The sequence below is a fragment of the Corvus cornix genome, chromosome 1 (genome assembly GCF_000738735.6).
Source record: "Corvus cornix cornix isolate S_Up_H32 chromosome 1, ASM73873v5, whole genome shotgun sequence".
NCBI classification, from domain to species: domain Eukaryota; kingdom Metazoa; phylum Chordata; class Aves; order Passeriformes; family Corvidae; genus Corvus; species Corvus cornix.
The window spans coordinates 18,940,616-19,012,704 of NC_046332.1; the positions used below are offsets into that span (position 1 = coordinate 18,940,616).

A 72,089-nucleotide genomic window follows, 5' to 3' on the forward strand; every position below is an offset into this window, starting at 1 on the left:
TGAAAATGTTATACTATCATAATGCAATATCTTATATCAACATCAATATCATCTACTATCAATATGCAATGTCTTAGTGAGATGTTAAACACAGTTGCTGTTCTCATTCTGGTAAACTTGAAATTCAGAGTTAATTGAAATCTGAAATGGTTCCTTGAAATAAAATATAAGGATGCAATTACAGAGATAGGTAGAAATGCAAGAAATTTATGTACATAATGAATCTCCTGAAGGAAAGATTATTTTCTTCTTATTTTTTCTCTCCCCAGCTCCACAGCACTGAAATGCAAAATTCTATCTAACTCCCTAGTTCAAGTTTTAAGAGAATCTGGAGGGGTAGACGTCTAAGCAGAAAGCTAAAAGTTGTAGTTATTTCCCAATAACTCCCAATAATAATACTGTTCCACCATAGCTAGCAGCATGTCAAGACAGTCACTCATCTACAGCTGCTCCTGACTAGAGTCAGATAGACCACCCTGCCTTAATGTAATGGGCTTTGAATCAACAGACCACAAATTACCTAGAAAACAGGTAAAAAGAATTTGCCTAGAGGTGCCTCTAGAGGAAGAATTCTTGAAGGGGTAGTATGAGCTTTCCTTTAAGTGCTGCACTGAAGTCAATGAAGGAGCACACCATCTTCTGTAAGGGATTTAAGTAACACTGCTAGCAGTGAACAAAAGGGTTGGTTTTTCTCTGAGACCTGGGGATTACAAAGAGTTAAGGCATAATTTCAAGTTTACAGCTTGTTGTTTGTTATCTCCTGTGCCTTCTCTGTATCAGCTCATTTCCACTCAGGTAGCACATCAGAACATAGCCCTGTAATTTTGACAAAATATGCAAGGCAGGTACAGGAGAGGCTGTTACTGTCAGGGCAGATTACTAAGCAGCTCATTTCATCAGTGACACTGAACTTGCCTACAAGGCAATGCTGCTCCTCACCCATGGCATTACTGTAGGTGCCTGAGGTACGGTTGGTAAGGTGCCAGATCATTTTCCCTTGACATTCCTTGCCTCATCATCAGATAAAGGATCCTCCTTCTTTGGCTGAGCCTTTCTTGAATTCTGCTGCCTCAGGTTGACCCCACCTTCCTTCATTTGTGCTAGAAGTGACTGTGAGTTGCACTCAGGCAATTCCACATGCTTGGTGCAGAAGGTCAGCCCTTGGCCTGTGGTCTGCTTACAAAATTGGCTGTACAGAGATACAGAGAGCTGGCACTGCTTTTCTGCACAGTAGCTGAATTTCACTTGGGCAGAAGCCATTACCTCCCTTTGCAAAAGCCTATTTGAGAGCTTTAAGCTAATATTTCCATGCCTAGAGGTTGCAATAACTATGCTCTTCATTATTATGGAAAATGAGCTTTCTCTGTTCGAAAATCATGCTCTTTACTAAGGTCAAAACCCACCTGGACAGCAAAACATACAAGAAAAGGACATCATAAACATTCATGAGAGAGCAGCAATAGCACCGTGGAAGCTGCTCTTTTATCCTAGGTGGTAATGTGCTATTTCAGAAGGCATTATTACCTCACGATAACTCTACTTTCATTGTGTATAATGATTAATGGTAATTGCTTTTGTACTTCAGTATTTTTCAGAGAACACTTTGGCTTCCAATGAATACATTAGTACCTCATTGCTGTAAACACCCTCCTCACAACTTGGCCTATAACACAGAATTAGATTACAGAGCAGTCAAGATGGATATTTTTTCCTTGTTTTGATTTTTCAGGAAGATAAGGTTTTTGCTCTGATGTGAAGGAGAAAATTGTTCAAGAGCTTCCACTTTAATCTAGCGATGAGTTCTAAGTCTTCCTAATGCATCTACAATTCCAATTCTCTGTTAGATTGGTTTAGTGTTAGGACTATGATCAAAGAATACATTTCCTTCTGCATTCCTAGGCTTTCCCAATAATGTAAAATGCCAGTTTGTGGGATGGAAAAATAAGAAAGATGCCTTTTCTGGTTTTCACAGGAAGCAGATTTTATCCCCAGATACTACATTTTCTCACTGTCCTCAAATATCCTTTATGTAACGATCCACATAAAAAATGTTGATTTTAAAAACTTCACTTGGAGGGGCTTATGACTGTCACCCTTGCTCTCTCTTTTGTTTCCTCAATTCTCCTTTATGTTTAAATACTCTCTTACCCCCACTGAAAACTCAGTGTAAGGATAGCAAATTACAACAAGAGATTGCTTAGGGAGGTGTTGGGGTCTCCCTCCTTAGGGTTCTTTGAAAACAGATTAGACAGTATCTGCCAGAAATAATTTATGTATTGCTTATCCTGCCTTAAGGCAGAAGGACACACTAGATGGTTTTCTTTGATGTTATGACCGTCAACAGGATTTCTGTACCTACAACACCTAAGGATTTATGAAAAGAGCAATCTCATAGTTCTTTAAGTCAAAGAATTATGTTTGTGGTCTCTAAGACATTGCAGCAGTTCCCATTACCATGCTACAGATAACACTAACATCTTGCATAAATCAGTGAAGCAATTGTTTTGTAAGAATTGACTTTGATAGCAACAACTGCATAAGGTTGAAATGCTCATCTGCTCAAAGGAAGTGTTCAAAGTTAATAAACTATCTTAGTCTTGTTTAAGACCATCTCAGGCCTTATTTAAGGTTCTGCTAAAGGGCTAAAATGGGATTATATGGGTCTCAAGGTCTTCCTCTGGTGATGTGATTTCCTTCTGTGTTAGCGGACGACCAAGCTGTATGCCTCCTTCAAAAGACTGCCATGGGACTGATGGCACATAACTGGTATGGTGATCATGTGCAAGGTACGAATTGCATATGAAACATGTTGGAGAATAATTACTACCCTATAATATCAGGTTGATGCTATAGGATAGACACAATTTGTGTCAAATTAAGTCTTTCCATAGCAACCACATTATCAGAACTAGTTCTTACTATTAAAATATATTGACGCCATGGTCCTTGATAAACAAAACTAGTCTTAAATTCAGGAGTGAGAAGCTGAGTTTCCACCTGCAAATTCCCTACTTGCTTCAAATCAAGACATTAACAGAGGGATGTGACTCTGAAGCTATTGGCTCATTGCACAGGAAATTACTTTTTGCTGCTGCTTTACCAAGAAAAAGTCATGCTGTAAAACTTGGTGCAACGCAAGTAAATAGTCCTTGGTTTAGATAGCAAAATTCCTTACCTGAAATTTCTACTGAAGGCAGCAATAGACTCAGACATTAGTGATTCGCACACACATGCGCTTTTACAGAAGAGATCTCCAGTTTTGGCCTCTAAGAACTACGTAAAAGGTCCGAGTTTTCCACAACCTTGTGGAAAGCTTCTGTGTAACTCTCTCTGCAGGTGGAAAACTATCCCCGTACACCAGAGAAACAAGGCCTTGACAATGGCATTTTCAATCATAATGCATAATCAAAGTTATTCAGAGACTGAGATCTTGAAATTCTCAATATTATGTGAGTCTGGTAGTAATAATCTATGCTTTTACTAATTATTAGTCAGATAATATTAATTTGCTGAAACAAAGACTTTCTCAGAATTAGGCACAAGCGATTTTCAACAACAATGTCTTCAAAACTTGTGTCTGGACTTTTAGTGGAGACTGAAGATTGAAATCATTTAGAGATTTGTGCTGCTTTCTCCAACATGCACCTAACTGCTAGCCAATTTGTTCTGTACTAATCCATGTTTCCTAATCTTCAAATTTCACATATTTCTTCTCTCTTGTCATTACTCTTCATGTGAATAAATTCAGAAGGTCTCCCTTTGGTTCTATCTCAGGAGACGAAGAGCAACACACATTTTTCTATGGAAGAGAATTCTTGTTGTCATGAACTCGAGGCAATTGCAGAGTTAAATCTAGGACCATGTTCATGAATATTCCCCAGTACTTCCAGTCATCCATGCTTTTTTGATATCTGCTTTCATTTCACTTTTTCAGATCAAAAGCTAAATAGAGTATATGGAATCCAATGTATCATGTTTGAAAGGTTGAAGGGCAGCTGGGATTTATTCCACAACAGCTAATTGGGATCTCTGCTTTTGGACTTCACCTGCATCCTTCTGCCAATATAATTCTTTATGTCATACCGGTAAAGTCATCAGAATGCCGGGAGAGAATAATTTGCTTCCCCAAGATTAAAGCAGTGAACATATCAATTTAATCCAGAGTTTTGGGAGACAGTCTATTAATCATAAACAAGGAAAAATAGTTATGCACTAATAAGAGTTTTCTAATTGCTAAGTGAAAGGTGGGGGGGAAAAATGACTGTATTCCAGTTTGGCAGGTTTGTAAATAACTCCTGATAAGAACAAACAAAATATTTCTACTGCTCTCATCAGTGCTTCACTTCAACACATCAACCTTGCATTGTCAACAGGAATAATTCAGCTGAGCCTCAGAAATGTGACTCTGAATCCACACAGCTACCAGGAAACGCTCTCCCTCTGCTTTATGACAGTAACCACATTGCTCTGGTGCTCTATCAGGTAAATATATGTGGTATGAGAGCCTTGAACTTTGAATTAAATAGGTATTTTGTGCTGTCTACCCTGGAGCTGATGACATTTTGCATTAGCATGGCTGGTTGGGAAATGCAAGCTTCCAGGCCTGGTGGCTCACAGGAATTCCTCTGACTTTTCCTCACCACTGTTTTGTAGGAAAGACAAATGGCCCACGATGCAGGAATACTCAATATCGTAAAGGGTTGATCTGTGTAGTAGGGGAATGATTCTCAGAATTTTGAAAGTGTCAATAAGACTTTTTTTTTCACTCTATACTGCTAAGATATACACTTCCTTTCCCTATTAATATTGCTCACAGAAGCCCTTCCCTACCAAAACTCTCAGACTCACTTCACTCTTTCACCCCACTGACATATCTACACCAGCAGAGTAAAAACCACCCTCTCTGCACAACAGCATGCAAATCCCTGACAGATCCTCCTTCTCCTCTCACTCATGGCATAGTCTTCACTTATGTATGTCCAGGTTGTTTAAATATTCCCTAACCTGATCCTCCTTCAGCAAGAGTAGACTCCAGACTTCCTCAATAGTTTCAACAACTTGGGATTCCTGAAGGCAAGACTAGCATTTGATGAGAAAAAATACAGACTGACCTTCAATTGTTTTCTGAGCCATTGTGTATTCCGAATTACTATTGACAAACATTTTCATACCTCAGGATCCCATATTACTTAGCCTATTCAACCATAAATTTCAGTGATTTTTCTTTTCCCCTTGAAGTGCTTCCTTGATGTAACAGAAGATGGGACTTTTAAAATTAGGAGCCAGCCTAGTGCTCATGTCAGTTACAGATCAGTAACTGTAGAGGTGCTGTGAAACAGCCCGACACTGTACAAAAGCACCAGCCTGCTCTGCTGCTGCATCTCAATTATGCTGCATGACACACCTGCTGTCCTAGTCCTGCTTTTCCCTTGAGGCAAGCCTGCTAATGTGCTAATTAATATGGTGCATAACAGGGGATTTGGAACAGAGGCCTAAGAGACTCCTTTTCACCTGGTGCCTTATTAGGGATTTGAGCCCACTTTGCTGGAGATGAAAAGCCAGTGAATATAACTCATTTGTGTCATTTAGTTCTCAATAGGTAGCCAGTTAGTGAATAATGGACTTGCAATGACTTTGTGCAGGTAATTTCCTTTAACAGATGCTCCTTTGTGAAGCTGCTGTCCCATAACAGTTTTTGTGTGTTTTCTTTGTGCATTAACTATACTTTCGGGAGCTATTTATTCACTTGTCATGAAACAAAATCAAATTAATTACATGTTAATAATAAAAAGGCAACAATTACATATTTTGCATTTCTACAATATTTCTATGGATTTTACATTCTCCTACTTTCAGAAGCAGACTGTCTGCAGAAGGCAGAGTTCTTACTGTTTTGTTAATGATAAGAGAGACAAACAAAGTTTGGCTGCAATTCTGAAAACTCCAAAAGCTCTCCACAATCACAGAATCACAGACCAGCTGAAGCTGGCAGGCACCTAAGGAGATTGTCTAGTCTAACTCTCCTACTAAAAGAAGGATAAGCTGGAACATGTCATCCAGGACCATTTCCAGTTGTGTTTTGAATATCTCCAAGAATGGAGACTCCACAAACTCTCTGGAGAATTTGTTCCAGTGTACAATACTGGTGGAAAAGCCTTTTTCTAATGTTTAAATGAAATTTCTTGTTTTTCAGTTTGTGATCATTGCTTTTTGTCCTTTTACTGAGTACCACTGAGAAGAGTCTGGCTCTGTTTTCCTTTTTACCTCCCAACAGGCATTTATGCATGTTGATAAAATACAAACAAATAATCTCAACTTTTACAGGTTCTCCTTACACAAAAGGTACTGCAGTCCCTAAATAATCTTAGAGGACCTTCAATGAGCCTCCAGTATCTCCATATCTTTCTTGTACTGGGGAACCCAGAAACAGACATAACACTGCAGATGGGGTCTCACCAAGGCCGGGTAGGGGGAAAGCATCGCCTCCTTCAATCTGCTTGTGACACTCTTCCTAATGCAGATCCCAATGCCCCGAGGGAACACTGCTGGCTCACATTCTCCTTGGTGCTCACCAGGCCCTCCAGGTCTTTTCCTGCAGAGCTCCTTAAGTACATCTCCAGCACATACACACGTGGTTATTGCACTGACACGTGGGGTTATTACTCCCAAGGTGCAGAACTGCATATCCTTTGGTTGTACTTCATGAGATTCTTCTCTGCCCATTTCCCCAGCTTGTCGGGGTCCATCTGAATGGGAGACAACTATCTCATGTACCAGCCCCTCATCCCAGTTTTGTATCATCAGCAGACTTGCTGAGCTTACCATCTGCCCCTTATCCAGGTGGTTAATGAAGACATTAAGAAGCACTGGTCCCCGGGGCACAGCAATAGTGACTGGTCTCTAGCTGTACTTCACGCCACGGATCACAACCCTTTGTGCCTCACAATTAACTAGTTTTAGGAAGGATGGTCAGACATCACTCTACCCATCATATATCTGACAACTCTGATCACCTCTTTGTTCTTTTTGTGTTTGGAAATGGTTTCCAGAATTATTTACTACCTTATTATCAGCTTTCAGGGACAGAGATGTGGCTGACTCCCCTGTAGATCCCTGGTTCCTTGTTCTTATAATTCATGAAGACACAAGGGATATCTGCATTCTTCAACCCTCAGGAATCTCACCAAATTGCCATGACTTTTCAAAGACTTTTCCAAGAGTGAGGGTGGCCTCACAATGATGTTGGACCACACCCTCAGCACTCATGGGTGCATTTTTTCAACTTCTATGTACTTATGTATGTCCAGGTTGTTTAAATGTCCCCTAACCTGATCCTCCTTCAGCAAGAGTAGACTCCAGACTTCCTCAATAGTTTCAACAACTTGGGATTCCTGAAGGCAAGACAAACAAAACATTGAGTACCTCAGTCTTTGCATGTTCTTTGTAAAAAGGCCGTTTCCCATTCAGCACTGGGAGCATGTTTTCTCTAGGTTTAATTTTGCTGCTGATCTACTGGTAGAAGCCTTTCTTGTTGCCCTTCCTGTCCTTCATCAGATTCAGCTCCAGGTGGGCTTTAACATTCCTTACCTAATCCCTGCATATTTGGACACTGGCTCTGTACTGTTCTCAAGGTCACCTGTCCCTGCTTATACTTTTTATACTCTGAAATGCTGCATATCATCATATCTTAAGGAATGCTGATAAGAATTAAAGGTATTTAGACAACTTCATTGGGCAGTTTCCTTAGCCACTTGGGATGGGATTTACTCCATCCAGTTTTAATGACCAGAAAGACACAAATCTAGTCTTAAGTAATCATCCCCTGAAATTAAACTTCAAGTGATGAATAATCTCCTGGAGGTGACCATCTCTCCTGACTGAGTACAGAAGCCCTGACTATTTATATACAGTTTAGACTATGTGTCTAATTTTCAGATGACTAAAACAAGTTCCATGCCTCAAACTCCACTGTCCCTTAGTGAGCAGTCAGTAAAACAATAAGTATGTGCATGTTTGTGTTTATGTGTGTGCGCACTAACATGTACAGGAGCTGGAAAACCAAACTCCAAGGTCCTTACTTCTGTAAACTTTGGAAAAGTAAGACTGCAACCACAGTACACTGATGTACTAGAGATGGAGCCATATACCGAGTTCTGTGTTTCTTCTTAAACAAAAGAACACGACATTTCATAAAACAGCAACCATCTTCTGTACAAGAGTAATTCCTGCTTAGTAGTGAAGAATACAGAATATTGAAGCAAGTGAAAACAACGACAGACAGGCTTGCTGTCAATGGACTTAGATCTTTCAAACTTCTTGAAAGTAAGGTCGCTGTATCTGCAGCCTTCAGCTGCCTTAACATCTGAAATTCTTGCAGTATAAAAAGCTGAGTGCTGTGTCTTCAGTTTTGTTTGCCCTTCACTTGCAACCCTCTTTCCTAGGTCATGAAAAGCTCTGATAGAAATACAACTACACAGTTACACAAGAATGTTGCAGGAAAAGCTGCTTTAACTCTGGGAACAGGAGTAAGAGTCTTCAGCAAACATGTTACTGGAATAGGCAGAATTTGCTGGCAACTCCATGGCTTTGAGAAGCTGCGTCAAAGTGACTTCAGAAGGTCGTGCTGAATCAGATGCAAAGCTCAGACTATACTATCTGGATTTCAGCATCCACACCCCTCTGCTTCGCCTTTGGTACAGATAAATATATTGTTTGCTTGTATCAGAAGGCCAGGGAACCACTTCTCACAGGGCTGCAGAAGTAACATTTAAATATTTTAGGATTTAGTTATGTAAAAGTCAGCAAGAGACTGGGAAAAAGCCCTATCACTGGACAGTGCACCACAGGACTGGAAGAGCTCAACATTTTGAGTCCAATCTTAAACTGGTGAAGGTTTGCTTAACTGCTGTCCAAGGGATAAGACATTTTTTATTGTTAAAAGAAATTTTCATGTTTCATTCTTTCATATAAAATTCAAATAACATGTAGTTGAAACAAAAATGTTATCAGTAGTGATTAAGTTATAATGAAACCACAGCGAATAAAACATTTAAGTTATTCAGAATTCAAATGTGTCTGTCTGGATGTGAGGAGTAAGATGCTTTCAAAATCCCAGGGCTTAGCATGAGCACAAGCAATCTGCATAGAAAATTAAGTATTTTCATTAGCTATTGATTTTTGTTCTCTAAGGGCCATTAATGCTGTACATTTGGACATTACAAGATGGTGCCCATAATTTAAACAACCCAAGAACTTTCCTGAATAATCTCAATTTTTCCAGTTTGTTCTCTCTTGGTTTGAGCTCCGGATATAACAACAGCCTTCAAAGCCCACTGTTAAGTGCTAACATAAAACCTTGAAGCTTGAGATTGTCTCTTCCAGATATTTTAAATGTGTGAGCTTGACAAAGATCTTAATGGGGCAGGGATTTTGCATTTGCCACATTCTCCTGTCTGTGAAGGCAGATAACACAGAAGTACAGCTCAAGCATCAGGCAGGGGCACAGCCGATTTCAGAGGAAATTGTAATAAATGATGGCTTTAGCTTATCATTCCCCACAGGCTGTTGTGCTTAGCTGCTGCTGTTCAGGTCTCAAGGTCTGTGAAAGCATGACACTGCTGTGGTGACAGCCCATCATTGTGGTACGAGTGTTCAGCAGCAGAACCTCACACCTGCTGCGGTGATGCCTCTCCTGAGCTGAACTCAGGAGCCCGGACCAGGAGCTGCAGCCCAGTGCCACTCTCAGCATCCTGTCAGGCAGGCCTGGGCTGAACGCGGGCTGGCAGCTGGCCTGAGGCACAGCCCTGAGGTCAGCTCTGTGACCCAGCCTTGCCAGAGGGCCTCCGACCCCCATTTCAGGCTGTGGGGAACAGTGGCCAGTAAGGAATGCTGGGATCCAGCCTAGGCTCTAAAGTAAAGTGACCACCCTCCTCAGCCTTCTCTACGATGAGAGGAGAGAGGCAGGCTCCTGGGGAGATCTGGGGCAGAAGCAATGCCCAAGGAGCAGCCTTCCTCTCCTCACTCACATCAGAGTGCTGACACAGACTGCATGGCTGACATGGCACCTGGGCTTGGTGAGAAAGTTAAGTTCACACCCTGTTCAAGACCTTGGGCAGGTCTGCAGAGCAATTTATTCACCCACTCAAGTTTCAGAAGTGCACTTGGAAACCTCTGTTTTTTCCTATATAAAAAAAGGAGAGTTTAATTTTCAGGGATTTTATACAAAAGGACACAGAACTGAGGCACTGAAAGTGACATTTAGAAAAAATGCCAAGCAGGCATGTAACCCTAAGAGCTGCTTTTCCCCATCTCAAATTGGGTGTTAATGCTCAAATCCACACCTGTGTTTTACAGTCATTTTTTCATGCAATTGCTTTTCTACATAAGAGCACAGAGGGAAAGGTGACACCTTAACTGCAGGACACTTCAGTACTCCTGCATTTCTGTACACTGCATATCTCCAGCTGGCTTTCAAACTAGCAGTAGTTTTGGATCTCATCTGGGGGTTTTGCTGCTCCCAGGTGACATTTTTGGAAGCAGAAGGGCTTGACCTACAATTGGGTATCTCGTGCCCATAACTTGGCCTCTGAAAATTAAAGACTGAAAAGCTGAGCTCCTCCCATCTCCTTTTATAAACTCTCTTTTCAATTCCCATTCAGTGAGCTCAGCACGTCCTGAAAACTAAGATGTGATAAATCATCTGTAGCACAAAAGCTGAATTTTGAAATATCAGGCTGCCCAGATACTTGGAAACAAATCCTATATATACTAATATATATATATATATATATATACTAAAATACATTAATTTTAATATTAGGTAACACCTTTTAGTGATTGCAGAGCATCTACCAATCACCATGCCTATGCTCATAGCAGTTCAGGGAGGCAATTTAACAGGTCAGACAGATCATGTGTACTGATATATCCTCTGTGGAATAAAACAGTAAAAAATATGTGAGCACACAAGTTTATACGCAAAAAGGGAAGGACATCAAAGATGACAGCTGAAGGCAGTAAGATAAAACTGTCACTCACATACATGCTACCTACCATTTCACACTGTCCTGCTCACTGCTTGTCATTTCTCCCTTTTTCATTTCACACTGTGAAAATTATGGCTCCTTATACTAGATTTCTAGTGAATTAACCTGGGATCCAGATTTTAAGCAATACCCAACACACATTGTTGCTGAAGTTCACCTCCACAGTCCTGGCACTCACTTAATACATTACCCCTAGTGTAAATTAAATCTGCTCTAAATTAAGCTGGCTGGGCAAGTTTAAGAAAAGAAGTAATTCCCTACAGTAGACAAAATGAAAACATTGCTGCTGGCTAAGCCACCCACATACCCTTTTTTCAAAGAAATTGTTTGCACTGATGTCTTCTCTGAAGCCACCAAGAGTTTATTTAAATTTCCTAACTGTGTTTCCTTTGGGAGCACCATGGCATCCTATGTTGTACATAGGCACCTTCTGCACTGGTATATAATTCACCCCACGCATTCTTCCCGCTTCTCCCACCCATGCTGCAGGGCAATCATCATGCAGGGACACAGCTTTGGCAGGTGGCATTGCACCTCTGAGCTCTGCAGGCTGAGGTCCCTTCCTTACACCTGGCCACATTTCCCTCTATGCTGACATGTACATCTGCAAATGAAGGAAAGGAAGGCTTTCCATTCTTACGTTTTGCTGCATAGCTGCCTTAAAGTGATCTAAAAAAGTGGACATCATGTCCTTTATAAGAATTAAAACAAAATAAAGTTACAGTCTTCTACATGTTGGGTTTTTGGTTTGGTTTGGTTTGGGTTTTTTTTCCTGTTTGGTAATTCAGGAATATCAGAACTTATCTTCCTTATGCTTCTTCAGTTCCCTTAGATTTGCAGTTTCTCCATCCTTGCATTAAAGGTCAGGATGGAAATCATTCTCTCTAAGGTATTTCTTCCTAGAGAGGTTAATTAAAAAAGAACAAAGGGCCAGATACTCCACTGCCTTCTATTTTGCATAGTCATTTGCAGGCTTGGATCCATTCACAACACCCATAGGGGTTCACAGCTCCTCAGACACCCTCCAGCATGGACCACCAGGCTGTATAAATATATGGGGCAGGACAGAGAAGACAGCTACTGAAGCAGTGCTTAAATACTTAATGATCACCTGTAGCTGCCTGATTGACACAACGGTGTTGGCAGGCAGCCTGATCACTGATACAGCTCAGAGGAAGAGGGTGTATGAGCGCAGCAGGGGATTTCAACTTTTGGGATTCTTAGCTCTTGTAAATTCATTTCACTGAGGAAAGGAACCATGACTTTAAACTGCTCCTCCACAATGAGACAACCTACAATCAACCTCAATCTGCCTCTAAATTTATTAGGTAGAGCAAGAAAATACTACCAGCTCAAAATCCCTGTCTTGTTTCGTATCAGGCTAGCATATCATGAAAGTTTAAATGGCCATACAAATGAGTGGCAATGGAGAATCAAAATAAAACCAATTTCACCTCTCATGTTAATTTGGTTTCACTTGCATGCTTTCTCTGTCATTCTTCAACTTCTCCAGTCATCCATAGACTTTCAAGTGAAACAAGACATGAATTTTAAATGCAAGATGTACATAAGAACAAAAAACCCAAAACAGCACAGGCCTGGGCTGGACAACATTTTCCACAAATTGCCTTTATTAGAAAAGTGGATTTTCAACTAACTTAAATATGTCCACAGTCAAGAGCCTGAAAACCAAAATGTTTTCCTTTAAAAATGTTTTCTGATATATCAAGCATATTGTAGTTTGTTATTTCATATCCTCATTTTTCTGAGTTAACTGTGATGCACTCTAATTCTCATAATTACTGATATTAAAATCACCTTGGAAGCTGTAGACTGGCCAGGGAATCTAGTTTAGAGCAGGCAAAGGAAGAGGAGGTACCCAGGAATACAGCACCCAAGGTGTTCTGACACCTTTTTCAAATAGCAATGAAGAAAACCCACATTGAAACTGCAAAGGTCTAGGACATGAGTGTTCCCTTTCTCCTGTGGGTTTCTGTTTCTCCCACTGCCTCAGAAGCACTATATGTTCCTCAGCAGTTCTCTGTAGAAAGCTCTTTAGTAATCCTACTGATTTAGTGGGAGCTACAATCAGTAATGGCGCATTTTTCCATCTTCGTGGATGACCAATGGGCAGCAGTAGAAGTGGAGATGTGATTCTATTCTTGGTGTTGTTCTCACTGACTCATCACCTTACATCTGCTATAAAGCTCAGGGAATTTCTCAGAGGGATAGTGAAAGGATTGGTTAATTTTCTAAACTGCTTTATGACCACTATTACCTAGGTGCTACAGAAACTGCATATAAAAGAGCTCAACCTTGAATGAAAGGTGAGGTAAAAGCATAAAATATGAGAGCTACAAGAGGAAAAGCTATTAGTAAAATGAATCTTGTAATCACACCTCTGTCACCACACACTTATTCATATTCTTCACTTCTCTGGGTGAGATTCTGTATCTCTTACTTCTGCTGGACAGCAAAAAAAGCTACACTGTGAAGCATAACTTCGTGAGAAAGCTGAAGCTCCCTGAGAGGGTATCAAGAGTCAGTCCCCTAAGAAGAGACTTTGTAAAGATGAAAGAGTACCATGTATTCTCCGAGAGCAAGATGCATTCCACAGTGGAGTAGAAGCCTAATCCTGAGTGAATATAACCAGAGTTCAGCAGAATATGGTACCAAGAGCACTCTCCAGAACAGGATCAAAGAAAATATGAAAAAAAATTCAATCACTAATACCACCTCACTCTTTATTATTTAAAAACTTCTTGCACCTGCAAGAAGAGAGACAAAATTGGTAATGTTGCCACACTTACTGTTCCTGAGGAATTACAGAACCATGGTTTCCAGATAAAATTATGTTTTTTGAAGTCTGGTATATTTTAAAACTCTTTGTAACAATTCATTGCATAATTCAAATGGCCTCTACACTACAAACAGCTAACATATTTATACTGGCAGGACTGTCAGTGCATTTTTGTTGTAAGAAGCTTGGAGGTCTGCTACAAATAATCTCCAAAGAGTAACTCTAATTAGCGGCTATAGTTGGCATATTTCCTGCTATCTGAAATTAGATCAGAGTGTTAGGCTGAGATGAAAAAGCCCTATTAACTCCCTAGGCTTCCAGTTCCTGTTTATTGGTGGAAATTAATGTTTTGAACTTTATCAACCATTATCTAAAGAAGTCTGGAGTCAGTGGTAACAGAGTGATTCAGGAGAGACTTTACTGCCAGCTTCTGTTGAAGTACCATAGGCACTCTACATAAATATCCACATGAAAACTTTATTTAATGGTTACATGAAGCTGAACAATAGTCAGGAAAGATGGTTGAGTGGCCAGCATGCCAGCCTGGCAATTATAAGGAGGGGGAGACATTCCTTGCTCTAAGGTACTATTTAATCTCTTCTGCATGACCTAGAAAAATTCTCTCTTTGGGGGAGGGTTAAAGTGGGGGAGATTAATGGAAGGTTGCCTATAGCTAAGCAAATCTTTGTTTTTCCTACAGCTTGTGGAAACAGAGGGGCTTCTTCAGACGAGCAGCCCAGTTTTTTGGTGTTCAGTGACTGGAGTTAGCCTTTGAAGAGATCCATTTGTCATCTGTAAAACAGAAATAGCCCTGCTCCACCTCATGGGAACTTTAGGCAGATGGATACTTTCCTCTGCTTCCTAGAGACCTCAACCCACCCCAGACAAGCACATCAGAAGCAAACACCGTAACTCTCCCCACATGGCTCTGCAGCTTCCCTGGGGCCTTTGGTGCCGAGACTAGGCTTTACATTTCAGTTTGCCTTCCACACAACTTCAGCAGCTCTGAGGTTTGCCACAGCTGCATGTTCCTCTCCTCCCTTTAGGTCTGCACAACCTGGAAAATATTAAAATGCATAAGCTCCTTTTAAACATCAGGACAGGGAAGGGACATGTAGAAAGACAGCAGAAAGGAAAGCACAAGAAATCATCCTCTTGGGAAATATATTTGAACCTCAGTTCTTAGAACTTCTAAAAAAGGAAGATATTTGTCAAATTGTATTTTGATCAACCAAACACATGGGAAAGGAAGCAATTTTTATATCCTGAGGCTAAGCACAGAAAACCAGTGTAATTCTAGAGTTAACATATAGACAAAGGAGGAAACATGTTATTAGGTCAGGTTACTTTTGTTCAGACAGAGCCATAGAGAATTTAGGCTATCTCTTAGTTCTGGTAATCAGCCTGAGCAGACAAATCAATGTCTAAAGCTCTTAATAGCTGCAGAATCAAATAGTAAAGTTAGGCTTATGTTTTAAAAGAAAGTTGTGGTTTAAAGCAATCCATTATCCCACCCAGTATGTGGAAATTTTCTGCAAAATCCATCTACCACAACAAAAAGATTTACAACTTAATAAAATCTGCAGTGAAACTGAATCTTCACAGACAGAAAGCCAGTGTACCTTCAGCCTCTCCTCCACACCACAAAGTGTACCACACAAACACCTGCATTTACAGTTTCAGATAACTCTTCTCCATCTTTGCTTTCTAGTAGGAGTCCTTTTTTACACTCTGTCATTTTCCTCCTGAAGAGGACAGGCAGGATCTGTCTAAAAACACTTTAAGGGAAACAGGAAGAATCTACCTCCTTAGGCCTGTGTTCACAGCAAAGCCAACATAAGTGACCTGCTGTCTCAGGAATGGATCCCACCCAAACAAAGAGCCCTTTCCTTAAAGTCTGACACTGGTTAAAAGGCAAGTTGGTGGCAGCCAAGAAGACAGGGGTCAAAATTCAAGTGAGTGTAATTCATTCTCCTGGCTACCCAAACACCCTGCTGGAGGGAATGCAGGCAAAACCCAGTTGCATACAACCAGAGTTTCAGGACCATCTGGAAGGTTCATTCCCACGAAATTTCAACAAGTTCTCTCAGCCCCTTCCAGCAAACAGCAGTGTATCACAGCAGGGGAAGCAGTAGGTGCATCTCTGAAGTCCCATGACTGAATACAAATATGTGCAGGGTGACACAGGGCTGAGTTCTAGGGCAGAATTCTGCAGAAGCAGGCTCACTTCTTTCACCATAAGGTTATACAACTAAAGCAGAACTACTTTGCACTGCCAGCAGAGCAATGAGCGAATCAAATGAGCCTCCAGCAACTAACTACCATAGGAATTTTACTTGCAGACTGCAGTACTTTGGAGAAAAGTGTTTATACATTACTATGAATTTCATGTGTCCCTGTGGATGTTATCTGCACCCTGTATTTTTGGGGAATTAAATAATCCATTAGGTAGGAGGACCTAGACACTGGCAGGGTTGCCCAGAAATGCGAGATCAAGCAAACAAGAATCCCTCACCTGGTCTGCTAAAGGAAGCAATGGGCCTTCAGCCAACAGAATATGTTTGGCTTTGGACACACTCTGCAAAAGCACACTAAGGCTGAGGGCTTAAATACTCAGGCTGAGATAGCGTCAGGTAAAGCATCAGTGTTCTCCACTCAGCCAAATAGTGATGGGGACTGTTTAACAATGGACAATTCTTCAGCCAAAAGGAGTCAATTTCTTGCCAGAGGGCAACATGGGGAGACTTGGTCTCCCCTGTGGATTTAAACCAAACCTGGGGACAAGGCCAGAGTCATCTGATGCTTAGTATAGATTTGTAATATTTTATATTTTAACCCTGTGGGTGTTTATTTTGCTAAACCTCTTCTTTTAGTGTGCTGATCTGGTGTCCCCGAAAGGTGTAATGAGGTGAAGCCCAACAGCAAACTGGGGACAGTCTGGGAGGCCCTAGAAGCAACCTCGAATTTAACAGAAGGCCTGCAAGGTTCAATGCCAATTACATGATATGTAATAAGGACACTTAGGACTACCAAAAAGATGTGTCTTTATGTTGACACAGGAAAATAATGCCGACAGAATAATGGACTTTGAACTAATCACAGCAGCCTGGAGAACATTAAAGAAGGATGAGACCTGTTTTTAACACAGATGATATATGCTTTTACTAAAGGACATGTTACTATTCTGAACCAGTTTTCCAGCTGCAGTTAAAAAGCTCAGGGTTCAGCTCCATTTGTAAGAACACAAACCAGCTCTTTATGATTTCCCCACCCTAGAAATTGCTTCACTTTGGTCTATTCCCCACGACTGCAGTAGTACCAAGAGAATCTTCAGCTTACCAGATATGTTTGTTATTTGACCTCTAAGATTTAGTAGACTGACAGAGAGGAGATATGACATCTTGAAGAAATTAGCCCAGTACTTCCAGAACCAGGGCAAATGAATCAGGCCAGCCTGCACTCTCTGTGCTGAGAAGGCTGCTCCACAATACTCCAAGACCTTTTCCTTTGCTGAGCCTCTCCTGGTGTTCTTGACAAAAAAGCATGTCTACACCTCTAGCACAGTGGAAAAGTTCCCAACAGCTGTGGGCACTGCATGCTCCATGTCCTGCCCTTATGTGCCCAGCCTGTGCAAGTGTGCCTCCAGAGGAGCTCATGCATGCTCAGGCACCTGCTGTCTTGGGTGTGCTCCAGTCCTCCTCGCACTCAACTGTGCCAGTGAAGGACTCTTGAGACCTTGGGGCTGCCCTAAAACCAGTGTAGACACAGCAGGCATGCGAATTTCTAAACTTCCCAATGAGGAGTCTGCTGAATTCTCTGAAATGCACAATAGCAACCAAGTCCAAAGGGAGTGAGTGCCTAAGAGCCCCTTTGGCAAACAGGCATTGCTTCTGCTCCATTCACACACGCCACCTTTCCATTTGTATATTTAGTTAAATAACATGTTAATTCTGTTTTATAAATGGTTAGCTCTTCCCCAGCTGCTCTAGAGAAGAAAGCTGTGTGTAGCACTGCTGTTGTTTTAATGTATATGTTGTTATTTATTTATGATGGTAGCATTAGGAAATATACCTTGTGTATGGAGCAGAAGAGACTGAATCTCATGGTGGTTTTAAAGAAAATTTTTTCTCTGCCTCTGGCATCTGCACCAAATATTCCTGAATGTGACTCTTCCATGAAGGTTACCTGAAAAGAGATAGAACAGGTCAGCATCTAAAATTGTCATGGAACATACAGAGCAAAATTTTTAAGTACCATAAAAGCATAAGTTAAGAAATTTTGATGAAAATGCAACAAAACAGTTCAACATATTTCAAGTCCAGTAGATACCCCTGAATGTTACCATCTTAAGTGCCATCGTATTATTTGAATTGGGTGTGAATGTTGCTTCCAGCATGCAGGCTGTTATCTACACCTTTCTGAGTCTCCTGTTACTGACAAAGGAGCACAGTGCATGTATGAACCTAGTTTGCCCTCCTTCACCGATTGCTACACTAATTACAGAACTCTCTTGCAGTGCTGTGCTGGAACATTATTCTGTGCAATATTAAAAAAAAAAAAAAAAAGCCTAAGTCCAAGTTATTATAGACTGCATTGAATAAAAATTCAGAATACTTGAGACAAATTGAAGGAATAATGTGTTAGGATTGCAGAATATTGAAATTATTCTCTGAGGCACTCAAGACCTGTGACTCAAGGGGAAGAAGAGACAGGGGAGCCTTTTTATAGAAGGTGGTAGTGAGAAATCACACATTAAGTTGTGGAAAGCTGCCCATTTTTTTCTGTACAAAGATTTGGTGGCCAGGTTCTGGAGAGTGCTAAGGAGTCACTAGAGACCAAGAAATAGCAGAGCTAGAGATATGATATCGCCGGCACCAGTGTTTGTGCAAAAACCTTCACAGTCATGGATTGATGCAAGTGACACAATTGGATAATTTTTTAAATTTAACTTTTAAAAATGAAAATAATATTGCTTTTCATAAAAGCATTTTCTTCATGTTTCATTGCAGTGATGCAGATGAACAGAAGTGAGGTAAATCACCTCCTGTTGGATGTCAGTTTTTTTGCTTACAAGAATCATCTTACAAGAATCATCTCTCTGCCTGTAATGCGAGCAAACTTAAATTTCTCAGTTTTTTCTTTAAATCATGTAGACATGAAGAAAGGCATTGCCAAAAGAGGTTTCCATTTCTGTGCACTAAATATTTTAACTATTCTTAAGTTTAACAGCAAATCCAAGGTCAAGATCAACCCTCACAAATTCCACAGAGCAACACAAGCAGAAATTATGCACCATACCTTGTTGGAACTGCTGGAGGTCAGGTCTGAATGAGGCATTTGCATTTGGCAAGAGATGTTTATCACTGACTTTGGAAAGGTTTGTTTCAGCAGAATTTTCCATGCTGTTTTCGTGATGGAATAGTCCCATTAACACCATCATTCCGTCTCACTTTATCTCATCTGTTCTTTACAACAGTCTTTATGTTCCTGGATTATCCAAAAATTATGTTTATATGTAGCCAACCTCATTAACTCCTACATTTCATGAGATTCTGCATAAAACTAATGTCACATACTGACACAGCCTTGAACAAATAAAGTGCAAGCGAAAAGATTGATGCTTTCTCTGTGGTTTAATACACTAGAACTAGTGCAGCAGGTGGATTTATGGCTACCTCCATACGCATGTGTCGTAAGAAAGCACAGCAGTGAACTTTCCAGTGTTAATGTAAAGCTTGCAGAATGCAGTTAACAGACTGGTTTGGCCAGATGTTGAAACAACTCCATTGTCTTCTTTGCCGCAGTGCTAAAGCACTGGATAAAAACTAGCACAAGTTCACCCAAGGTATGGTCTCCAGCTGACTGAACTCCTTATTGAAAGATAAACTCTACACATTAATCTCACCCCAAAATACCAACACAGGATTCTAAGATTACTACCATCAGAGCACATCAGAGCAGGTCACCTCAGAGTCAACGAAGACTAGAAGTGGTTTGTCAGTACATTTGAGAGAAAATAGTGAGCAAAGACAATGCTAATAAATTTCTGTTGACCCCCAAGAACCCTAATCTCAGATATGACCATTGTCTCTGGTTCAAGGATCCACAGTTGCAGTCAAATATCTTTTCTCTTTGGTAGTGCAAATGTAAGAAGAGTAAACACTAAGAGCTACTAGGGACTCTGCCCAACTGTATGGATGCTTCCAAGAGGAAAAATACTACTTTTGTTGGATTGTCTACTTTTACTTCTGCTCCATGGCACAAATGTCATGAGAGACAAAACAAATAGAAAAAGGCCCAGGGACAGGACTGAATCTTTCTAACTGCCAAAGTACTTGCAACACACTGCAACATCTGTACTTTTCCTGGATCAAACCTCACCAGTATTACAGAATCTGCTTCTGGAATTGGCTGAAAAGCACAGCTGATGTAGCCAGACCAGAACTCCAGATCACACTCCCAGATCGGCACGCTGGCTCAGCTTTTTGACAGCAGTGAAGGAAACTGGTGATTATTTTTGTCATTAAAAGAAATGCAGATGGTATATAGCTGGAGTACTGCTATCAAGTTCTAGCCTGTAGCTCCTCTAACCTTCCAGCTGGGAACCACAATATCCCCACATCACTCGAATAATTTATTGTTTATTTTACCACAAGTTACATTTTGTCCCTTAAAACTTTTTTCCAAGGACTCCACAACTGACACCGCTAGGAAAATGTTAATTTTACTGTAGCAAGTAGACAGGGGTCTGATTCAGCTCTCCTCAATACTGGATGCAGAACTGGATTTTGCCATCAGAAAGATGAAGGGATAGGACAAGCATTGGACTGGCTTCCAATGGGAAAAGGAGGGTAAGGAACAGGCCTGAGCAGAGATCCAGGCTGAGCATCCTGGAATGTGTTGCTGGCAGATTCTTATGCGGAGGAGAATTAAAAAGTTTTTACCATGGTGGATTGACGCTGGCCAGGAGCCAAGCAACCACACAGCCTCTAACTCACCCCACCCTGTTCACTGGGATGGGGGACAAAATAGGAAGAACAAAAGCCAGAAAACCCATAGATCAAGCTAAAGACAGTATAGCAGCTGAAAGAAGGAAGAAATAAAGCAGCAATTGAAAGGCAATCACTCACCAACTCCCACAAGCAGACTGATGGCCTAGCCAGTCTCTGAGCAGTGGCCACCTTGGAAGAGAAAGCCCTCATCTCCTTCTTGCTCTACCCCAACTTTTATTGCTGAATCTGTTGTTATATGGTATATGACCCCTTTGGTCAATTCAGGTTGGCTGTCCTGCTGTGCACCCTCCCAACCACCAGCCTACTCCTTGGTGGAGCAGGAAAACACAAGCTGTGACACTGTGCAAACATTGATTAGCCATAGCCAAAACACCAGTGGGTTATCAGCACTGTTTTAGCCACAAATTCTAAACACAGAACCACAGAGGCTGATAGGAAGGAAGTTATCCCCTGCCCAGCCCGACCCAATACATCAATTTAGGCAAAACCAATTCCCCAGGACTCCTCTTAACTTTTAGCTTGAAAAAAAGAAAAGGAAGAAAATCAATGTCTTCCTTGGTAACACAGTGACTAAAGTTCTTTTCCAAACAAATGGGCAATTTGGGAACAATATTACCACACAATTCATCAGGTTGGCATACCTTACTGAAGTGCTAATCCATCATTCCCTGATTGCATTAAGATATGCAGGAATTTGGGATCAGGCAGAAGTATGCTGTATACAGCAATTGAGGAAGTTTGAAACTGCACCTGTTGCAATGGGGATACTGTAACATGCGTATCAAACAAGGTGGCCCGTGGAAAAGAAATATCTATGGACCGATTCTTGATAGATGTTTCAGAGATGTTTATTTCTCCAGCCACATGGCCGGAGCTCTGCCGAGGAACTGCTCAATCACGGGACCCGAGGGTCCTTGTCTGCGCAAGGGAACACAAAACAACCAATGGGGAACGAGGCTGACCAGGGGCAGGGAAACCCCGTGTCTCCCCCTCAGGGCCCCTCTCCCAGGACCACATGGCAGGGGGGAGGGACCCCAACATTTCACCCGTTTATTTTTAACAAAAGAAGATTTAAAACTTAACATTGAAAACAACTGGATAAACATAACAAGAACAGTTTCAAAACAAAACAAGCCACCCTCCTGAGTCTTTGAATGTCCAAACAGATTCTGTGGAACATCTTAGGGCTGACAGAAGGGAGACAGGACTCTCTGGGCATGCTTTGTGGGGAAACTGAGGCAGGAGAGGGTTTAATTTCTTCCCTCCCCCTTTTCATCCCCCACTCGGCATTGGAAAGGGATTTTTGGGGAAACAATTGGCAAAGGCATGGTTTTGTGAGGGAAACCATGGGTGGAAAACCGGTTTGGGAATACACTGGGGGTAATAGGACATAGGGTAAAAGGGAAAAGTGGGATTAGGAAAGGGAGGCTGTAGGGGGGGCCTACAATGGAGATATTGTCTACCATGACTACGATTTTTAGCATATATACTGCCTTTTACAGGAACACCATCAGGCCCAGTGACCTCCTCTGCCTGCAACCCTTTTCTACCTAGTACAATTTTGAATTCCACCACCTCTCCATCTCCCAAGCTTGGGATGTATTTTTCAGGATTATTCTTTTTAATAGCAGCTCTATGAACGAATATGTCTTGCTGGTTGTCACATCTTGTTATAAAACCATAATTTTGTTTAACATTATACCATTTTACTATTCCTAAAACCTTAGCTACGGTGATCTTTTCCTTTTCCCAAGTGGCTGCTGTTTTCTGTCTTGCTGCGTTCTTGCTTTCTCTTTCGCTCGCTCCCGCGTTGGAATTGCCAGGGCTGCTAGTTCTGCCGGGGCCGCTGCAGCTGCTTGTGCTGCGCGCTCTTCCCGGGGTTGCGTTTGGGGTTGCGCGGGCCAGGCCGGGCCACGCCGCTCAGTTCTCGTGCGTCGCCTCCTCTGGTCGCAGCTTCGCTACCGCTGCCAGGTGCTGCAGCCACGTCTTGGCCGGACCCTGAGCGATGACCCCCCCGCGCCCTGCTCCAGCGCACGTTTCGGCTGGGCATGGCTCCGGTCCACCACCACCACCACGAGCCGCCGCCTGCGCGCCGCCCCTCTCGGTCGGTATTCACGGGGCTCGCTCCACCATGCGCTGCGCGGGGCTGGGCGGGCACTGCCATGTCATGCTGCTCCCGCCGCTCCTCGCTCCGCCACCGACCCTGCAGCTCGCGTGGCTCCGCCCGCATGCGGGAATTGCCTCACTGCTGCTTGGAGAGCACTCGGTCCACGTGGCCTGGGTTGCACCGTCCCTTCGCCAGGCTTCCCTTCGCCAGGACACAGCTGATATTGCTCAACAGTCTCGGTAATTAAATAATATTCACGAAAATATTCTTCCATCAGCATATATTTTGACTCAAAAATTAATTGTGTCCATTCCAAAAGTCTTTGGTAAGAATTAAATCCCAAGAAACATAGAAAAAGTTCTTAAACAACCATGAAAGGAAATGTTTCAGTTCCTTTTGAGCTTGAATTAAGCTAAAATTTACAAATCGTTGTTCAAGAATCTTTTCAAGTTTAAGATAAATGTCCATATGCGGCTCTGAGAGCCAAGAGTCTTCCCATGGTTCCTCCATAGTTTAGATATGGAATAGCAAAATAAAACCAAGAAGAGGAATCCACAGTTTCTAGAATTTACTCACGAATCAGTCGCTGTAGGGATCGGGGATCGTTCTGCCAGCATTCTCTACCATTTGCTACAGTGGGGATACTGTAACACGATGTATTAAACCAGGAGGCCTGTAGAAAGAAATATCTATGGACAGATTCTTGGTAGATGTTCCAGAGATGTTTATTTCTCCAGCCACATGGCCGGAGCTCTGCTGAGGAACTGCTCAATCACGGGACCCGAGGGTCCTTGTCCGCGCAGGGGAACACAAAACAACCAACGGGAACGAGGCTGATCAGGGGCTCGGGAAACCTCGTCTCTCTCCCAGGGCCCCTCTCCCAGGGCTACATGGCAGGAGGGAGGGACCCCGACATGCACCCTCAAGAAAATATTGCTCACTCTAACTGGGACTCAGTCAAGGACTGTAGGTGTATTCCTAACCAACATCATTTTTATATATGGCTGTGTAAGATACAATATCTAGAATGCAAGAGGTCTAGTTTGGCATCCAGACCTCTGGTCTATGTCCCTTTTGGGACAAAGCACTGTTGCTTCCCAGTCAGTGCTGTATCATAGCTATTCCTATGTTAAATTGCACTGCACTGTATCATGAAAATTGCTCTTCAGTGCTTTATACTAGTTGTCACTTATTAACCAAATCATTTGAACCACCAGTATAAAACCTGCTAAAACGAAGTAGCTATGGTTGTGGGATTACAGCTCTTCAGACCAGGAATCCAGGACTTCTAAAGGAAAAGAAGGGTGCTGCATAAAATACTGGTGATTACAGTTAACCAAAGGGTGTGTGGGGGGAAATAATTAAATAATGGGATCCTGTTTCACCAGGCAGGACAATTAAAAGTGAAGACAAAGAGTTCACATTCCATAAATTGCTCAATGGTGCAAGATCACAGCCATAGGTGGAAGGTGAAAAAACACAAAATTTCCACAAAAAGCGGTACAATCTCTTTTTGATATATATCTTAAAGTCATCAGAGTACAAAGAAGCTGAGAACAGACACCATAAAACTGAACTTCACAGATAAACCAGTGGTAGATGACAAACTAAGGACTTTTTGATAGGAAAGATCTGACCATGAAAACAACTTTTCTAGTGCAGCCAGCTCAGGGCAAAACAAAGACATTACAGCTGCCCCAAAGGAAAATATTGAGGCCTCTCCTACATTGCCTTGTGACAACTCAGGTACCCATCTTTGTAATCTCAAATCTGTTACCGTTTTACAGAGTAATCCTGGCCAACTCATCTAAGAGCAAAATTGAAATGACAGAGCCCTTCCCAGACCATCATGGGGAATTTTGCAATCTGCAAAACATTTGAAATGTACAAAAGCATTAAGTACTCCATGGCATTAATCCCCAGTATGAATGATCTTCTTCATGGTGGCAATTTTTGCCCTTCTCCTGAGGAAGAGGTGGCAGGAGGATATCAACACAGCTACTCTTGACACAACATTTTATAACAGAGTCCATTGCTCTGCTTTATTCTGGGGTAAGATTCACTGAAGGACATGGGGACTGAGGTATGCCCAGAATCACCTGGAGAACATTTAAATCCTCTTTATGCATGATATATAACAGGCATCATAAAGGAAGGACTGGTGCCACAGATCCTGGGTGGATCCAGTGAACACAGTCTTTTATACTGGGAAAACTACAGGACCAGTTGTTTTTCTGGAAGTGGTGATGACTGGAGAAGCAAGAGGCTGGTTCAGTGCTCTGTCTGTGGGCTTACAAGCATTTTCACAGGGATATGGGTTTCAAGCCTGCCTGGAGGAAATAGAGAAAAACTTTCACTCCCCGTGTATACAATATTACCAATGGAGCTTTAATTCCCTTGGTCTTAAACTTAACAGATATTATAAAGGTTAAGAAAACCATTTTTAGGTTGAAAGAAAGCAACAAAGCATTCTTCAGTTCTTTATTCAAATTCAGTGTTGAAGGAAAAACCTTGGACATGGAAGCAGGACATCTCACCAGCTCAGTTGAATAAAAGATCAGAAGAGGAAAAACTGTGTGAAATGATTCTCCACCCAGAACTCAATCTGCATTCAAACTCAATTTATAGATAAATGAATGATGGAAACCAGCTTAGGGCAAGCAAGCTCCAATCACCATCACTATTATTATATGAGAAAATACCATCACAGCACTCAAAATGCTCACTAAAAATAGGGCCCAATTCTTCCTTTACAGTAATTTTATGTTTATGCAGTTTCAATTTGTGAAAGATGCATTGAATTTTGTGACCACCTACAAAGAAAACAATATCTTATTTGAATTATATGCTTGCATTTTAAGATCCAGGAATTCCAATGTTGACCCAGCACAAGACAACTGATTTTCTTCTGAAAATGTATTTAAACAAAGGGAACCATTTATTTGTCTACTCTCTATCCTGATATTAGATTTAAAAATGCTTTGCTTAGTGTCTAGCAAAAGTGTAATCATATACACTTATAGTTTAATTATAATTAATCTGTTTATTATTATGGATCTAAAAGGATCCAGAAAAATGTATGGGGCTCTCTAAAGCTGGAGAGATTAAAACATAACACACAATGCAGGTGACTGATTCAAAATATTTAATGCAAGGGAAGCTTTGGTGACAGCAAAATCAGCACTGACATAACTGGTAACAAAGACGTGGCAGAACAGAATGAGTTCCGAATTTGAGGCAGCATTTATCAGGGAAAACTAAACTTCTGGTCCCTGGGACTGGAACACAGGCCAAGCCAACTACTGAAATGGCCAGAAAAATCGAGCAGTGTTGTCATTAAGAACAGACCAAAACAATTTTTTTTTTCTTGTAAATCTAGAACATGTACCACAAAAATTCCACACATGGAGTTTGCTATATTGCTGCATCCAACCTAACTGGCACCTGGCTAAATATTCAGAAAACATGGTTGCCTTTGCATATCAATGATATAACAGATGTAATGAAACAGTCTAACTTACAGATGCAGGGATACTGAAAAACTCATTTATATAGACACACTTCTCTCCCAGACTGCACAACACATTCAGTGTTTATCATGAGTGTTGCTCAGACAGCATTCCTGAGTGGTCCCAGTAACTGGCATCGTGTGCTCTTTGCTGCTACAGAGCCATCTGCTTCCTGACCGAATGATTCCCAGGCCACAGGCAGCCCTCCTGTGTTCTGATTCAAACATATCAATATTCACACCAGCATTCACAGATGGATATATGTTGGCAGGAGTATCTATAACACTTTCCTTCCTTGGAACTAAAGCTTTTTAGGAAATAAATCTGTTGTGGTAAGAGAAAAGAGGTCAAGCATTCTGTAAAGGAATTGTATGTGAGTGTATACTTGAAAACCTTCCTATTTTTAAATGATACTCGTCCACCTTTAATCACAGTCATTCCACTTAAAAGAAGAAAAAAATAGCCACAGCAAAACCTTCTTCTTATCATATGCCTCTCCATCACATCTGTCACTCCCAGGGCTTTTCCACCTAATAACTCTCAAACCATGCCAACAAGAACAATCCTCAAACAAATACTAGAACCTAAACTAACAGAACTAATCTATTGAAATTTTAAAAGATTGTAATGTCATAACGGGCCTGTACAGATCTAATACCACAGTGACGTTAAAAGTTGAGTTCATCCAAGGCCCCCAAGCATTAAGCCTGTTTGCTTGTAACAGCTGTCCATTGCATTTCACATCGCTTAGGTTCTTCCTTTATTTGTGTGTCAAATGCCTTTGATGAAAAAGGTAACTGAATATTTCCAAAGCTATTTGCAGTTAGTATTATGGCTTTATTAAAGTAAATAATACAGTAACAAAGCTCAACTGTCTGATTACCCCCAACCCCACTTTTCTCTCTCTCTTTTTTTTTCTTCTAAGTGAAAAGAAAAAAAGGGAGAGGACCTAGTTTCAGCTTTGCCCTTGAAAATCAGGTGCACAATGTGCTTTGAATTCAGTTTACACTCACAGCACACATGCACACAGCTGTCATCCCACTTTGGTAGCAAAAGCAGACTAAGCTCAGAACAGCAAACGCGCATGACCTTGAAAATTATCGGTGCTGATTTAACACTTGGTGTGTAGGCACATGCAGGAAGTTAAGCCATTAGAGTCTGTTCCTCACAGCTATTGTTGTATCTTCTGGAAGACCTGAAGAATACTATTTTTAAAACTGTATAGCTTCAGGGTCAAAATGTACTTGCACAAAACTCTTAATTAATGGTTCTACTCTCTTGCAGGTACTTAGTGACTTGGGTGGGTTTGTTTTACAGAGAAGAGACTTGGAAATGACAGTGATATCTGCATAAAACCATAATCAGATACACAATACAGAGCATGGTGGTTCATATATATACTAAAACACACTGAAGTTTCAGTTCCCAGGCAGGTCTGTACTCAGTAATAAGTTCCCGAGAAAAGGAACTAGTAGCTGGTGTAGTGGAAATCAAGGAAACCCTTTTTAAATTTTCATACTTCCCTTTCAGATCAATTTTTATATGCTCGGGGCCAAAGAATATTTTAAAAATTAAATCTTAACAAGTAAAAGCACTCTTGCACTTGAGAAGAGAGTGAAGGGAAAGGAAGGCACACATCCATATGAAGCACAGGGGTGTGTCCAACCAAAGTTCATGATGGGTCTTGGTCCTCTCTAAATTTCAGTTTCTCCTGGATTTTTTTGTGTTTATTAACAGCCTCACATCTAGCTGTTAAAAAGGTAGAGAATATTCTTTAAATAACTGAGCTACATGACTGTAGCTCTTCCAGTTTTCTCACAGCATTGCATATTTAATATTTCTCTTTAGGCTGCAGATTCTGAGAGGATAAGGGAACGATAAGGCAAAATTTCTCCAATTCCATTAGAAACCACTTCTTTTTATCATCCCCAGTTTCAGAGAAAATGCTCTCACAAATGTATTTCAAAAGCACTCTACAGGTTGAGAAACTGGGGAGGAAGGAAATCCAAAGTGTGTTATTTTATATAGCCCCCCGGTATGGGGCTGTGGGCAGGGAGGGGGGAAAGAAGCATCTCACAGTGTGACAAGTGATGGAACTGGCAGTGTGAGCTGACTTTGAAGATCATCTGCAAACAACCTTTGTTTCGTGTACTGCTGTTTCAGATGCAAAGGATGATACTTCAGGTGACAACACTGCTTATGATGCCATTCAGGCAGAAAAGAGAGGACTGCTCACATGAGCAAGATTTACATCAGGCATGGTTTGTATCATTCAAACTACCTGTACATCATTCATGGTGGTTCAGGCTACCAAAGGTAAGCTCAAAAAGCTAAAATTTAAAACTCCAAACCTTTTGTGCTGTACAGCAAGATTAAAATAAGGTGTAATGCTTATGTTTGGAGAGAGAACTTGACTTTCATAAGCCTGGGAAACCAACAAAGCAGAAGTGTTCCAAACAGATGTTACAGAAAAATGCACAAAGACAATGCAGAAAAGAGACAAAGAAGGGGCAGATGGTTGTGAAGGGCAATCCAGTCTCTCTATATATAGAGGTATTATTTGCTAGCAATAGCTTTATTAATGGCACTATCAATCTCTCATTCAATATCACAGAGTATTTTTGACACAATTTCCCAGTCTCTCGGCTGAGCTGTATCAGGGGAAGCTGTATCTGTGACTGGCATGCTAAATTTGGGTGTCACACTGACATGCTTGGCACAGGATGAAATGTGCTAGAAGCTGCAGAAGCTGCAAGTGGAGCTGTGTTCCCATCACCAACAGATGAAGCACACTAGAGCTGTGAGCAAGGCATCAAATCTAGCTGAACCTGCTCTGCTGGACTCGCTCACTTAGTCCCAGCAGCAGTGCTGGTCAGGGCCAGCAGCAGAGTGATAAAAAAGCACAGGTTGCATCATGGGGAGGCATGGCACTGGGAGCACACGGAGCAAGGCGTGTGGGAGGGGAAGGACCGGGGAGATAAGAAGGCAGCAGGAGCCATTTCAGACAGCAGAAGTGGGACACTGGCTTGAAGAGAGCAAACACGAACAGAGCAGAAAGTGAGGCATTCACAACTGTGGGTGTTGTTCTGAAAGATTTGGGAAGCTGTGGTCAATTAATTTATCCCTTCAGCTGCCATTGCCATCAGAGCCCAACCAAGGATAGCAACGGTGGAGGGTTTGGGCAGGAGTTTGTCAGTCTGGACACATCCCACAGCTCTATTATATCTCTCTATAATGAAGCATTTCACTGATGCCAAGACAGTTCAAAGAGCAGATACTCTGAAAACAGGATTCTCAGCTGTTTTTTCCAGCAAACTGCTTCACGAGCAGGACTCACTCATAATTACTTATGTTGGCAGCCAGCATTGCATTGCACCTAGTGAGACACATCCAGTAACTGAATGTGACATGCCACCATAATGACAGATCAAACCAGGACATTCCAGAAGACAAAGTGCTCCAATACAAGGGGCTTAAAGAGGCACTAAAGAATTTATGGGGAATGAAATGCAGCTTCAGGGAGGGTGATGAAATTATCAGCCTCACCAAGAGCAAACACAGAGCCAAATGGCAGGATCACATAATCCTGTGCTACTGACAGACAACCTTGTTGGGAGTCTCAATACATCCATCTTCTTAATTGAAGCTGAGTTGAACTGATCTGATCACATTAGAACTGCCAGACAAAAAGCAATCAGAAAGAAAGTTTTTAAACTTTTTTAAGTGATTGAGATTTTTTAAATTAAGAATTATTAGTAATTGCAATTCGTGAGTAGGAACTGGTAGAAGCTTTTTCGTCAGAACTTCCTTTATGTTTTTAAGTATAGATACATATTTTTAAAAGATGTTTGGCTTCCTTTAAATGTTTTCAAATTTTCACATACACGCACAAAAAAAAAAAAAAAAAAAAAAGAGAGAGATTTTAGGGAGGGAAAAAAGTGCTCTTCCTTTCACAAACCCCCAGCTGTGTTTTCAGTGAAAGTTCAAAAATACTTTATGGATTAAATGCAACATCTCTCCACTTCCTTCCTTGCTATCACACACTGCCTTACTTCAAATTGCCCTGCTACTACAAGGACTAAGAGTCTGATTCAGCGATGGTTGACTTGACTTTAAGGAGAGCTGAAAGCACTCAGTCCTCTGAGGAAATGAGTCAATTCCTCACAGTGTAAGTCCTTGAGATGTGGAGTGGAGTGGTGCCTTTATTCCAGCTTGCTATCTGCAGGGAGGAGGACACATGGCCAGCAGCACTGGGCAACTGCTGCTCATTTTCTGCATGAGGAGCGATAGCACCACGGAGTCTCTGGCTTGAATTGGGCTACAGGGTGTTTTTTTCTGATGTAAGACTGGTCTGGTAGGACTCAGCCACCAATCAAATCAAGCCCCTGCCAGGCTCCTTGGCTCAGTGCTGGCAAATGCACCCCATGCTTTTGGCACACATAAGTGTTCCCCTGCAACTCAGCAGAATCAGCTTCAGTTCCTCCCCTACAGAAGGATTCCTTGGAGACCCTGAGAAAGTCACATAAGGGCAGAGTTTTAAAAGTATTTAAATTTTTACAATTGTAATGTTTTTTGTATGATACCGACCATGCTTGTACAGATCCATGCATTAAGAAAGTGTTTAGACCAGCAACGCAAGGAAGGGCAAAATGTCTGACCAAGACAAATGCATACAAGTTGTGAAGGGTTCAAATAATATACAACACAGGCCATAGGAATCACAGCAGATTCTGCTCTGTAATTCGGACCCTTATTATAGAGCAACTACAGCATTTTTATTAAAAAAAAAATCTCTTAAGTATGTAAACATCCTTACCGACTTCCTATAGGTTTGCACCTTCTGTTTCGGGTTCTTTCTCCTCTGCTGCAATAATCTGAGCCTCACACATAATACCTGCCAGGCAAGAAATGCCATATGTTGTGGGTTATCTGTAAATACAGGAATGCATATTGGCAGGGCAGTGTGTATATGCTAAATGATTAGCTAGCTTATGCAATTGCCAACTTTTCCTCTCATTTCCCACACTCTGGGAAGTATTTGGATAGTTTTTCTCTTTGCTGATGCCAGTTTATAGGGACTCAATTATCCTTAAGACAATTTGAAATGTGCCTGAAATGGGGAGAGATGGCTCTAAACCACAACACTCTGGGCCTAAATAATCTAACAAGGGGCACTAGATAGCACCCGTCAGTATGTCTGACATACAAATGCACCATGTTACATTTTGAGAGCTATGCAGGCCAGAAAAGAGGAGAGGAAAGCCACCAGCACATCCTAATCCATATAAATCCACAGAAGTCCTAGCTTTTGGCTGTCAAAATGTCTCAAGAAAATTTGCCTCTTCAACATGAAATGTCAAGCATGGCCAGAACAGCTACAAGAATAAAACTGTGATTGCTCAGAAATCCAAGATATTACTGAAGATGAACTGAGTCTCCCTTTTCAGTCTCAATGTCACAGGTGCTTCCAAACACCTTAAATGTTAATTTAGGGAGAAGATGTATATACATTGGGACTGCACAGACTCTCCTTTCTCACATTACATGGAGTGCACAGCAATAACGTGGGAGAAGAGGGACAGAAGAGGAAAAAAGAAAACTGCTTAGTCCTTCCATGGTCCATTCAGTATTTTCTGGAAGTTACTGAGAGCCTGAACCTAGCCTTGGCCCTGACAACAAATAGAAGGCATCAAGGGAGATTACATGCAAAAGGAGAATTACTGGGTACTACAACAGTAGCAGGTACTCAGAAAGCATATGGAGTACAAGGATGTTCTTCTCCCATTAGGAAAATCACAGGTTTGAAAGAAGCCTAAGGAGGACACTATCAATTTTGAGTTGGCACAGGCAATCTGTCATTTAAAAGGAGGATTGCTTCAGCTCTCACAGAAGCACTGACCTCGGCATTAAAGGAATGCCTCCATTCTCCTCTGCTGCCTTTGGAGCTGGGATGTCCTCTCTTGAAAGGCAAACCCCTGAAGCTTCCTCAGCGCTCACCTGGATCTTGGAGCTTAGACTGGCCTCCTGCATAGCCACACCATCCATTTAATTCAGCTCTAGCATGTAAGGCTCCCGCTGGGGCCAAGACCACTCAGCGCATTGCAGGAGGCAGTCAGGAGCTTCCCCAGCCCGGCTTCCATTCCAGGCTGACAACAAAAATCCAACTGCTCGGGCACAGCTGCAGCAGCAGGGCCCCTTTTACTGAACTTGCCTCTGTCATGCCAAGCCCTGCTGAGCCTGTGGGAATCAGGTTTACAATAGCAGCTGCAGCCATTAACTCCCTCCTTTGTGATTGCCAGCATTATTATGCTGTTTGCGAACTTTGCTTTAAATGACCAGACTATAGGCTGGGAGAGATGAGACTTAGCAGAAAAGCACATACACACACTGACACACAAAGTGTGACAACCCCCAACAGCAAGGTTGTGCTAAAAGCTTGTTATTTAGTGACATAAAATCACTGCTAAGATAGTACAGGCAGCCTAAACCTCTAGCAGCCCTTTGACAGAGACAACGGGCACACTCAAAAAAAGCCCCTTTCACAACATTCCACAGGGCAGTTAAACGTACACAGGACACAAAACAAACTCTAAGAGAACAAGTACCTTTCTGCCAGAAAAAATACACCCCTTTTACTCATGTATGATGCACAGAGAGGGGGTAAAGCACTCTTCTCATAGAGGAAAAAGACTGAAGTGGGCTTTGGACAAGTTTTGCTTTAAATTGGAATTCTAAAAGCGGCTCTTAGAAGCAGCTGTTCTTTATACCCTCTCCTCTCCCTCACAGCCCAAGTCTTGACCAGGACATCAGGAAACACAGCAGCAAAAATAAAACTGAATACATGTATCTAAAAGTCTTGTTCCACATTTGAAAGCTGAACAGACGGTGGTCATGTAATCACAGGTTAACTGATATGATTGCACTTGTGTGATTTTCTGATGTGGACACAGATTTAGAAAAAGCCCACTGAGACAGTTAATGTCCAGCATGGATTATTATTTCAGGCACCAAATTGTGTTTATGTGGTCCTAACTGCATGCAGAGCTGGTGCAGATGTGGGAACAGTTTGGTTATGCCCACATGAAAAGGCACCTGAGAACATGTGGAGCACAGTGCAGACACGCTACACTGCTCTGTGTGGAGCCAGCTCAGGCTCAGAGCTGGTCCTGGCTGACTCCATGCAGCTGTTCATACAACAGTTTCCAGCATGCACAGGGTGGATTACCACATGTGCAGCCCCATCTCTGCATAACTCTCCTGTTCAATGACAAAAGCTGCCTCCAGGCACTAGTGCCTGTAAACCTTTCCAGATGGGAGCGCACTGAATAGTACAAAGACACCAAAGCTGGTTTGCATGAGTCCCTCTTCATTCAGAAACAAGAGTAACAAAGATTCCATGGTCCAGGATGTTCCTGCTCCCCATTGCTGCGTACCATGCAGGAGACGTGAAGAGGCCATTAATCCGTACATATCCATGCTAACAGCACAGCTGTTGAAGAGACACAAGAAATGCTGTCAGAGGAGCTGAGTTAATTTGCATCATCCAAGGTTCATTATCCAAGGGAGTACACTAGAGAGGGGTGGCAAGGATGATTGCAGTCACAGCCAATCTGTTCCTACTGAGCCAAAGCAAAATTTCTGATTTTGCAGGGCCAATCAACAACTGACCCACTCACACCCCTGTTTACAAGAGTTTGGCTCTGTAAGCAAGGGAGAGAGACAGACCAGCATACACCACACTTCGCTTTATGGCTGCTAATTGTCTTGGATGACTATTTATTTATATAAATAATTTACTTGTGTATCCCACCAAGAAGACACCTGAGCCCTACATCAACTGCTAATGCTGACTTTAATGATGCACGTTCAGCACATGGGTACCACCATTCCCACCCTGCTCCCCCAGCCCCTCAATAAGGCCCTCGCCCATCTGTGAGGGTTAAATGATCAAGAACTAACAATGGCAACCTATCAGTCTGAAAACAGTTCCTGTGGGATCTGGCAGGCTTCCTCAGGGCAAGCACTCTCCAGATGAGGCCTCGCTACAGAGACCTACAGTCCTTGGCTGCTAATGCAGGTGGCTGAATTATTTGTAGTTAAACAGTTGGTCCAGTCAATTTAGACTCTTCCAATCCTTGAAAAGTAAAATGTCTTGGATTACATTTGTGAATAAGTCTATCATTCAGCTGGTTTCAGTGGGCAACAAATCTATTTTGATTCACAAAGCTATTGGGATGTTTTACTGAGGCTTTAATGCTCAGCCCTGAAATAACCACAATTATGTATCTTTTCTAAGGGATGAACATAAACCTCAGTAAAAATCTCAACTTTGAAACTTCAAAAACTTCCAAATTAGGATGAAATCTAAACTTTTAAAAGGTGTGTATTTACACCAGGTGCTTTTTAATGCATCACAAGTAACAGATGTTTTTGACTGATGTGTTTCTATCTTCTCTTAGTACCAGGACAGGCACCATGAGCTTTGAATACAAATGTAGAAACTTTATTTCCATCAGGAATATGACAGCTGCTTTATACTCATTGCCTGACATATAATTTTAAAGAAAAACAATGAAAATTGAAATGCTTAAAGTTTGTCAAAATGTAGTTTGACTCCATCTGAAAAGCATGTTTGTTGTCACCACATGTCCCACCAATTCTGTACCACACAGCCCAGTACTCCAGGAAAGGCACTTTAATTTTTGTAACCCATTACCATCTATTAGTGAGACATTTGTGCCACACTATACTTTATTATCTCAGACTCTAAATACTACAGCAGTCTCTAAGGGCCTTTTTCTTCAACTATGCCTGTTGGTACCCTTTCCTCATGCATTTTGTCCCATCAAGGCCTGTGGGTTTAATTTTATGGATAAAAGTTTTGCAAGATGAAGCTTGATTACTACAGCGATGACTACTCGCACATGGAGAGTTCAGAGTATTTACAAAATAGTCCAAGCCGAACATAATGACAGTCAAATGTTTATCACTGCTGGAACAGAAGAGTGCACTCTATTGCTAATTCTCCCTTTTCTACAGCTAAACAATTTTAGACTCCAGGACAGAGCGTGAAGAAATATTTACCAGCACAACATGCGTGCCCTGTGTATACAACTGAGCTGCAAACACACCACATGCAAAGATACTAAACGTCAACACTTCAGCCTCAAGCAGGTGCTTGTCTTCAAAACCAAATATATTGGTAACCTTTCTGCCAGATGTATTTGGCAGAAATCTCTGTGTTCAAATATAGGCTCCTCTGGACCCTCAAGAATGGCTCCTCTAAATATTAACTAACATCAGGAATGTAGAAAAATGTAAACAGCTTCCTTAACCACTTTAGGCAGCTACTGCTTTACCTTTGGAAATAGCATGTGTGGTTCTAAAAGAAAAAAAATAGTAAAAAACTGAAGGCAGAGGAAAGAAGTACTACCTGATTGTGGAAAACTAAAAACCCCAGTATCTTCATTTTTATGTGACAGTACCAGTGAACACCAAATACCTGCTTTTCAAATATTCCTGACTGTATTCCCTAGCTTTGGTTTCCTCATGAGTCTTTAATTTCTTGACAAAGGCAAACACCTTTTTATTTGCTAGTGTTGCCCCTTTCCTGTGTCCTGGATTTGCTAACCACCTCACAGTTTGTTGGCAAACACTAGCAATATTCAGTCAAGTCAGGTCTATGCCCACCATCCAGAAAAGGTCTTGTCCTGCATTTCTGGAATATTTTATTACTCCATTATATTTTTGCCATGTGGCATACCAGTCAGAAGATATGAATCAGTTCTTTCTGTAGTAGGTGAGAGGATGTGTCCTCTTTTAAATTCTTTCATCTCTTCCTACCCTGCTACTCTCATGAATGCTGCCTTCCACCAGTAAAATTTTCTAAATATGCTTCTGGACCTCTCATAACCTTTAACAGCAGTAGAGCCAGGTTTTAATTGTCCTCATCAAAACTTCTTGTAGCACAGGTAAAGAGGAAACCTGATTCAGATTCACATCAAACATCAGTTCTGCTGTGATCAACAGGGAGGTTCATCGGTATTCACAATCCTGGTGTACAAGTAACACCACAGTTAATAATCAGTGCTACATGTGGCTTACCCTTGATGCTTTACAAGACAAAATTCAGATAATAACTTGATGCAACATCTTCACTCACAATGCTCTCTGTGTGATTACGTTCCCTCTGATATCACACAACAAAATTAATATTAGTCACAGCTTATTCACCCGTCTGAAATGTATGGGAGGTACCATTTCAGCTAAAAATCACTCATAAGCTTTCTTCCCTCTGCTTCACCAACAGCTGGTGAAAGACAGGTTCTTCTTGGTGGGGTCCAGACCACAGGCATACATATGGGCATGGCTGGAGAATCCAGTACCAGTTTGGCAGAGAGAATGTGAAATAGCAATGCAGCTTTCTCCTTCGAGTGTGTATCAATAAACACTGCTTCAGACTCTCTCTGGGGGTATCTGACTTCACTGTGTGTGAGACAAAGCATCAATACCCAATTTACAACAAGTAGATAGAAGCTTGGAAAATTTTCTGGTGGAGCAGGAAGTCCTCTACTTCACCAGTAGCGTGACCTAGTGCTGTTTGCAATACCTGCAGAAGAAGAAAAATTAGGAAATATATTTGAAAAGCAGATCCTTAACCTAGAGACACATTCACAGAGTGAAGAGTTCAGATTTCAGTGCTTAAACTGACTGTCCCAAAGACATTACAGTCAGAGATCCCTCTAGACTTGGAATAAAATGGGGCCTTTTCATCTAACCACGGACAGGGTTGTACAGCTGGGTGTGCTACGTATGTGCTTCTGCCCTGAACACTCTAAACAGTTTAGAACAAGAATAAGACCTTTTTCAGTACTCATATCAACTCATTCGAAAAGCTAAAAGGCCCTGAGAGCCCTGGACAGCTGAAGTAATAATACATTATATTGAGCATTAATATCCCAAGAAAAAAAAGTTAAGAAACGTGGTTACCTTTTTGTTTCTAGTTTTCAACAAAGAGCAATAGGCTGTTTCTGACTTGGCAGTCATGAGTTATAACTCCTTAGTCATAGAGGAAAACCCAGTCCATCAAAATTTTTGATGATTCAGGCAGACCTCCATATATTTTTCTTCACTTAAACATTTTGACAGATGACCAGATTAATTTCAATTTTTAGCTTCTTCCTCCCCTCCCAACAAGGCTCTAAAACTGGTATTAAGGCTAAAAATCATGACAATCCACAAATTCCACTTCTCACTCTTTGGTAAATAACTCCTATGTGACTACTTTCACTTTTCTAGGGAGTCATCATCTTTCACTGCTTTTGCATCCAACGGGGATCTGTAGTTCCCCCAACCATATATCTACATGCTACAGCCTCTGTTAGTTTGTCATCCCTCCAATAGATAATAGTCTCCACTTCTTCCTACAAGTGCCAAGTGACCCAGCATGCATTTTATTTGTGTTTTTAATAGAAAGGTTTCCCCAGAATAAGGGATATTCAGAAGATGCTACATATGAGGGAACTGAAAATGTACAGCCAAAATAATGGGAATGGATTTCACCAGGATCTTGAAACACACAAGAAAAAAAAAGTCTATAGTTCAGTGGAATTCCATTACCACCCATCAATATGGAAGTTCTGGAGGCTACAGAGCACTGTGCTCTAGGACACAAGGAAAGAGAAGGCTGGTGCGTCAAGCTCAGGTGACCAGCAACTACCCAGGGTATCAGGAAACCAGATCTCTTTTCAATCTGCCATGAACTTTCTTTCCAGCCCCAAAGCCACTCAGCTTGTATGTTTTAGCACACACTTGTATTTTGTAAAGCAAGTAAAGCAGTACCTTTCTGAAATTCTTTGGGTAGAAAACATTAGACAGGTCTTGTCTAGATGCCATACACTAATCTGACTTCCCTATCAGGTTGAATTCTTTGGTGTACAAAGTCAGTGGTTTACATAAACACTGTAGATCTACATGTACATTCAGGCAGCTGTTATTGGTGACTTGCAGGAAAGGGTGGTTTTGCTCTGTGTACCCTGCAAATACAGCAGTGATCAGATCTATACAGACAGCTTGAGAAAAGGTCAGGGCTCAAACTTCTCCTAGGAGTTTCTACTGTTTCCAGAGGTTCTCATAAATTTATCCTGATTTGTTGGGTGAAATGTTACATAAGTCAGAAGAATCTCAGGGTCATGCTTTTTGGTGAATTCAGAGAGAAAATGTACTTTATTCCCTTCTGAATTCACTTAGTATCAAGATTTTTTCACTCCCCAAATCCACTTTCTTCATTCTTATCCATTCTTCCCTCAAGCACAACCCTCCACAGGAGCGGCATAATGGCTTCCTGGTTAGCATGGGAGATGCAATCTCATTTTTGCCCATTATGGTACTGATGAAGCTCACCAGAGTGATTAATTTGTCTTCAACTTGATATATTTGCTCATGTCAACTCCAGGAAAGATTCTGTCAGTTAGGTTAATGTTAACACTAGAGTATCAACTCTTTGAAGCTTTAACTAGATCAGATATGATATAGACATGACATGGGCATGATTTTTATCTATCTGACTCAAGGAAAGTGAAAATCAGGTGTAGGAGGCTTACTTTCTTCCCCTGTGTTCATGTCTCTGTTCAGTCTTTCTCACATACTTTCAGACAACCTGGGTTATGCTGTGACAACTGAGAATGCATGTGTTTCTCACATCCTCTTTAAATTGCCAATGAGAAAATTTTTTGTCCCAGAACACCCCTTGATCTCTGAATGAAATAACATTAGGATGGTTAAAGTGTGAAGAGTGAAATAAATGATTTACAGTGCTTTGCAGGCATACCCAATGGAAGAGCTTCTATTTTCTTTAAAAGTGAATATACTTCCTGCTTTAAAGTGGCAGGAGTTGTACAACTAAGATAAAAAATATTTTTAAAAAATATTAAAAATATATATTCCTCTGCTTTCCCCAGGCATAAACATCCTCTCTCTTCTTATCTGTGTTTCAAACATCTGGCTTTAGCTCTTTAGACTCCCAACATTGATATAGTTGGAGGTGATGTAGAGAGGAGAGAGGAAGAACAGCAGAGACAAAATTCTCAAACACCTTCTGGGCCTGATTTAAAGAAGGTGGCAATCATGGGGACCATCAGCTAGGAAAAGCTGCTTCTTCGGCTAGCTACAGATACAAGGGTCAGTAAGATGAAGAGGCAGGATGAATGCTTCAAGACAGAGGCACATGGAAAATGGAACCCTTATGTGGGTTCAAGACAGAGATCATAAAAAAACACGCTCACTAATAAATATATACCTTTCTACACATCCCATCTCTGTCTCCTCCTTAGCACCTCTTATCTCCCTTCTCACACAAATCAAACTGGAGACTGGGAACCATAGATGTTTGGTCACCCTTCAGGTAGCAACACTGATAAACACATCTTCTGTTCCCCACTATTTCCAATTTGGTATTACCTGCTGCTGGAAATCACTCTCCCGAAGTTACAAAGTGTGCGTCACAAACACGTTGTGTTCTGCTGGGAGAGCTGCTTCACAGGAACTTCTCCTAATCCACCTCAGAAGAAACCATCAAGTTAGCTTAAAATGTTAACTGGGTGGTTCACCAAACTTGGCTAATATTCTCTTACTGTTCAGTTTAGGGAGTGGTCACACTAATCACTGTGCTAGAGGCAGTAATTTCTCATTTCGTGGGTAAGGATGAGAAGCCTGAGGCATATACCCAGCTAGTTGGGATGGGACTGAATGGAAGTATGTTTTTATTTTTGTCTTAATGCAGAGATAAGGTTTAACTTCTTCAAGATACGTTTAACAGACCATGGTCAGCTACTTAACAGATTCTAATGTAAAAACTTCGAACCACATCTGAGAGGAACACAAAAATGCTGCCTAAAAATCATTGACCAAAATGCATTAATTAGCACACCACTTTCTTTATCTTGACAGAGGCCAAGACTGTCTTCTGCACCAAATCCCAGGATCCCACACAGCCTCCCCAGCTGAATCTTGCATGAGCATGTGCCATCATTCCTCACACTACTCTGGCTAAACACGTAATGCATTAACCACATTAAATGTACAGCTTAACTCAGTCTTATTGTGGCACCCTCACAAAGTTTGTCCTTTTCTGGGAGATGTCAGTAAGACAAAATTTTGGAATGGATTTGTTAGTTTGATTTAGAAAGAAAACAAAGATCTCAAATTCAGAAAGAGACCAGAAGAACTTTGCAAACCACGTTTTATAAACACATTTCATCAACCATGAAGGAATAAAACACAAATCTCTTTACTAAAGATAGCACATTACAAAGCAGAAGAAGAAGAAGGCTATAAAGATCCTGTCTTGGATCACCTTGACACTGTCTTTACCACAAAAAGCAGTGAAAAATACGTGTCTGCAATTACTGAAAAATTCAACAAGATGAAACTTAGTAAAACTTGAATTTTAACCACAGTCACACATTTTGAAACTGTCTCCCCTATCACCTCTGTTGATACAAATGGTCAAACTTTATGTATGTCCCAAAAGAAGTCGGTAGCCCATCATCATCTTCTGGGCCACCAGCACCATGCCCAGCAGTATGTAAAATAACCATTCTTTCTGTATTAAGACACAACTAGAATTGGTTTAGTGGTTGGTGAAGGTTGCTAAGACAAGACTTCTGATTATGCTGCCCTAGAGAGCATGGGAGGTTTTGTGGGAAGTAGAGGCTGATTCTATTTCAGTTTCCTGCAGAACAAGACACCGCAACTGCACTGTCATTATGCAGGGTAGGGTCCCAGCTCTAAATGACACATTGAGGTAAATAATGATTTTTTTGTTTGTTTGGTTGGTTTTTAATCTGTCTCATCTTGTATAGGCAATTTCAAGGAAAGAAAAACCTGGTTTAAAAATGATTTTTCTATTTTGGAAATTGTGAGGTCAAAGCATTTCTTCAAATGTGCAAAAGAGGGATTACATCTTCCATACTGAGGAACTGTAGCCATTGAAACATGCACTATAAAAATCAAAATATCTACAGTACTGAGAACTGGAACAGAATTTTTGAGGTTGAATTTCAACTAAGCTCTCAACTGAAAACCAAAATTTTTGTTGATAAAATAGAAAGGTAAAACTTTTAAGACAATTGTTTAATTATTCATAAGGTTGGTTTTGTTTATGTTCTTTTTTCAAACGGGAAAAAAAAATTTCTATGTGGTACTTTAAAATGCAGTCAGCGCAATACATATGCTATATAAATCCACTCTCTGTACAGGATTTTGGTGAGGGCTTTTCTGTCTGACTGAAATCTTAGCTGAAGTCTCTTTGTCAGTTAATTATTTCCAGGTAACTGTTTTCAGATCTAAGATATCCCAAATGTCACACCAGAGCTGTCAATTCTCATTAGAAGATCATTAATAAAGGACCAAATGGCAAAAATAGAAGGTGCCATCAGCATAGGTAACCACTTCAAATGACTCCGGGAGCACCTGACCTTGAGACTAATTCCCTATCTATGTCACATGGATCCTTAATTTCTCACCTCCTAAGAGCAAGATAAGTCTCTGGTTGTTCCTGGCGTTTAGGGAAGCGGCGCTGCCGTGTGACACGGGCACACACGAGCCACGTTCTGCTGACGGGCTCACAGAACAGCTGACAGGGAAAGGAGCTATCTCTCTATCACTTCAGGGTGGGCGGCTCCCGATACCTCTGCTATTTAGCTTGCCTTAAACCTGAAGTTGCAGCCTAGACATACTTTTAGCATGTCTGGGCACAAACAACCCTCAGCTACGCCCTCAGGTGTGTGCGGATGGATACCGAGAGTGTGAGGAGGAGATAAGACTTTGCAGGACAGAAACCTGACCGGGGGCAGGGCTATTGAGGTTGTTGACAGCCAGCCCACATCATGTCCTGTGTGGGCAAAGCTCCAAATGCTGCAGAGAGAGGTGATGGAGTCAAGTGAGGGATGCCCTTAGCTTATTACTGGCACGAGTGAGGGTTGCCCAAACCTGTCTCTTCATTCAAAAGTTATTTTCTCAAATCTTTGTGAAACTAGGGCAACTTTAAAAAGATCAAAAAAACCAACCAAACAACCAAACAAACAAAAAAAAAACAAAAAAACACAACCAAAAAAAAAAAATCAGTAGACAGAGGGTGAGACCTGGGCAAACCAGGAACCATTTTCAAGTAACGTTAGTATCCACTGTGCTTTCAGTGGGAAATTCACTATTAATCACTATGCCTGGCCTGAACGATTGTAGGCAAAGACTGGCTTTTTTAATTACCTTATTGATTGTTTCCCTAAGCTGTCACTCTGAAATCTCAAAATGAAACACAACAAATTGGACAAAAAATGCAGTTTGTTCTTTGCAAACATAGCTGTATAAGAAATGACTCCCTGAATATCCTGGCTCTGACAAGCACAGATAGGTGCACACCTGTGTGTCTATTCATGTTTTTTTAATCTGTGATCTTCTACAAACATGTATTGTATGAAAATACTAAGTATGATGAAGAGCTGATACTGTGGATTTATGAAACTTCTAGAATAACATACAAGCAGACTTGATATGCAGCTCAAGTAAAGCAGTCCCTGACCCAGGAAAGCACTCCAACACATGCTTTATGTTAAGTCTGTGAATATTGTTACTGAAAGCAAATGAGACCACTTGGTGTTGGAAGTGTTTTGCTGGATTAAAGCCTAAAGAAAGAGGGGAACTGCACAAAAGACTTTTTATGACAAGTAAGAGGGAGAATTCTCACCAGTACAGTCAGAAACAAAAAATGACTGGACACCTTCTGCACTGGTTACTAGGATATCTAACTTCCATTTACCCATGCCACATAAACTGCAATTTCTCAGCCAAAAAAAAAAAGAAAAGAAGTCTTAAAAACTTAAACCATTAAGGGAAAAATTGGGAAGCTGTCATGGTAAGTACTCTGTGACTTCAAGACAAAAAAATTATTTTTGCAATATATCACTACAATTTTAGATTACAATTTTAGATGCCTGGAAAACTATGTTTGTAAAGGAAATATCCTCACCAGTTATAGGAAGCATTAAAATAGTGAAGGGCTTACAAAAGAAATAGGGATAAAGACCTGGTTTTTCTAAAGCAAACTATCTTGTATATTACTTTGGTACTGTAGAGGCATCTTGGGAAAAATAAAAATTTGTCCAAAGTCACACAGAGGTTCATGCAAAAACCAGGAGTGAGGTTAAGTTACCAGAATACTGAGCAGCTAAGCCAGGGTGAGGATGTCACAGGGATGTAGAAAAAGAGTGTGATTTTAGTGTACCTCAGAGCAGTAAAATGGTTCTGGTTGCCTGAAATGCAATCCCCCATCTCTTTCCTTCAGAGATGAGCAGGTCTGCACTGTCCCTCCCACTCCAAGACAGAGGTAGATGTCATCAGTCAAACAAAACCGCTTATCAACATGGCTATTCAAAAATGAAGAGCGAAGCATGGAAAAAGATCAATCTTCATATACATCAGCTTCACTGTTACTCTGCCACCTCGGTCACCATGTGTGAATAGAGAGCATAACTGCGACACCGATTGCACCCAAGGAAATGATTCTGCAAACAGGAGACTTGTGTCAATAATTTTTAGATTTTCTGTGCTGAATCACAAAGGCTTGGTGTACAAGCATGGCAAGGAAAGTAGCAAAGGTATTTTGATCAATTTGATGATTAACCCCTGGTAAAAAGGTTGCTCATCCTAAATGGAATCTTGCCAGAAATGCTCTCCCCTTGTCCTGTCAAAGTATTCATCATTGGACTGCTAAAAGTTTGCAGGTTTTGTGTAACTTTGCATAGATAGATTCAATATTTTATTTTTCTGCTCTTATTCCCTGGAATATAGTTGTCTCCTATCATTTCACTCCCAGGTAAAAGCCCCAGGCTGTTGTCAGAGGACCTCAGAGACATAAGTTTTGACATGGATGGAAGCAGTAGACAGTGCAGTGGCAGTTTGTCTTAATAGCATGTTGTCAGGGAAAAAAATTCAGCCTTATCAAGAATAAGGAAAACTTCTATTTGAATTTTAAAAAATGAATACTGTATTTTCTTAACTGAAGCTAGTTTGGGAGGGTTTTCTCCTCATGTCATTTCCCTAGCCTAGCAATATGATTACTTTCATGGAGAGGATTTATTCAATTTTGCATCAGAGTGTACTATTTTTTCCAGTAGGTGATTTCAGAATATAAAGGAAATTTGGCAGCGAGTGGTTTCCAGTAGCTCGAGATGCATGCTTGGTACAACCTGTACACTTCTGACGTATATTTCACCCAGCTGAGGGGAGTATCCTGCACACAGCAATACCCACCCCTCATGAGAAACCCAACCACAGAACATCTCAACTCACGCACTTGGGACTCTCTTTGCCTCGGATATCAGTCTCAGAATAATCATACTGAAAATGGTAACTTTCTCAGTGTCAAAGATTACTTCCCTTGAGGCTTGGCTTCTCAGTTCCTTCCTCTCAGACTATTTTCCTTCCTTCATACTCATGTCTTCTTTCTCACCTACCTCTCCCCTTCCTCTTTTTTTCAGCTCTACTTTATTCTTTCTCATCTTTCTGTTCTTCTTCTCTTCCATATTACTTAACCCTTCAGTAAAGAGAAAAGAACTTATCTCCATCATTTGTGTATATGTCCCCAAACAGACACTTGGCAGGGACTTGATTAAGGGATGCCTCTCTTAAAATTTATATTGACACATAAAAAGAGCAAAAACTATAGCAGCAAAGAGGTTACAAACTTACAAGGACAGATTAAATCCTTTTTGAAGGTCTTTCTCAGAATCACCATCACTTTTTAAACACTGAGTTAGGGCACCAATCAGTTGAAAGCATCTTAATTCCTGTGATTTTGGGAAAAAAACAAAATACCTTGATGCAATTATTCTTGGGAGTAAGAGTGACCCATTTCAGTAAAGGTGGATAAACATAATGGGTGGGGCTTTGTTTTGTACATATAATTTTGTACATAAAATTGGTTCTCTTATCTCAGGACTGTTCTCTTACTGCTAATCTGTTCCATGTGTTGTGTGAACTACTCTGTATTTTGAGAACTTTTTCACATCAGTTTTGCTTGAAGAAAGAAATCAGACATACTTTACTGCTTAGCTATCCTGTTAAGTCCAAACAAACAGTCCCATTAGGTGACATCACCCTTACTAACCTTTAAGTAATTCCACCTACACAATACTCCTTCAGCAGCACTTGCCCACGGTGAAATGGAACATAAAAAAACAAAATCAGAAAATGTTGCCAGTTTATTGAGTCATCTGTACTTGTGAACATCTTATGAACTCTAATGCAACTCCAAGTTGAAACGAGGCACATTAACCTGCACAAGTGTAAAACTGTGCACAAGCCCTTAAATCTCTTTGTATAGATACATCCTTGCCCTCACAAAACCACCTTACATGACTGCAGTCACATTATGACTACATCATACAGAAACTGAACAAGTAATGAAACAGCAGTTGTCTCCTTATAGAGACAAATTATGAGAGAAGGCAGATCAGGTCACATTTTTGCAAAGTGAATTACCTAGGCGCAGCTCCACAGATGGAATATTAAAACTAAGATAAATATTCCACATTGGTCCCTCACATCAGAGTTGCTGGATGTTGGCATCTCCATCTTTGCTGCCTGGGAGCTATCTGCTGGTTAATGTCAACTACTTACGTGCACAAGGAGAGGTGCATATGCTCACCAAAAAACGAGGTAGAAACTTTCTTTCTTTTGCCATTGACTTAGTGGAAGGTGTCTGTAGAAGATTCTTAAGATGCCTCTCCCACTGCAGCAGGTGCCTTTTGGGCAAACTCTACTTTTATAGAACTTAATGAACATACTCTTAGCTAAATGAAGTCTAAATGAGAATTCGGTATTCTTTCACCTTTGAAATACAGTACAAACATGAATGGATATGTTCCAACATAAAAATATGAACATTTCTATTCTTGCTCTTATGCTGGCTTCTTACACAAGAAAAAAACTAAAAGCAAAATCCCCAAATGTGGTAACTCTACTTACTTTAAATAAATTAACTTACTTTAAATAAATTAAAATACAAGCAGTTTTCTTGAATTCTGTAGTGGCTGGGCTTTTTCACACAAGATGATATGTGCTAACTTTAGAGTCCTAGAACACTATTAAAGAAAAATTACATGTAGATGAGAAATCAGTAGTTTCTCCATTTGAGAAATGACAGAGTGTTGACAAAGAAAAAGTAACTTTCTAAATTGGGGGTGGTGAGAAAAGTGTTCTCAGATTTTCGTTCATCTTTTTTCTCTCCTGTATTTTGTTTTTCACCCAGAATATTTTAATACTTTCATGACAGCTCTCATAGCACAGTGTTTTTTGTCACTGATAACCTGACAGGACACCATAAAGATGGTCTTGCTACATCACTGGCTGGTGAAGAAGAACACCTCAATGATAGAAATTCATGACTACAATTTCACTCTTGCGCTATCTCAAGTTTTTCCCAACTCTCCAATCTCCACTTATCTAGCAACCTGTCAGTTTGCAGGACATTTATACAGGTCTCATTTCTGGAATATATGGGGGCCCAGATTTACAGAGACAGTTAAACTTCTAAGATGGACTTAGAGTATTTGTGGGTTAGAATTTTTTGCAATGTTATAAATATATAAATAAATTTATATTTGCACCTTTAGGCATTTCAGTGTGTTCCTATCCAGTCCTAAATATGGATTAGTGACTTGAACACATAGCTTGATCTTAAATTACTCTTAATCAGCCTAACCTCAGCTGAAACACATCCTTCACATACCACACTGGCTGTAAGTATTTAGCCAGTATTTGTGAAGATTTGTATTTAAGGTTGGTACAAGTTTCTGCAGTTTCTGAAGCCATTCTAAGCACAGATTGCTGTTTCTTAAAATGCCTCTGAAGGGATGTTTACACTGCAAGTCAAGCCAAGTTCGAAGTTGTTCTCCAGGTCAAACCTGCTCACTGTTGCTTATACATGAACATACGCCTAGGTACAGACAGAGGACAAGCAGTCCTAGGAACTCCCTGAGGTGGAGCCTGAAAACTGACAGCTGGGTAATACAGGCTGACCTTTCTGTCCCTGGTGATGTGGGTAAATCATCCATATCCAGGACCAAGCAGGCTCAACTTATTCTATCCTAAGTCCTTCCCAAGCACAGTCTTAACAAGCTACAGCCAGTCTGCAGAGCTGAAATAAGAGCCAGAAATGCAGAATCACACAGGCCACAGAAGTCACCACGATTAACCTCCTCTAAGTATGCTCTTAATCTCCCAACTCATTTAAAACTAAACAACTTAAAGGGAGCAATAAATCAAGGCAAAGTCCTTCAACATTCTCACCAGAGTTTTAAAGTTATACAGAACAAAATTCAGACAGAAGAGATTATACTTAGGCAGGAGGAGTTTCACCCAGAAAATTACCTCGATAAAACTAAATCCATGGCATGTTCTCCTTTTAGACAAGCTGGCTTAACTCCTCTGTGCACACACACACACACTGAAAAGAGAGAAGAACTTGCTCCTTCCCCTGTTTTAAAACAGGTCCTTTAAATTTGATTTGTAAATGACCTTTGCATCAGTCCTCCTTGTTAGCTGCTGGGAACAAAGATAAAATACAAGGAGAGTGGCCAGTGTTCTCCAGGAAGACCTGTTCCTCTTGTCAGACATGTGAACGTGCAGCAGCAGCATTGGACATTCCAGCTACTGCCAGCTGTGTGAGATGCACCGAGCAGCTCAGGGAAGAGCTCATAGAGACACAAACAAGAATGAGTATATTAACCCCCTCTCACTCATCCTAGCATGAAATTCAATGAACAGAGCTTGAGGCACAGTGCTGTAAACTTAACATCTTTAAAGGCAAAGGGAAAAATCCAGGAACATTTACGGAAAACAAGGAAAATCAGGCATGTGCCCACCTTGTGGGGGTAGCCAGATGCCTAATGGTGATTACTGCAGACTCCTTCATCTAAATACACCGCAGGAAAGGAAAAGATTAAAACAATTTTACGTCATCTCTCTTATTTCAAAACCATATGTGCAAGTGGCATGGGATGAAGTCCAAAATATTAATAATAAAGTCCCCACTCAGACTGTTCACAGGATGTTAAAAACCCCACAAAATACAGCAAACCAACCAAACAAAATGCCCCAGTCTCTTCACCTGTCCCTTTGATGAATATTTTTGTCATTATTTTCCAGGAAAGGACCAATTCCTTGACAATTCCTAACACATTTATTTAGGGATTTAAGACTTCAAATTGAGCCCTGCATGGTAGATGCTACCTCACCCCTCTCCCCCCACTCCCCCCCTCCCCCCCCTTGAAAAGAGACAAACAGGAAGAGAGGGCAAAGAAATGAACTGCCTTATTCTGATTTTAGCCTCCATTCTCTCTCTCATCTCTCACATTTTTTTAATCTCATAGATTTCCTCTTACAAATTCTTTCCTTATTACAGTGCTTCAGATCAGAGCTGTCTATTACAGTTAGGTTTTAAACACCATCATCCTAGCAAGGTTAAGCACATTTTAGGAAGACTCTCATTTTAGACAAGACGGGTTAATTATGTGGCTGTTTACAGCGTTATTCATTCATTTCAGGAACATTCAGTACACAGAGTTTTCTCCTGGAGGGAGAAAGTCTGCAAGAGAAAATCCAGACAATGCAGCACTTTTTGGATGTTGAGAAAGGCTTAAGGCCAAGTACTGCTCTATTACTTCCATACAGCTACTGTTTTCAATAGGAACACACAAACATCAACAGAATTTAACTCTTCACTCTTCTATTGACAGATTCTCTCCAGACTTGTGTGACTGATAAGAGCCAGACATCCTAGAGGTAATATTCCTGCTGCTAAATTTATTTGTTTTAACTTATAAATGACTGTGTTAACAGAATCCACAAAATTGCAGATATAGAAACAAGTGCTTTCTGAAATTCATCAAAAAATGCTGATCTGTTAGTCAGCGTGAATCATTTCTACATCAGGGTTTCCCAAAAAGCATCATAGGAATGGGGGAAAAGAAAGTACACCTCTCCTAATCTCAATGGATTTCAAGCAGGAAAACGAGGTAAGTAACACCAGATTTTATAAGCCTACAAAAGACAAAAAGCATGTCTAGGTCCTTGTCTCTTGGCCACGTAATCATATTATCACAACTTGACAAGCACAGTAACAACTCTTTATTAGACTTTATACAGCTGTTCATGTGGTTTGTAAATTACCTGTAACTTTGCAGCAGACAACTTCAGAGAGGCAAAAAGAGTAAGTGTGGACATTGCTAGACTGGTAATATCCCTAGGTACTAGAACAAAGGCAGAAGATACTAGAAGATATGGTAACTGGCAATAGGACATACTTTTACACACAGTATCACCATGTTGTATGATCTGCATAGACTGAAAACCACTGCTGGACAAGACTAAATAGAGAGTGGGTGTAGAGAGAACACCTGTGGTGTTCTTTGGATTAATATTACTCTCACCTCTCTTCCTATGACTTAACTACCCTGATAATTTGATTACCTCAGAAAGATGAATTGACTGCATATACCCAAAAGAATTTAAAAAAATCAGAAAGAAAATTTTAAAAACGTGCAAATTCTGTTGTAGGAGCTGCTCACCAGAGAGAAATCCATGTGGCACAAACCTAGCCCTGGAATTTAAGACTGGTTCATTCACTGACCCTCGGATTAAGACTGACAAAAGCTACCAACTTTACTGTCTGATCACTGAAATGAGATGGAAAATAAATACAACTGGAAATCATTATGCCTTTGGATTTTATTTTTAACTTCTTTTTGTTTGCTGAGTGTATTTGGCATAAATGTTACCATTTAGAAATGGAACAAGTCTTAATAAGCATTCTAATACACCCTTCAACAGTTTCCTAATTGACCCCTGTGAAGCATTCACTGGCACTGGCCAGTGCCTGTCTATGTTTCATGGAGTTTCCACCATTTCCTTTGAAAATCGTCCTACGTCTAATACATAAATTATACAACCTGGAACAGGCTGGGTTGCAACCTTTCTGCCCTTCTTATTTAGCCTCTTTTCTTTTTCCAGCCTGTCCCACCCAGGAGAGGAGTCTGAGAATGAAAAACTTTGGGACCTGCTGATCACCTAGATCTTTCTCTTCACAACACTGGCCGCTATTCTGCCACAAATTCAGCTTCCTGCCTCTGCGTTCATCTCATTTCACATGCCCTCACTGATTCCTCTCATTTGCCTTCATCTGGCACTTGAGCCAGCTGCTGCTTAGCCAAGTTAGGTGCATCACACATTTTCATCTTTCCTTGATGATGGATGTAAGCAATCATGTCAGCCCCTCTAATCATTCAGCTGTGTGCTGAATTTCTTCTGATTTGCCTGTATCTGAGCATCAGGAGCTCCAGAAACAGTATCTGAAACTGCATTGTAATCTTATGCAGGTTTTTGAATGGCACTTGGGCAAAGTATGGAGCAGGGGAAGATGCATTTTAAATTTCAAGCAGCCAATTACCTCAGCAGCTGCATTCAAGGTGCTCACAATTCCACGCCACAACATGTGCATCTGAACCCAAACTACCCTTTGAGAGAGGAGCTGGAGATGGAATGGATCAATGCAACAGAGCATCTTAGGTTCAGGGAGTATCAGGAGCAAGAGGTCCTATTAAAGATCAATAAAGGAATATCTGTAAGCTCTGACACACACCAACACATCTCGTCTATTGCAGTACCATCAGCCTTTGAGCTGGGCTTCTAAATGAACCAGAACTTAAGCCAGAAATGAGGCTCTTCACCCTGTAATAGACTCAATGCAGCAAATAAGCTGCCTTCTCTCCTTTAAGTGATGCTTCCAATAAATCTTAGGTAGAAGGCAGTGGGGGATGTCTCCAATTCCAGCAACGCAGCGTGGACACAGTAAAAGCATGGCTTATGCTTTAGAGTCCACAGCTCAGAAAAAAAATGACTGAATTTCCTCCCAGCAAACCCTATTTCCAGCCTCTTTTTTAGATTTCATTCGAAGACAAATAATTTCTTCAGTTAATGGCAGTGAAATTATGTCACTGAATTACTGAGAATAAAAGACTATCTTAACTGGTGTATGATGAAAAGCACATACATACATTGAGATTATTTTCCCTTTTGCAAGACTAAAAATTATTTTTTTAAAACCTGCTTAAATTTAACACAAAAGAAAAGGAATCTTGTATTTGTGAGCATTTACATGCTGTCCTCAGGAAATTCTCAGCTCAAATAACGTCACTGTAGCTCAGAGATGACAATAAAAAAAGAACTGGTATATAAATCATGTTGGTTTATGGTAATAGCAGCTTTCTTGACAAAAGGTGACTCTGAATTTTCTGTTCCATTCCACTTGTGAATGTGTTCACTTCTCCCGTCAAGAAAACCTTAAACCAACATGGGCGTCAGAGTGTTCCCTGTGAGGAACCACACCCCACATCCTTGGTGATTTCCAACTGGCTTATGTTAGTGTAAATATGGGATAACAGTGCCAAACCAGGTCTCACAGCCAGATCCTCAGTGAATATAAACTAACACTTCAACCAACTGCTGTGACTGAGAATAGGTCTCTGTCAGTAAATTACTTTCTATTATGCCTTACAGAGCTCTGCCACAGAGCCCCACTAAGCCCTGGTTAATATGGGACTTTATTTTCCCTACCTGTGGAAAAAGCTAATCAGCATGAAACATGGTAAGCATACGAACAGATGTCAGCCATTCAGTGCTTATTATTCAATGGCATGACAAGGAAGACCAGGTTTATACAGCTCTGGCTGGAATTGCTAGATAAGCTAGACTGAAACTAATCTGACAATACTATTACTAATATCATGTTGTGTTAATTGGTTGCATGAGCACATGAATTTCACAGTCAACACCAATTCTGGTCTATTTTGAGTTAGCCTTATTCCAGATCTACTATTTTTCAAAATACTCTGACATTACAGCATTTATTCATAGGACTGTAATGCCATTTATTGCATTTTTCTTGCAAAAGAGGAAAGGGACATGACCTTTGTGCAGGAGCTGCTGAACTGTCGCAGTAGCTCTGGGACACTGCCCAATGGAAACTTTTCCTATCAGTGGAAAGATAGCAGAGGAAAGCTGACCCACCTCACCAACTCTTTCAGAGGACTTGTCTCCAGCATACACATCCACAAGACCTTTAACACAGTCTTCTTAATGTGATCATGGTCAGCCTCTTAGCTTGTCCTTTGTCCCCTCTCCATGTTGCCCCCCACAACAAGGTTGACTGTCCTCTGTATGCTCCACACTCCTTTAAGGCAAAATGGTACTTGCAGGCCCAGGAAGGAGGTGAGGATATTGCAGATACCCCAGGCAGAGAAGGCACCTCCTCCAGCCTCTGCTCTCCAGGGGCTTTCAAGGAGAAGATAACTGTCAAGAACTCTTTCTCCACTGATAGCTTTTTCCTGTCCCTCAGTACTGGAGAAAGCTTCCCTAGGACTCATAGCAGGTGTGTTAAGGGACCTGGGCTACACAGCTCTGTGAAACTCCCAGGGACATCCTAGGCCTGGGAAGGTGGAAAGGGAATCTCCTCTGTCATTCCATGGGTAAGCAGGCACAAGTCCCTTGGGCTGTGATTTATACAGACACACTTCCCACACCCATGGGAAACCACAGGCTGCCCCTCACTGCCTGGCTGATTCTGTGTCCTCCCTTCTCTCTCCACATTAGAGGGCAACAAGCTTTAATCAAGAACTTGGGTGCCTAAGATGATACCATAGTGCTTTGTGATGTATTGCTTCCCAACCCTCTCTGTTTCCCCAGGACTATTTTGATCTGCGCTCTTCTAGGTACTTACCTTTTACCCTTTCTTCTCCCTATTTACAGGACAGCCTGATTAGAGCACATTACCAGCTTTTCACAGATTTTATGGTTTGGGTCACATAAATACTGCAAGAATGACTTTAATTGCAGGAAAGGTGTTTTATGTTGTCTTTTCTATGTGTTTTCTAGAGTTTTTACTGTTTTTGAGGGGGAGGAGATAGAGGTAGACAACAAGCAATTTCAGATTAATGGTGACTCTTACACTAAAAATCTGTCTTATACTATTCATTGGGACCTGTCTGACATCTAATGAGGAGACTCGGAGAAGTGGAAAGACAGTCTGAGGAACTTCAGCATCCTACTGTGGCCTCTGAGGGCAGGCCAGATCCAGAAACCTAATGTCTGATATGGATGGTCAGCACAAGGATCAGGCACCTGGAAACTCTCTTCTGCCCTGTCAGTCACAGGGCTTTATTTATGAATTTTCATTCCTGTTCCCAATATTTCCCTTTATTTTCTTTCACTTCATCCTGCTGCTGAACAATATCTAAGATTCTTTGTCTTTAACCAGAGGTCTGTGTGAGCAGGTTTCTCCCAAAGTTTTCTCCTCTCCTTTTCTCCTGAGTGTCCCCTCAGTTCAGCATTGCTCTGAAGCCTCTTCACCCTTCAGAAAAAGCTCAATATTTTTGTTTGCCAAAGGCTCTGTGAGTCACAGAGAACATGACTCCTGTGGTATAAACAAAGTTCAAGGCTGAGGTTGCTTGGTCTATAAGAGGAAAGCTCTCAGGCAGTGGAAACAATAGTATGTCCAGATGCCAGACCTCCCTCAGCAGACACTGTCCCAAAACCCCTGCATGCAAAAAAGGTCACATTTCAGCCTCCTGATCTGAAGACAGCATGGTTCAATTTAGAGGCAATATTTATGACTATATGGCTCTCGTCTCAGAAGTAAATGTAAACTAACAAGTTTACATTTTATTAGCTAAGAAGTTAATCAAGAGTGTAATTTTTTGCTTTACCATGTTGCTATAGGTTCAAGGCATGTCAGGGTTGCATGAGTTTTTCTTGGGAGGCAGTGGAAGTCCAGGGGAATATTGATATGAATATCAAGGGAGGCATTGTTTTTTTGTTACACAAATACATGTGATAAGATCACACCAGCTGTTTACTGTCAGGATCACTTACAGCATGGGGCCCTGACTGCGGCAGCCATGAGACATGGTTGTTCCTAAAAGAAATTTCAAGACAAAAAAATGCAGTAGTATATTTTGCCCCCAGAAATACCAAAATACATTTTTTTCTTCCCATTTTCCCAGTTGGGTTTCCTCAACATCAACAGGAAAACATTAGCTCAAGTACTGGGTAGGGCATTGGGTTGGTTATGATGCCTTGTTCATATTTTAGTGAAGATAGTTTTCTGTGGATGTACTTTAATCTTGCAACCAAAAGATTATGCTTACTTAGGCATATACCAAAATTAAAGAAAAGAGATCAGCTCTCTTCCAGTAAGCTTTAAACTGGTTTCCTCTATGATATAATTTTAACATCTTTTTGGGATAAACGCCAAGAAGACTTGAAGAGAAAGCTTTAAAGCCAAATGAGCAAAAAGTCACTGCTGAATATTCTATATTTAAAAGCATGTATTTCAGGAAAGTTTATTTAAAAAAAAAAGATCAATGAGAATTTTTCAGAGGGGGGAGATGCCACTAATGCACAAGGCCCCCTAAATAGCTCACAACCCTATTGCAAAATACCACATGAGCAATGTGGATCAAGGCTAAATGGCTTTATTCTGAGCACTCCCTTGCATTTCCATGGACATTGTTGTAGCAGCAACATGGAAATTCTAGCTACATAAAGCCCATTCTATAAATTGTAGAAGCTATGATAATTTTAGTCTCCAGGCCTGTCTGTGGGTCTGTCAGAGCAGATGGGACCTGAAAGGCACCAGTTAAATCTTTTTTTGGATTAACATATGATTAGATATTAAGTAATCCCTGTGGCATCTCCTGAGGACACACTGTACCTTTCTCCCTCTGGCCAGTTTGTGACAGGGCAAAGCTCTGCCACTCCCTTTTTTTCTGTTTCTGCCATGGAATGGAACTGGAAGCTTGGTAGATTGTTTGGGTTTGTGGTGCTGGTGGTGTTTGTCCCTCCTATAATTTAAGGGGAAAGCCAGACAAGATGCAATTTTTCTCTGAATTAGAACCATGGGCTAAGTACATTACAGGCTCTGTTCTCTCCACCTCCAACATGCCACTCTCCTCTCCTCTCCTCTCCTCTCCTCTCCTCTCCTCTCCTCTCCTCTCCTCTCCTCTCCTCTCCTCTCCTCTCCTCTCCTCTCCTTCCTCTCCTCTCCTCTCCCTCCTCTCCTTCCTCCTCTCCTCTCCTCTCCTCTCCTCTCCTCTCCTCTCCTCTCCTCTCCTCTCCTGCCACAAACATATTTCTGCTTTAACTATTTATTAAATAGCATTCATTAGATTGAGATAGTATCTCTCACAGTATTTTTTTTCCTTTTTGAAAAATTGCTGTTATGGTCCTTTAATGTAACAAAAAAGTTCCTTTATATCCCCTTCTTGGCATGCCAAGCAACAAGCCATTGAAAAAGTGCTGAAAGTTATTTGAAGACAACTAATCAATCCCAAATTTAGCTTAACTTCACTTTTATCTGATGCTTACCTGTCCTGTTCTTAAAAACTTCTGACGGAGACTCTGTAACCTTTGCAGCTGATCTATTCTGCTGATTCGCTTGTTGTTAGAAGTTTTTTCTCAACAGCTAAATTAGTTTATCATAATGCAATTAAAGCCCATTTTTTCCTGCTCTACCTAGGATAGACTGTGTGAGAAAAATATTCCTTTTCTCTTCACAACAGCATATATGAAAAGTTACTTCGCCTCCATCCTTTCTGACACAGTACTTTATTCTCTAGACTGAGTTACTCCACTCTTTCAAACCCTCTGCATGGATCATTTCTCCAAGAAGAAAAGATGTTGGAAAATATAAATTTTTGGGCATCTGAGAGTTGGAAATGTTTTAGTTAAACACCTCTCTAGCTAGCAAGAATAATTGTTGTCAACAAAATTAGCAAATGACTGGAACAACCAGCAAGACTCTCCCACATGGGAATATAAAGCCTCTATTGACAAAGACATGGTTGAATTAGTTACTCTACATCTTTTTTCAGTAAAGACAGCTTCATAACCCACTCTTACCCACAGATTTCTTGAACTTATCAGTAATTCAGTTTTCAAAATAAAATCAAAACAAAGACACAGCTTTCAGACTTGCTCAGCCTGTTAGATTTGGCATCTTTCTATCCCAGTGACTAAGCAGAGCTATGTTACTGCTTGACTTGGATTACATATCAGATAGCAGTAGCTCTACTATGAAGTAAATAGCTCTACTATGAAAAAAGCTCTAATATGAAAGAAACATAAGTTTTTAGAGCCCCACAGCATGAACACAGCAATACCAGATCAATCTTTAGCTTAGAAATAGTCCTGGATTCTTCGGAAAACAGTAAGTTTGATCTTGGCAGCATCCATGAATAATGCTTTCCATGAACTCCAGTTGGCAAGAGACTCAATCCCATCTGGACAAATGCTGATCTGGCTTTGTCTCTGTTATCAAGACTCCAGCACAGTGACGTGGCATGAAGCCACAATCCTTGAGAAACTCCAGCTAGGAGGAGAGCACCCTGTGTCTCTCCAGCATGGCGGCTGCCAGGAATGCATTAAACCTTCGACACACTGCCCTGGGGAGCTGCGCTACATTCACAGTTTCCTTCATTATCTTCGAAGAGCTTCACAGCCTGGAGTGGCACTGACGACTGCTCTGGCAATTTCAGATGAAAGACAGAGAAGAACAATAGGTACAGGATAGCTGGACATTCTTGCATGTTTGTGCATACAGGTACAATGTGTCTTCAATAGGCTGTAGTGACCCTGAGGAGAAAAAACCCACCACTCTTCCCAGCCTTTATCAGTCAGTGACTTTGCGAGTGAATCATTTTCTCTGCATGTGTTTCCATCAGCCTCCTAGCAAGTGCATTTCTGATGTCCCCTGCTCCAGGATGTCTCCATGTATAATTGCATTCCTTTAGAGTAGCAGTGGGGTAATTGCGCACCCTCACCTTCCCATGGCAATCATCAGAAACACGTCTTTCCTCCTCCTCTCCAGCAGAGTCATACCAGGTGACTGCTGTATGCTCTCTCCTTTTGGAAACTAACATACCATAATGTTTTGATGCACAAATTACACAAGTGAGTGCCCAGCTAGGAAGTTTCAAAATAGCATGTTTTTTCAGAAGGTGCAGATACTGCTTGTTTCTGGTTTAAGTGATGTCTTAAACTTATACTTCTGAATCTGCTCCATCTGTTATAGAAAAAAAAGGACATAGGCAAGTAAGAAAAAACATTTATTTCTCTTTTTTTTTTTTCTACAGGAAGCTCCCACTTTGCTGCTGAAATCCTTCAGGGGCGAGTGCTTATGACAAAACAACCTGCCTAATGAAGCAATCTGGGTGAAGAATACTGGAAAATAATCTAAAGGAAAAACATGCTCTGGCTTATCTTAATTTTTGGACAAAGACCTCAATAAAACTGCAATCTCACAATGAAGCACATTCCAAAGGGTTCTGCTAAGCCTGAGTATGCCTCAAAAGACACTGATGTCTCTTAGAAAATATTCTGGTTTAGAACAATTACAGTTCTACTATATTTTTCTTGAGTTTCTCTTCTTTTTCTTCTCTTCCATGAAAAACCCCAAGGTTTTTCTTGAATGAAATCATCTGCTCCTGTGGCTTAAAGAATACATGAAGTAAAAATGCTTGGATTATGAAAAAGCTGCCAGTCCTAGAGTTGGTAGCTGCACTTAAAAACACAATCTGGGCTCTTTAACAGTCAGCAAGATCCAGAAGTGGAAGGGATTCATGATCAGAGAAGTGACTTTCAGCCTGGTATAAATACTTATACTTCCCAGGCACCATATGGAATTGGTGGTTGCATGAGAAGTCCAGCAAAACCGAGCAGTAAATACACCTACCATTGCATCTCCTACAAGGTCCCTTGGGAACAGGAAAGGAAATGCTCCTAGTACCTCCTCTTTGTCCCTGGCAAGTCTTTTGTGGATCACAGTGCTACTGGCAAACTTTGGTAAGACAGCTTCACATTTTACCCTTTGGGGTCATTATTCCCACACCATGTCAATCAGCCTCTGGCTCTGTGCTCTCTCTAGAGGCCCATGTAGAAAAAAGCTTGTCATCTCCTGTGACAGAAGGCTAGAGAAGAAAGAAGGTTTTGTTTATTAAAGGACTGGTTTTGCAATTTGTCTTTTTCATGGAAAGAAACAAAATTAGAGTTTGGCAATCAATTAGAACAGTCTGTCAGCATGCAAAGCACTTCACAACAGACCAAGACTCCTGTTCCTAGGATTACCAGCATGGCTGTTTAATGGAAAAACATAGTTACAGAGGTAAGATCAGCACAAGTAAACATCTGATGCATAGGAACATTTTAAAGTAGATATATTTTAAAATATTTTCTATGAATAAAACTTATTGAAATGCTTATAAATTATACTTCATATGATTTAAAATGTCCGTTTTCTTTGTGAGTTTGAGAGCTTAAAAAGGAGCAAAACAGGGCACAACAGATGATCATGTTTCTGCCTTCACAAGAACATGTTGTCTTGGAACTGTAAGACCTCAGATCTCCCACTTACTTGTATCATAAATGAAATCAGCTTGTAATGAGCCTTATTTCTCCACATCACCGCTATTAGAGTTTGTAACCAGATGGACAAAAACTTTCTTAACAAATTCTTTATTACATATCCTCTGGCCAAGCTTTTCCCGAGGTGGGCCTACACTTCAGTGGCTGCAGTCTAACTTTACAGTCATTAGCTCAGGATCTTACCACTGCAGCCACGGCAGACTGAGCCATGGGTCTAAAATCCAAGTTCAATTAACCCATGCAGTGTTCCATGCTGCTGCATTAAACAGGTGGTGTGCCAACAGAAAGCTATTGTGAGTAGGACTACACTACTTCCAAACTTATTAGGATAGTTTTGACATATTCTGGACTAGCCTTAATTGTTCCCAAATACATAGTCCTTAAAGAAGAGTGGAGAGCACACCATTTATAAGTTATTTACACATCCATGGAGGTCATGCAGAACCCAAGCGCTCTTTTAGGTAGCATCAATGGGAAATCTCAGTTAATAATTCATTGGTGCGGGGTTTTCAGGATTTTCTCCATACATAAAGACCTTTCTTGGTCTTGTGTAGGAGAATGGAACTACAAGATGTGACCCAAATATCTCTCCACATGTCTGCTCTAACAGCTTTCAAGTGCTGGCAAGGAAATGTAAGCTCATCTTCTCACTCCCTTGAACAATGTTATGTTGTCACAGCAGGAAGCAGATGGGACCTCTAGTGAATTTTTTAGGGGTCAGTGCATGGAAATGCAGCTTCTGAGCAAACTCTTTAGCATAACAACATGTGGCATTCATGCTGATTCTGCTGTTAGCAAGGCTGGGATCTGACTGTAAAGTTAAGCCAGGCTTTGATTGTTTCTGTAAGTTCTTAAAATTACATTCTTTGGCAGCTAAACACTCAACCTAGGAAAGTTCTGAAGGAAAGGGTCTCTCCCCTTGTTTGCTCTTTCTCTCTCTGGGCAAGCCCTTACAAAGTTGTTCTAAATGAGAGCAATTTGCAAGGCTGTGGGACTCTACAGACTCATTTGAAACAATTCACAATGAAAAAATGGTTCAGACAAGTGCTAATTGAAACATTCAGAAACAAGACTAAGGCAGGGGCAACCAGTTGCCTGAATCCTGAGCTCTTGCAGCCACTAGTAAATAGTCCAATTCAAAAGACCTTGGAAAAAGACGCTTTATGCAAAGTCAAAGGACCATGCCAGCCATCAAGCAATCTCTCAAAGTGCAGCCATTATCTGGTTTGATTATCATTCTTTTAATTGAAAAAAGAAATCTATAAAGTTAAAATGATCAAATGAAGAGCACACTAAACTTTAGGAAGAGGGGCAGAAGTCTATATTTACCTACAATCATCATTGATTTCAAAGCACCCCATAAAGGCTGAGGCACCTACTCGGAGAATTACAGCTTATAACCATACCTGAAGGGTCATACCCTAACCCCACACTCTTTCTCCTCTGTACTACTGCTGTGTCCTATCACAAGGGAAGGGTTTTCCTGCCACAAAAGGATCCTCAAGGATAATAAAGTTCCTACCTAAGAACAGTTGCACTGGCTGTCACAGGAGATGGAGAAGAGTTTGAACATGGAGTATTTGAGAACAGAGCACAGGGTACTGTTCCAGCTGATGTGAGATATCATTCCTCTTTGGATTGTCTAAAATATGCCAAGAACTGATGCAATTTCTATGCTGTCCCAGGAAGAGGAGAACAAAAAGATAACCCCTCCTCTGTACAACACTGGCTCCTGTACTGTGCTGCATAAACCATGGGATTTGGCTTCAAGTCTTAAGCTGCACCAGGGGAAGTTTAGGCTAGACATTAGAAAAAAATTCTTTACAGGAAGAGAGATTGGGAATTGGAATGGGCTGCCCAGGGAGGTGGTGGAGTCACCGTACCTGGAGGTGTTTGAGAAAAGACTGGACGTGGCACTGAGTGCCATAGTTTAGTTGATAAGGTGGTATTAGGTCATAGGTTGGAATTGATGATCTCCAAGGTCTTTTCTGACATAATCGATTCCGTGATTCTGTGAACTCTATATGGGACACTCCAGACACGCAGGTGTGCCCTGATGTATCAGACTCTGCTAAAATTGGGAAATCATCAATTTAACAAGTAGCATCACTTAAGGTGGACTGGTGATTTGCAGCCAAAGGGAACCCAAAGCTTTTGTAAGATACGTAGCCTTGAACAATGCTTCCTATGGTGATGCTTTTTTCAAGTGCCAAAGTCTCAAAAGCTCAATTGATCCTTAAAATAGAAATTATAATCTCATAAAATGAAGAACCTTTTTCTATAACTGAGCTAATTCAAATGAAATGACAGTATCTTTAAACATTTCTTCGAGACTTTTAACTTTTTGTATCATAGGGCCTAAAAAATTCTCCTTTGTGAGAAAATGAGAAAATGCTTTTTTCTGTGATACCTCTGATAGTTCATTCAAAGCCATATTCTAAAGATCAATAGCAAGTGTTTGATTTTTTTCTGAGGAAGTTTGTGATTTTTTTCTGAGGAAAGGGAAATCTTACAGATTTGAATGGGCGTTTCTGCCACTATTTAACAAAGAAACCTTGCCAAAGTTGGCTTCTGTGCACCTCAAGCACAGATGACAGTCCTACCTTATGGCTGAGGACAAAATTCAACCCCTCAAAAATAACTACTCCAATAACATTACGCACCCCCCAGATTTTTCTCCTCCCAGTGCAGTCTCAGGTTGGTGCGGCAAGTTCTTCACAATACAGCACTTTAAAAAAAATACTGATGTTGTCTTCTTTCCAGGTCTAGCCTGACTGAAGGCTGTTGTCTACAGTGAGCAGTAGTGCTTTCTGATACAGGGACAGCCATAAAAAAGCACCTTTTCCTTCTACACACACACACACACACACACACCACACACACACACATGCAAGACGCAAGAGCAAAACCCTTGAGGAAAAAGGGCAAATTTCCTTTGGAACCCACTTGCCCAAAGGGTGAAAGGCAGGTCAGCCTTCCTTACAGCTTGTAAGGCTCTCCATAGAGGGTGAGCAGAAGAGATTCTGGGAAAGAGAATTGCTGAGAATGAGGATTTCACCCAAATTTCTGTAAGGAACTTGTGTACGTAGTGTTGCTCTTCACCTGCCTTTGCTTCTAGAATTTCATCACAGGAAAAAGCAAAACACCAATATATAATACATCAATATATAAACATCAAGTTGCTGCACAGTGCAACATATCTAGAAAGGATGAATTTTATATTAGTTGAACACACCTGCAATCAGAAAACTGAGATAGTGCCAGCAACTGGTGATGGAAATGTATGTCTTAGAAACAAAAGCATCTGTTTGCAATAGTAGCAGGTCATATAGCTCCACTGTGCACCTGGGAAGGTGAGCAGAGGTTGAAGGACAGCAAAATACAACTTCCCAGGCTCCTGAAGCCTTAGCTGACACCAGCAGTTCTTCAAATCCTACAGGCACACACTCACCCACATGGTTAACCTGGGGAAATCGCCCTCTCATTTGATTAAATGATCTATCTCACAGGTGTCTCCATATCATTTTGTTTCCCTTCTGTTTTTTGTTGCATCTACTTTCTCTGGGTGAACTGACCTTGCTGAGGCTGCTGTGCCACAGAACTAAGCACCTACTTTTGTAGGGCTGTAATGAAGCTCCCCAAGAGTCTCACCTCCTGTTTAAGACTGCACTGTGTTCATGTAGCCATAACACAATCTATAAGGTCTACCACTGCCTGAGACAAAGTTGTACATGAGTCACAGAAAAGGGCAGAAAGTGAAACAGGAAATCACCAAAGGAGCAGAGAACAAAGCAGAAAGCCATACAGTATTACATGATTTACATGACGGAGTAAGGAAGATGCAGCTCCTGTACTCATTTCTCAACCCCCACCATTACTTCTACTGCAGCAGCACCATAGCCTGATTCAAGCCACGACCCTCTCTGGTCCTCAGGAAGATAGGCGGCACACTCTCAGGAAATGTGGCCCCAAGGAAATCCTATGGGGAGAAAAAACCAAAATGTTCTCTGATAAGGGCTGGCTAGAAAATAAGGTTGAATTATGAACAAAGCCACCATGAATATTCATTGTTAGTAAGCAGGATTACATGCAAGGAAATGCCTGATTCTAACATTTATCTTTCATTTTACCCCAGATTGCTGTGGATTTTGACTAACTGCCTAGTAAAAATGGGTTAGATAGTTTCTCTTTTTATTACAGGAATTTCCTATGCTTCTTGTACTGTATATCCGCCGAGATCTACATTTTCACACGTTCAAACTTCCCAGAAAATAACCCGCTTCGACTAATTTATATGCAATTTCTGTCTCACCAATATGCCACCCAGCACTCTTGCCTCACTGCAGAGCACACTCTTGATGATACTGATCCTTTCCCAAAAGCAAGCAGGAACAACTATTTTTGGCACATGAGCTCTTACTCAGACCCATCTGTACCACTCTACCTACCAACTGGATGGTGACAAAAGGTAAACATTAGAAAGAAATGAGATAGCTGGCAAAAGAGCCATAGGCAATAGATGAGAGAGATCTTTTCCCTTTGCATGCATCTGACCTCACTGCTATTCACAGCTGATTAACATCAACTGCCATGGTCAACACTTAATTCACAGAGAAAGCCGCTGCTAGTTTCACTTCATTAACATTGACATCTGAACTCTGCAGCTACAGTGGATTACTATTAATAATTATTTATGATCAGCGATTTGCACAGAGCATGCTGCCCAGTGCTGGGAGTCAGGTGATGAATCTCCAACATCAATTCACAAGCTGTCCACCTCTGCAGCCACGCAAGGAGCCACTTTACCTCGCCTCTCTCACACTACCACCACTGACGCTTGTCCGACCATCAGTGCAGTGTGTTTTCACATGCAAAACTCGCACTTCCTTCACACGTCTGGGTAGGGTAGGAAGCTGCAGCAGACTAATAATATTCCTTTTTTGAGGAAAAATGCCAGGGGGGGTGAGAAAAGCTAGATGGTAACAGTAAAGGTCAAGACTGTAAATATGCATGTGCAAAATATTTTATTAGCCTAGGTTTCTGGTTCAGAAAGACACCTAGAAGTCCAGCTCCTCTCAGGTGTCTAACTAGCAAGATTCCACTTTTCCTCTATATTTACAGGTGGAGCTACTGAAGTTTTATGCAGAGTACAAAGTCCTTAACCTTCTCCTCCGGCAGTGAGTGGAGTTGAAAACTTAAATTCATACACATACAGATGTGTTAGGCTGAATTAAGGCCACAGAACTCAATTCCTTTCAGGGTCAACTCAACATGCACCTTAAGGCACCTCCAATCCACCAGGCACAAGGCTCCCGTGAGCAATGCAGCCCTGGGTGACTAACAAAGTAATGAAGTGATAGTGGAGGCGAGTGCGGGGTTTGCACCAAAGCAGATCTCACAGTTTCCAGATAGTGTTACTCAGGTCAGACCAGACTGGCAGTGTCCCACGCAGCTCCCCACAGCTCACAGGTGGAAAAAGTGAACCAGCTCCCTCCATACCCACAGCACAAACCGGCTCTCCTGTGCCAGTGACTGCTGCTGCACTTTGCCTGACTACACTCATGCAACTGACTTGGTAATTTCTATATAACTACAGTTAAGTGCGCAGAATTACTGCCTAGTCTCAGCATCTTCTTACTTTATTTTAGCTTGATTTCTCCCCCAAAACTGGGCAACCCAGAGATGTTGACAGGAATGGTCTAATAAAACAGAAAGGAAAAAAATCAGAGCCTCTGGCACTAATGTGGTGCCTGGGAGAATGAAATTCCCAGGACACTTTACAGTTCCGCAGGTTATTATTTTTCTCTTTCCATTCTCACACTTTCTCCCAGATGGAGAAAATCCTCAACCACAGGCTCATAAAATAATAAGCTTCCACTTGGTTTTAACATATTTTCTTACATAAACTTTAGGCAAATATAGAATTATTTCCCCTTAACTGCACATTTTCTTCCTTTAATGCTAAATACATTGAACTGAGCTTAACTGTTTTCTGGGAAAAAGTATTCTTTTCTAGTAGAGAAGTTCAGCACATCTTTATTATTTCAGTTTTCACGTGACAATACAAAAATTGAGCAAGTTGGTATCATTGCACCTGGTTTCTAAAGCTTCAAGAAAGAATAACCACTGCATTTGGAAGTGCTTGATTTTTAGAAGATTACAGAGGCTTGCAGTGCCACCATCACTACTTTGTCATATATACACAAACCCAAATCAAAGAAAACTTCAGCCTGTTCAAGATTTTGCAGTTTTAAAATAGCTTTTAGCATATACTTAGTAACTGTTGCTTCTGCCATCAAAATTTTAAAAATGCAATTTAAAAATCAATGAAAAAGAATCGAAAATTTCATGTCAATGTTTTTGCTCTTGTACTTTATTCATAAGAGTTCCTCTCTGTTACAACTCTGTTAAGAAAATCTAAAGGAAGAAAGTAATGGATTTGTAAAGAAACACTGAATTTTACTGAGAAACAAAATCCTGGTAACAGTGGCATTACTATCAAACCATATGTTTAATTCAGAAAAAAAAAAGAAAAAAAAAATGACTAGTCATCCTATACTTGGGTCTATGGCTGCATTCACAGAATTTAGCAGTTGTACTCTTACACACATTTCTTTCCCCCTTAGCATATATACTTTTTAGCTATGGAAACAGCCTTTTCAACTCATGTCCAGAGGCATGAGAAAACACATAGAGATAAAAAGAATCATGTTATAGTCTAGAAAGTTTGCTAGACCTCCGTCATTAAATTCATTAAATATAAGATATAAATTATTTAAAAAGAATTAGACATGTTTCTAGATAGAGTGCTCAGGAAGGAGGCTCCTTAGAGTCATAATGGTTGATAGTGGTTGCAATTAGAAACTAAAATTGCAATCTACAGGAAATTAGAGCTTTCTGAATTTTAGTTTTCCTCTGAATCTGAAACAAAAGCTCATTTTCTCATGAAATCTAATTTGACCCCCTTTGGCCTTTTCAAAAAGTTCTGCTTTGATTAAATTTATAAGTTTTTGCTATACGTTTTCCTTAGTGTATAACACAATGAAAAATATATTGCAAATAAAAGAAAAATGTCCAGGCAAACAAGGCACAGACTTACTGACATTTGCTTTACAATTTCTTTACATCCAATTGTGCTGAAAATAACATGTGTTTTAGCTAAATAGCATGTTCCAACAGGAAAATGTCTTTTCAGCTAATTTTTCCAAAGCCTCAGTTCCTTTCATGAACACATTTTGGATGACAAGGAAAGTAATTTACTGCAAGTTTGAAAAAGTGGAGGCTGACTTCTGTCTCCTTGCCTCTCTCTGCTTTTTCACAGGAGGGGAGCTGCTTCAAAATTCCTGTGTTTTTAAAAGCCAGAATTAACTCTTACTCCACCATATTTCAAGCAATGAAATCTGGTTTCCTATCACTCTTTGTCTTGTGATTGGATTCTCCCATGTGTAAGGAGATGAAAACTGACCGAAGAGTTTCCTGATGTTTACCTGTCTGCAGCATGTACAGAGAGAAAACTCTCTGGCATCCCGTGGAAAACAGGAAACATTGCAGGCTTTCCTGAATTGAGTCTCTTTCCTGAATTTAGTCTTCTCTTTCTCTAAAATGTTTGGGAAATTTTAATCTTTTGGACCTGTAGTACTCTGTCATACTTGGCTGAAAGTGCTCTGGCATTATTAGGCAGGCACACAGATAAAGATGTATGGTGTGGTCACAAAAGCATAATCTCTTTAGGACACAAAAGGAAAATTGAAATAGCTGCCTGTATGTGATGTTGAAAGATCCTTGCACTCTTTTGCAGCCACATTCAGGCAAGGAACTGTCTATGTTATGAGACAATTAGCAATCTGATGAGCAATTCACATATGAAAAGTGCTGCATAAATCCCAACATCATTATAGTTAAGAGCAGAGTAGTAATTATAACTAAGATTGCCTACATAGTTTCATTCCCAGTTTGACGGATTAATATTTTTTCCCCAAACACTTATAACTCTACCTAGCCTAATCCTACACTCTTTCCTCTGGAGAAGTCCACTTTCATGGGACTGATTCAATGTATTTTTCACCTGCTGCCTGCCTGGTGCTGTTCTTGTGAAAGACTCAATTAAGAGAATTCAACTGCTGTTGGAAGAGTTTGCTGTGGTGGGTGCAGCAGAGAGCTACACATTGGGGTTTAAAAAGAGCTTTCTCTTTCACTGACAATAAAAAATGAGAACAGAAAAAACACAGCTATTGTAAATTATTACCTTCATCCTGCCCTTCCAAAAGAATGTCTTTAAGCCTTTTTTCAGAGGGCAGAGTATTCTTCCATATACAAAGGTAATTTGCATTAGAAGCATAACAGGAAATGAAATAACCTTAAAATACAAATCAGGAATATATCCAGTATGCAAATCAACATCTTTATGAGCTGCAATAATGAGGAACAAGCAAATTAGAACCATTTCAAATTACCTTTTAATTCTTTCTGCATTCTCTTAGCATCAACAGATAAACAGGGCTAAAGATCTCACTAATTGCCACATACAGCACCACAGTCCGTATATACATATGACTCATATGACTTAAAAATAGCAAATAGTCACTACATACACCATTTAACTCACAGAGGCTGCCTGATTCTGACCTCACTCTTGTGTAAACTGGGATTTAACCTAGCCATGTAGAGGTAATTGCCCTCACAGAGATGTAAAGCTGGCGGAAACAATATCCTCACCAAACCCACACCACTAGTTAATGCCATTCACAATTTAAAAATGAAGCTATCAAAACTGACTAATTTTGTTAAACCAAACAGAGTGCTCATGAACCGTCTTTTAAGTCTTTAATCAGGCACTTGAGCCTTTTGCATTGTCACACACAAAATTCAGGCTACAGATTAATTTGATTTCTGCCATGTGCATGAGGTACCATGCATCAGCAGCTGGTTATCATCTGATTGCATGGAGCTTTTAGTTGTAGCAAGTCAAGGGTCCCCTGACTTCTGCCCAGGGAGGGCCAGACTGCCCCTGCTTTCCTTCTCTTGGTTGTTGAGAATCAGGGCATGCACAGACTGTTTCTGTGGGGTAGATGATGCATAATGAGGTCTTACCCTGTGCCCACCAAGTCATGCGTCACAGTACTTAATTAATGTCAATGCCAACTGTAGGTATGAAGGGTGTCCTTGCTGGGAAAACTTAGGAAAAGCTGCTATTTTGCTGCTCACTTATATTATTTAAAGTTTTACAGAAACAGTAGACCTTGGAGATGAAGCTGTGCAAGTTGCTCAAGGATGACTCTCTGAATTCACAGTTTAGAGTCAGTTCTTGAACCAGACTCACTCCTTATGAACAAATTGGAGCTCATCTTACTGAGAAAGCGCTTCTATTTTTTTTGTGAGCTCTCCTTTTTCCAGGAACACTTCCTTAGTATACACACAAAAAATGCGTTACTATCACTCAGACTCCCCCTTACTGATTTTGTCCATCATTAGAAAGCCAACTCAGAGTTTTTGCATTGCTTAGCAAACAGACAAAGTTCTACAAGAAAGGACAAGTGTCACATTTAGGACACTTCAGTATAATGGGTCCTGTAAGAGGGGCACTGGGCATCCCTCAGGAAGACAATCTGTCAGATATATTCTTGGGTCTTGTGAAGTCCCTGGCTGGTAGCTGAGATTCAGCTGCAAAATCATGCTGAGGCATTAAGGCTGGCTAACAGATCAGTTTTCCATAGGCACAGAAAGAAAATCATACTTTGTAAGGCCCCACCTACAAAGTTCAGTGCAAGTTCAGAGGTCAACAAAATAAATATAGTGCATTTACATTTGCAAATAGACTAAATAGCACACAATTAGTTTATGAAGGGCAGTGTTTGATACTCAATTTGAAAGCCAGTTTTAGAGACCTTAAGGAAACCATGTATTTGATTAACTCATTCTTATAGTATAAATAGAGGTAGATTCAGAAGAATTGACAATTATATTTCTTTTTTATGAAAATGCATAGAGACTGTACGCCATCCTTCCATCTGCTCTAATTATGGTAATATACAGCAAAAAAACCCAACCCAAACAAAACGAAAGACGCTTACTTAGGCCTGGTCCTGCAAACATCTGACCAGATGCAGAATGTGTGAACTGGCTTCCCCAAAGCAAAACATGCCACTTCTGCTAAGTACAGACACAAAGGCCAGGGTCCTTTTGTGCTTTGCAAACCTGTAACACACCAATAGGAAAAACTTTCTCAAGTCAACTACTCTCAAAAAAAAGGGCATAAAAATTATTCCAGTACCATCATGCAGTGTGTGATGTCTGCATGTGGGTATTTCAGATTCACAACATATCTGGCCAAAGGCCCAAGAGACTGAGCTAGTTATCCCCTTGCCTAAACAGCCATACTTTCTCTATCATGGGAAAAGCAAAGGAGGAGATAATTTTCAGAAAATGGTAAACTCTAATTATTAGTCTCCAAGGTTATAATTGTTGCTATTAGACTGCTCATTTTAAATTATTTTCAGTAAACCTATTAATTTTTATCTTTTTCATATCAGAACTTTTCGATCCAGGTTATGATATGAAGTAATATGTGTCAACCTGAAGCTTAACATCTAACACCAAGGACAGATAAATTGACACTGGCACTGTTCATTTTAAGTGTCTTAAGTGGTTTACAAGGTTTAATATAGAGAAGATTGTGAAAATACTAGGTTTAAACACCCAAGGGACCTTGGGGAAGAACCAAGAACTGTGACCTTTTGGATGTCTGACTTTGCAGACACAATTGTTTCAGTGGTTTTCTTTCTCTTTCACACCTTTGGGTTTTGGTTGTTTGGGGTTTTGGGGGTTTTTTGTCTGCTTCTGCCTGAAATTTTAATTAAGACAAGCTTTCCAAACACTGCTGCTTGGAGTTCAGAGCAGAGACTCCTGAGAGCTCCTCTGATATCTCACAGCAATTGTTTTATGGGTAGCTTGAAAACTTGTTTCTACGATGTCCTACACTCGACTGCAGCTATTCAAGATTCCTTTATAGATATGTTGTCCACCAGTAACCTTACGTTCTATTGCTTGGTGTCAATGCTTTTCTCAGAGCTGACAGGAAGTATTGTTCAACAGTTCTGGGCAAGTCAGTTTTACTTCTCCATTTTAATGTTTTATTATGAGTTTTGCCTATGTATCTAAGCTTAGCCCCCAAGTCTTGCTGCCTGACTCCCCCACAGATTTTTGTTGCCTCCTTCCATAGTTCACATGTTTTTAAAAAGTTCTCATTTTATCTTTTTATCTAGAAAAGACATCTGAAAGCTTCATAGTTTACCTAGAAGAGCTAAACAAAAGAGAGCAGTGAAGTTATGGATTTAATACTGAAATCAATTGCTTTCTTGCCCTGTTTTCTCAGGTGCCTCCAACCTCCTTTCAGTAAACAGAATGCTCTTTCTGAGCTGTGCCTGCACTGAAAGTCCCCCAGCCACCTGGGAAGTGCAGCCAGCTACTACAACAGCCATTGAGCAAGGACAGCTCCTGAGGCTGGCCTCTCCACTTCATGGTCAACATGCTGACCAGGAACCTTGTCCTAAATTTTCTCTTACTCAGGCCAAACACTTGAAAGTCAGGGTTGCAGATATGCTCTGACTTCTTCCAGAGATGACACCCCCAATGGACTAAGCTTGAAATATACTTGTTAAAGCAAGAATGAAACTCTTAGCAAGTTTGGGGGATATAAATATGCAAACACAGTGCATTTGGAGAAAATCTCATAGGTAACACCTCAGAAACTTCAGCTTTTGCTACCTGTCAGAGGAAATTAAAAGGCCAATGAGGATATCAGAAAACATGGAATAGAAGCCATGGCAATTCTCAATACATTTGTTTCTCGCTGATAAATTATATAGTCATGATGTAATTGGCATTTTGGTGCATTTTATTGAAAACTGGATTCCACAGGGTGCTAAGCAGCTATGTCTATTGCTTTTCTGCAGCTTGGTTTCACTGAAATCCACTGAGCTTGAGCGCAATTCTAAGTGCTTTACTGCGCAGGACAAGAATGTTTAGCACTCCTTTCTTTTATAGATGCAAATTTATACTTGTCTGCTATTCATGGATCATCTCTCCCAGCTTGGCAATGACTGACAAGAAAGTGATAAAATGAGGAAATGTAACTTGACATTTATTCAGTGTAAATACTTTGCAAAGCTACAGCTTCACAATCTCCTTTCTTTGGGTAAATAATTTGAAATACTGTAAGCAATGATAGTGGATGACTGGAAACAGAATCCCTCAAAGTCCAGTAAGACTGAAAGAAACCACCAGTAATGACGTATTTTCTTTTCAATCGCCTCCATCTATTTTCAGACAGTTCTGTTTGTGCTGGCCTAAAGCTTACTAAAAAGCAATGAAACATATACAACATCTGTGCAAGTAATACAACTTCCACACAGGTTAAAATACTGGTACTGCTGTATACCTATACATAAACCAAAAATAGAAATGTGCACATTAAACTAAGCCAAGTTTTTCTGCAGCTGTGCCTCTGATCTATGGATGTTTGTGAGGTTTAAAGTTTAATCATACATTCTCACTTACACTTAAGACCAAAGAACAAGAGACTTTAAATTTCTAGCACAGTGGGTTGCAGTGCAACAAGATCTGCCTTTCTCAAAGTGCGGCTCTCCATAGAAATGTTTGGATTCATGAGGCAAGAGTTGCGTCTTAATTGCTCCTGATACAGCTGAGGCTTTTCCCCAAAATGCTGCATATTGAGGAAGGTCAGACCATACTCAAAGAGCCTGGATTTCTCTTCTATTTTGCATTTTTGTAAAATGCTGTATCCCTTTTGCTGAACTCCTGTAGGTGGTAGTGTTGGTATAATACGTTACAAAAAATTATTGAGGCCTCTTGAGACACTGCCCAACCCTCCAGAATGTGCCTTCATTCTAAGGCACATTGGCTTAGTGCCAGGATATACTTCCTCTAAGGATGGTACTCCTTGTTCTTAGGATCTATAAACAAATAATTAGATTACTTTAATATCCATATTTTCTCAAGAAATAGTGACACCTGTGGTGTCAGAACAGGTATGGAGGGGAATACAAACAGAATCTATAACTAGGA

The 72,089-nt window shown here is 40.8% G+C and overlaps 1 long non-coding RNA gene across 1 annotated transcript; it reads left to right on the forward strand.

Annotated features, from left to right (window-relative positions):
* The first annotated feature begins 28,639 nt into the window (after positions 1-28,639).
* LOC109144145 lies at positions 28,640-50,213 on the forward strand. The gene is made up of 3 exons (XR_002044694.2): positions 28,640-28,790; positions 49,271-49,316; positions 50,091-50,213. It is a non-coding gene; the product is annotated as an uncharacterized LOC109144145 (long non-coding RNA).
* Positions 50,214-72,089: the final 21,876 nt, after the last annotated feature.